The following is a 72,089-nucleotide window of genomic DNA, read 5'->3' on the forward strand; positions in this document are numbered from 1 at the left end:
AGGTTTGATGTCCTTGACACCAAAAACTGGGCTTCTATTTGGAATTATCCAGGGCATATTATTAAGCCTCTGGCAGTTTCCTGCCATTAAAGCTATGACAATATTTGCGCCGTTCTTGATTATATGGCCCCTATTTTGCTGCATAAACCTATGGGGGATACTAACAATTAAATGGCCCAGCAACTAGCTGCAAGCAATTTAACTGTGCTGAGCTGTGGCATTTTAACAATGCAGGGATGTGCTGCATTAACAAGAATATGGTGCCCCCTGTGCACTCCCTTGTGCTGGTGCTAAAAAAGCTGCCTAGCGCCAGCACAGGCACCCTTTCACTATGATGCAAGGGTGCATGCATTGCAGAGATGATTGTGTTTGTGCAGGAAGGAACACCTTACTGCACCTAAAAACATCATTAATGGTGTTTTGCTCCTTCTATGTGTGCTACAGAATGCAGCACATTTAGAAAGAGCAAACCATGATGAGAAATAGAAGTATTCCTCATGGTGGTGCCACATTAATGCCTTCTTTTGAAAGGTGTTAGTTTTTGCCGCTGCCTCGGATTTACAGATCCATGTAAATCTGGGGCAGTGTCAAAGAGCAATGGGTGTTGCCTGGGAATGCCCAGAGCAACATCCATTTCTGTCCCCTGTGCTGCAGGAAACTTCCCCGAGGAGGGCCATATTTACAAGTCAAAAAGAACAATTAATGGACAGTATACAGAACAATGTCATACATTCACCCCAGTACAGAGATCTGGGCCTAAGTCCATCATTTGTTTGCTCACCATGCCAATCCAGTTTGGAACCAGCCATATGCACATCAGTCTTGACCCTGCACCCAATGGGAACAGTCCAGCCCAAACTGACAGGCCAGGTCCTTCCTGGACTGGAAACAAGCATCCTATGACCAGTTTTGGGCTTCCAGCCCCCATCAGCCAGGATAGCATGACTCCAGTGGGATGGAGAGCATGGAACCCACGTCTGGGCATAGTCGTCCCACTAGAGGTGACAAATGCAAAAGAGAACAATTGATGGACAGAATGCACAACAATGTCATCCATTCACCCCAGTCCAGAGATATCTGGGCCTAAATCCATTGGGGCAGATTTATGATAACTGGCGCATCCCCAGGGATGCGCCAGTTATTTTGCGCCGCTGCTCCGCCACCATGGGGCAAAAACGGCACAGATGCATGACACATCTGTGCCGTAAAGGTGGCGCATTGCTGGAGTTGCTTCGCAAGCGCGACGCAGCTCCAGCAAGGCTCGGGGGTGCCCCATCTATACAATGCTGCGTAAAGACCTACGCCTGCTTCAAGCAGGCACAGGGTTTTGACGCAGCATTGGCCTGAAAGTGACTGAGTGAAATCTTATAGATTTCACTCAGCTACTTTTGCGAGGCGCACCTGCCCCGGAACGCCCACCCTGCGCCGGAATTCCCACAAGTGGTGCAGGGCTTTACAACGTGACGCATCTGCCTAGATGCGTCACGTTGTAAATGGGTCGTAGGGATGCGCCACGTTTACGCCGCAGTTGCGTGACGCAAACGTGGCGCATTCCCATCATAAATCTTCCCCATTGTTTTTTGCTCACCATGCCATTCCAGTTTGGACCTAGCCATATGCAAATCAGTATTGACCCTGCGCCGAATGGGACCTGTCCAGCCCGAACTGCCAGGCCAGGTCCTCCCTGGACTGGAAACAAGCATCCTAGGGCCAGTTTCGAGGTTTCAGCCATCATCAGCCAGGATAGCTTGACTCCAGTGGCGTGGAGAGCACAGGACCCACGTCTGGGCATACCAGTCCCACTTAGGGTGACAAATGCAATAAGAACTATTAATGGACAGAATGCTGAACAATGACATACATTCACCCCAATACAGAGATCTGGGCCTAAATCCATCATTTTTTTGCTCATCATGCCATTCCAGTTTGGAACCAGCCATATGCAAATCAGTCTTGACCCTGCGCCCAATGGGAACATCCAGTCCGAACTGCCAGGTCAGGTCTTCCCTGGACTGGAAACAAGTATCCCAGGACTGGTTTCGGACTGCCAGCCCTCATCAGCAAGGATAGCTTGACTACAGTGGCATGGAAAGCCGAGAATAGCTTGACTCCAGTGGTATGGACATCACAGGACCCTTGTCTGGGCATACCCATCCCACTCAGGGTGACAAATGCAAAAAGAACATTTGAGGGACAGAATGCAGAACAATGTTATACATTCACCCCAGTACAGAGAGGTGGACCTAAATCCAACTTTTTTTGCTCACCATGCCATTTCAGGTTGGACCCTGCCATATACAAATCAGTCTTGACCCTACACCCAATGGGAACAGTCTAGCCTAAACTGTCAGGCCAGGTCCTCCCTGAACTGGAAACAAGCAACCTAGGACTGGTTTCAGGCTTTCAGCCCTCATCAGCCAGGATAGCTTGACTGCAGTGGCATGGAGAGCACAGGACCCACGTCTGGACATACCCGTCCCACTCGGGATAACAAATGCACAAAAAACAATTGATGGACAGAATGCAGAACAATGTCATCCATTCACCCGAGTACAGAGATCTGGGCCTAAGTCCATAATTTTTTTGCTCATCACGCCATTCCAGTTTGGAACCAGACATAAGCACATCAGTCTTGACCCTGTGCCCAATTGGAACAGCCAAGCCCCTTGCTCACTGTGCCACTGGAATCAAGGTAGCCTAGCTGATGAAGGGTAATACCCAGAAACCGGTCCCAGGATGCTTGTTTCTGGTCCAGGGAGTACCTGGCTTAGCAGTTCGGTATGGACTGTTCCCATAAGGCACAGAGTCAAGACTGATTTGCATATGGCTCGGTCTAAACTGGAGTGGCATGGTGAGCAAAAGAACAATGGATTTAACCCAGATCTCTTGACTGGGGATGAATGTATTATTTATTCAGCATTGCGTCCATCATTTGTTTGCATAGCACTTTTCACCCTAAGTGGTATGGATATGCCCAGGCGTGGGTCCCTTGCTCACTGTGCCACTGGAATCAAGGTAGCCTGGCTGAGGAAGAGTAATACCCAGAAACTGGTCCCAGGATGCTTGTTTTCGGTCCAGGGAGGACTTGGCTTGGCAGTTCAGTCGGGATGGTTCCCATGAGACACAGGGTCAAGACTGATTTGCATATGGCTGGGTCTAAACTGGGGTGGCATGGTGAGCAAAGAACGATGGATTTAACCCTGAACTCTTGACTGGGGGTGAATGTATGATTTATTCAGCTGTTATATATTATTTTAGGACCCTATTGTAAGTTTCCTGATTCATGTATTTATACAGGTATAAATCACTATATCCTTATATAGGCATAGAAATCATAACCCTATTTAGGCATGGCTCATGCAGTCCAAATACGACAGGGCTACTTCCACTAGTTCCAAAAATCCACACCGATTTCTTAGAAAAACCGCATTCGGCAGTCAGGGACTTCCCCTTGCTTGAGCACTGATTTATTCAAGAACCCATGGAGTTTTCAAAGAACTGAGACTCTTTGATGACATTATTATGTCCAACCATACATCAAACCATGCACCTTCAAGGTATAAATATGCCCACACTTGCCCAAGCAAACACATGGTGGTTTGGAGCAGTTCGACTATCTACTTGCCCGACTCGCCCTGCTACAGCAAGTGCCGAAGGAAGCTGACCCTCAAGCAGACGCACTGAGAGAGACAATGTCTTTTCTCCTGCTGAGAAATCCAGCTCCAGTGTTTCCTAGCTACCCTTGCGGGTTGTTGGGAAATCGAGTCCCGAGACCAGCCTTCTCCATTCTAAACTAAGGTACGGAGCTGATTAGACCCTTGGAGAAATCTTGGGCAGATTCTTGGCAAAAGAATACTACATTTATGCTACACCTCACTTACTTCTTCCCTCGTATCAAGCTTAGGTTAGGTACATCAGGGTAGGCGTATTTTAGAAGCACCATTTGAGTACTTTTTAGCCTCTGTTATTTATGAATGTATTTATATATGGTTTAGGAACTATACAATGCTCTTACAGTATTATTTTTTTCTACTATTTATACTGTACGCATTATATTTTACAAACTGTGTTACGATTGTAGCAGTTCATATCTTATACTTGAGAAAGGTGACTGTTCAATAAATCTTTTTATTGAAAACGCCCGTCTATCTATTTCTCTGCACCTCTATTGATTCGAAGCATGCACGATTGACTGAGTGAAATATCTATCTATTGTTTCCACGACTCTGAAGATACGTTTTATCTTGGGGAAACAAAGTTGTCATGTTTATGCGGTTGTCAGAGACTAATCCCTTCTTGTGAATTCGAGAAAGTTTCTAGTGACCTCTGAGCTAGCTGGCACACACAATTAAGTTTAGTATATTCGGTAGAGACCTAGTCGACCTCAGTCCTACGTCTAATCTACAGGGTATATTATTCCAATGCGCAGAACATATTGGGAATATAGGAACTACACTACATGGCGCCCAACATTTGGTAAGGCACTAATTTAACGCTAGATACTAGAGTAACTCAGTCGTGCTTTTCACAGAGACCCCTTTTTCCCGTAAAATACTCCAATAGACGTCTGGAGTGGGTTAAAGGATAAAATATCCACCTCAAACTGAGTAGGACGAAAAATCCTATGTATTCGTTTTTGCTTTTGTTCAACTTTGAAGGATACAGTGTTCCAAAATATTGTGCACTTTATCTTTATTTCATTGAAACTTGCTTTGCAAACCTTCATAAAAAATGACGGAGAGTGACGAAGAGTTGGCTAGAGCTGCAGCAGCAGCACTTACACAAAACCGAGATACTACAGGTTTTAATGAAAATGACCCGGATGTTATACACATCCCGGCAAATGTAAGAAAAAATATAACTTACAAACTAATAAATAATGGAGTATCATCGAGAGGTGGTAAAGTAATATTTGTGATAGAGGCACATGAATATCAGCAGACAGAGGTCTTCTATTAATGGATTGTCTTTCCACAAGCAAATCCAGTAACACATGAGTTCCACTACTATAAAATGGAGGAACTTCCAGCGGAATATGTTCCTTTCGAGGACGTTGAAATTCCACTAATTTACCAAGAGTATCAGCTCTGGTTTAATGGCGCCCTACAACATCAAAATCACATTACCTGGCTCGGTCCACTAGGTAGACCAGGAGCTAAATGGCCGGTACTAGCCAACTCTACACCACATCCTAACATCGAAAGAATGACAGATGTAGAACTGTTAGCTCAGCTAAAACAATTAATTAAAATACATAGACAATTGGTACAATATGTCATGCGGACTTTAACAGTCCAACCAGCTGTAAGAATTCCACAGCACAACCCTCATCAGGGGAACACAAACAAATTCACACCACAGACTATACAGTCAGTAATCGGTAAGTTGCCTGCAAAAAGGGAACAAATTCCATTCTGGTTAGCCCAGAAAATTACTCAAATAGAGGCAGTATTTCCCGATAGTACACCTCATGAGAAACACAGGATTCTAACAATCTGTTTACCAATGGGGATTGTACCACACGTAGAGGACTGCGACACTTGGGGTACAGTCTTTTCTTCAATCTACACGAAAACACATGGCGTCCCGTCTATGGCGGTAATACCAGACGTTCTGAGACAGATTCAAAATGAATACGGTCCAGAACCGGCCTTAAATCTTGGTATGAAATTACTGAAAGATTTCAAACAAGTCTCGGTTATACTATTAGCCAACATTAAAGGTAAATCAGCATCTGTGGCAATCCGCCAAAAGCTAAAAGAAACAGATATTACTGAGCAACCATATGAACTTGTCAGAATTATTGAAAAATCTTATGAAGAACTAGGTAGAGATAGTTTGAGAGGGAAACCTGTAAAGCCCGAACTAACAGAAAATAATGAAAAAGTTTTTATCAAAAATAATCTCACTACTCCGAAAAAGAAGTGGGAGAACACTAAACAGACACTTCCTAAAAAGAAGCGTTCTCAGTCCAGAGGAAGGTCTCCTCAGAAGGAGCCCTCTGAGAAGAGATATAACCATAAAAATAGGGATAATATAAGAAAACCTGATAGATATCATGATACTGACACACAATCCTCTCGTACCTTTCAAACTTCCTCGCAGAAATCCGAAAGAAGAGGACGATCAGAACAAAAAGAAGAACGCCAAAGATGATCAACACGTTCCGAAAAATAAGAAAACCCAATTTACCAAAAGGAAGGTAGCAAGTCTAAAAATCAGACATGCCGAGGATCTTGAGGACACAACTCAAGAATGGGGAGTGGGCCCAGAAAATGCTGGACAGAGCAGCAAAGGTCCTGAAGGATCACCTGGAGACAGTGGATCTGAATGAATACATTCAGGTTGAAACTGTCGACACCAGGGTTAGTGTACCCCATAAGTTATATGAAGTAACGCTCTGAATAGAGGGGGATATAAGTACACAAATACACTCTTTTGGGAAAAACTATCTAAGGGTTATGACATCCTTCTAGCTGAAAAAGACTGGCCACCTGAATTTGTCAGGGTGTGCCCACATGGCGAAGAAATCATTATGCCAGCCTTCTCTAATCATATTCCTATTCATAAAAAATACACCTATGCCAGAATCTGGGCTGTGGCCCAGGCTCCAGCATTATATATAAATCATGTGGGATGGGATGAGGATTCTCCTCACCATAAAATCGAGTTAAAAAATCAACCTACTGCTCAGAGGAAGTATGTTGTAAAGCAGGAAGCTAAAACGCAAGTCAGGGAGATCTTAGATCAACTTGAATACCAAGGGGTGATTGAAACATGCACCTTGTCAATGAACAATCCTTTGTTTCCTGTCTCCAAACCAGACAATACATATCGTCTAGTTTTGGATTACAGACATTTAAACTCTTGTTGCAAAACTTTTGCAGTAAAAAATTCACACAGTGCAGCACTGATGTATAACATCGCTCGAAAGAAATATAAAACTACTTTAGATATTTCAAATGGTTTCTTCTGTCAAAACATTGCACCTGAAAGCAGACATTTGACCGCTTTCTCAATAATGGGGACACAACGGCACTTCTGTTGTCTCCCCCAGAGGTTCAAGAACAGTCCAGGGTTATTTTCAGCCAGAGTAACAGAGTTACTACAAACGTATGATGATGAGGCATTATTGTATGTCGATGACATCTATCATTCAGATGATGATTTGGACAGGCACTTGAACAGGGTGAACACCATAATACTTGGGTTCGCCTCAGGAAGGTATAAATAAAATTTTAAGAAATCACAAATTGCCCACCTCAATGTCCTATTCTTAGGATACGAAATTTCGAGTGAAGGCAAAAGCCTGGCAGCAAACTTTTTAGAAAAATGTGCGCTGCTCCAAACTCCAAAAACGCTGAAAAACCTACAGTCAATTCTAGGATTCCTAAACTTTGGAAGAACTTACATTCTGAATTACGCAGAAAGGGTTAAACCTCTCTACAAATTAATCAAACCTGATTTCAAACCTACTAATTGGACTAAAAAACACACAGATATTTTGCGTTCAGTGCAAACAGACATGTTGGCAACAACACACTTTCAAACACGCGACACTGTACGCAACCTTGTAATCCGAATCTTCCCAGGGAGGTGCAGATTCACATACCTAACCTTTAACGAAGGTGAAAAGGTACCAATAGATTACAAGTCACACTTGTACACACAAGCTGAAATGAAATTCACTTCAACAGAAAAAATTCTGACAGCGGTTCAGACTGCTGTAGCAAAGGAGAGAGTCCTCTCACAGGTTAAACGCATTAAAATCGTACCTGCCTTAGAGGCAGTAACAAAGGCTAGCATTCCGAATGCAAAAGCTCTACATCCTAGATGGATACAATGGGTTAATTCTCTTGCGGCATCAGACGTTGAATACGTGTTTGACCCTAACTTGAAGACACAATAATTTCTCCAATACGAACAAGAATGTCCTCTGCCGACTGAAAGTCTACCTCTAGAACATTATGGTTGTATAATATATACAGACAGATCAGCACAACCCGCGATTGGGGGTAAACAAGCTTATATTGCTGCGTGCGCGATTGTTAAAGGTCGCTGGCACAATGGTAAATTCAGACCTATGGTCACAAAGACGTAATCTCTCGGGGACTGTACAGCTTAACGCGCTGAACTACAGGTTTTCAAGATGGCGCTGGAAAATACCGATCGCGAATTCCCCACACTCATAGTGTGCGATTTGTATCACTGCGTCAGGAATTACAATGAATATCTACAGACCTGGGTTCAAAATGTTTTTAAAAATACAAACGGCACAATCAAGCATAAAAAGCTATGGAAACAAGTAGATCTTTTGCAGAAAGAACTACGAAAGACTTGCGTGATTCATACACTGAGTCATCAACGTGATGGTGTTCGCGTTGAAGGGAATTCATTGGCTGATGCAGCCGTGAAGGCAGCTGTGCAAACGGCTTCCGTAGCTACAATCAATAGTTCGAAAACAACGATAAACGGTGAAACCATGCTGGCTGTCAATGCGATGAGCAAAGGCAGTGGAGCCGCGTTACCTCTAAACTATACACTCGAATATAAATACATAATTGATGCAAACTCTGTTCCTTTTGCTTGAATCCCTGGAGTGGGGGATAGGGTAATTCCAAACAGGAACAGGAGAGGTGATCTCATTTTCGAAGCACATATGGGAGAGGGTCTGATACATCAAGGGATCTCTAAATCTCTACTAGAATTAGAAGAGATGTACTGGTGGCCAGGGATGAAAGCTCATGTATACGAATTCAGAATTAATTGCGATGACTGTTACAAATACCACAGTTTTGAACACCACCATATTCCTGACTACAGAGTAGCGAGCCCAGTACAGACACCACTGTTAGACAGCATAAGGCTATCTACATGCGGACGTCCGAATAGACTGATGCAGTACCACAAATATTAAGACAAGATTCATTTGGATGTGGCCCCAGCGCTCAGCTGACGCTGGAACTGTTATAAAAGATTTGCGAGTTTTTATCGGCACATACGCAATCCGCACGCTACATTCTGACCATGGTCCTGCTTTTTGCTCTAGGGCTTACAAGGAGACCATGGCCAGTTTGGGCATTGCATTGCGATTTTCGAGTCCATTTCATCCTGAAGGAAATTCAGTTGTGGAGAGAGAAAAACGTGACATAAAGCAATCTATAACAGCTAGGGTAATAGGTTTGGGTGAAGGGTGGGTCAAACATCTAATAAATGTCCAACCTAGTCTTAATAACCTGCCAAGAAATTCTCTGGGTGGAATCACTCCATATGAAATCCTTTTCGGTACTAGAATGTTGGTCGAAGATCTCGATCGTCACACTTCAGTGGTGGAACAAAAACCCTTTGATATCAAAGATCGTTTGGCTGTTTTACAGGACTTAAATGAACCTAGAAGAAGTCTAAGCAATACTAGCGAAAAGCCAATGACCACTGAAGAAAAACCACCTGTCCCAGCAAGACCTGTCTGGATTCCAAAGATAGGGGATCTGGACAGGGACAAAATAGCGGACAAGAAGAAATTTGGGCCTTCTTACAGAAAACCAGTACCTGTACTAGCAATCCACTGATCAAGAACAGTACTACTGCCACCCCTTGCTGGACAAAAGGAGAACCGGTCTGTGTCAATTGACCTGATAAAACCACACCACGTGGCCGATAATAAGTAGTAGGCCCAGTGGACTCCCAAGATGTAGCAGATGACCAAATCTTGCTACAATCCAAGAGGTTCAAACTGAAAGACTTATCACCTTTGATAAACCTGCAGTGAGAAAAGAAGGACTATGCAACAAAGCCATGGAACTTTTGCCTCTTGATACCCAAATAACAGTTCGTCAAAAAACTCCCATCTACAATGATGTTGCATCTGACTATACAAACATGTCAAAGGAACAAGCAACTCCAGCAATTTTGAAAAATCCGGATGCTATACCAACAATTGACAGAACTGCCTCTGGCTATTTTATCAACTTCGATAACTTTTCTGAGGATCCCAGTGAACCTGAAACTACGCCAGGAAACAAATCTTTCAAGGAAAAAGTAAAGGAACTTGGTCAAGAGCTTACAAATACATATCTGGTTTCACCATGGGTTGAACTTTGGATTGTGTTAGGTGTACTTTATCTCCTGCTATGGCTCATTCTTGTGTTAAGTTTGGGAAAGGTGATAGATGGAAAGCACATTAAAATGGACACAGCAAGTAATTCAATTCATTTCAAAATTCCTTTATTCGACTGTATAAAATGCAGTCATAAAAGTAAAATAAAAGCAACATGTACGTTCAAAACAATGTTACAAAGACGATTTATCAGGAGCGAGAAGTTACAGGAAAAGGAAGGGACAGTTTCTCGAATAAAATATGAATATGCTATTTAACTAAAAAACATCTTGCTGGGGGAGGCATATTTCCTGGAGGAATTAACCTTCCATACTTTTTCTGAATTTCAGGGCTGTTTTTAAAAAATTACATAAAACAGTGTACTTTCACACTGTAGCATTTGAAGATAAAATAATGCAGGCCTTATTTGTACAAAGTTCACTTGTTTAAAAAATGGTTTTAAAAACAGTTTTTGCGGTATCGTGTAGTAGGAGCATATAAATAAAAAGTGAGCCAGATCTTGCGGAGACTTATTGTGGCAGCCACAAGCTGGCAACACTTGTCCCCTATGGGCCCCGCTAGGCACAACTAGCAACAAGTGATACAAATCAAAGCGAAATCTGGTCATCAAAAAACGATCATATCTAGAAATAGGCCAGGATAGATAGGGTTCAATTTGCACACAGGTTTTTGTTAAAACATGCTTCCTCACACTGCTTTTTTTAAGCTCAGACTCTTCCCTAGCTAGCTGCCGGTTCAACATAAAAGAGTCTTTCACATGAATTACATCTTGTTTTGAAACTTGCTGTAGTGTTAGGAAAAGTTCCAGCCGACCCAATTCATGAAGACAATTTCTGATATATTTTAACAAGGGTATCTTGTATTTCCCTTCCCAGGTGAGTGCGTCAAGAAGGATATTCTGGGTAAACGGTATATCTTCATTTGTCCAACAGTTTAACCAGCACAACAGAGGGTTTACAGCTATTTTATCTCCTAGGTAGGGCATACCAAGTTCTTCGTGAATGGAGAAATTAGCTGTACTTTTAGGAAGACTTAGTACTTGTTTTAGGAAATTGTTTTCAGTTGTTATGAGGTCGGCCACAGGGACAAAACCCCAGATTTCACTCCCATAACAGGCCACAGCGGTGCTTTTAGCTTGATACAGTTTCAACAAAGCAGCTACTGGTGTGTTTCCCATTTTACATGCAAAGTCTATTATTGCGGCATTTGTCCTTGCTGTTTCTCCCTTTTTTTTCACTACCGCAGGACCCCACGCAAGTTTATGATCAAACAATACGCCAAGGTATGAAAAAGTCTTTGTTATTGGTATGTATTTTTCCCCAGTAACAAAAAAGGGATAGGACTTTTTTGAGCCAGAGCCTATCTTCATAGCAAATGACTTTGTATTATTGATGCTTAGGCCCCGTGATTTCATAAATGAATAAAAAGAATCAAGTAATGTTTGAAGGCCCAATGCAGTTCTGGAGATAAGGACGGCATCGTCTGCATAGAGCAGAACAGGCACGCCCTTTCTCCCTATATAAGGGTAATCAGTTTTTGTGTTTAAAAGATGCTCCTCAAGTCCATTAATATACAGATTAAAAAGAAATGGCGCTAAAATACAGCCCTGTCTAACCCCCTGATTTATCCTAAAGTCTCTGGTAACTTTCAAGTCTTTTGTATAGCGGACATTTGCTCGAGTATCGCTATGAAGGTCAGCTAAAAAATTAATCAAGTTCTTCTCAACCCCCATTTGGAGCAAAACGTCCCAGAGCCTACCTCTATCGACACAATCAAAGGCCGATGATAAATCCATAAAGGCCATATACACAGTTCCTTTTCGGGCCATAGTATACTTTCCGCTAATTAGATATAGGTTCAGGCATTGAGTTATTGTTGAATGCCCTGGTCTGAACCCATATTGAACGGGGGACATTACGTTGTTGGTTTTGGCCCACGTGGTCAGCCTGTTTATAATTATTCCTCCCACTACCTTTGCAACTGAATTTATCAGGGAGATGGGCCTATAACATGCCGCATTGTTTCTGTCACCCTTCTTGTAGACGGGTACTATAGTTGAGGTCCCCCAGGACTTTGGGCTCCCGGTTGCGACTCCAGCATTAACAACCGCAGTGAGAATTGGGGCCCACAGAGAGATGTTTGATTTATATAGGTCTGGAGGGAGGCTGTCTGGACTCGGGGCCTTGTTACTAGTTAGGCCACGAATCCCCTTCTCTATTTCTTCAATTGTAAAGTGCAAAGGAGCTTCTTCTGTAATTTTAGGTTCATATACTGCCTGTGGTTCGTCGCTCTTGAAGATTAAACTGAAATGGGATATCCACTCATCCTCGGGTATGTTGGTTCCAAGACTGGAAGCATTAGGGTCATCAAACATAGGCTTATTGATTATGCTCCAGAACTTGGAGCTATTACCCAGGGTTGATGGGTCAAGCAGAGACTCCCAGATGTGTGCTTTTTTTTCCTGTTTTTCCGGGATGCCATAGTAGATTTGTATGCAGATCGCAGGATTTTAATGTGTGCGGAATCCCTTGGTTTTTTCTTGAGGGACATTTTCAGGTTCCGACTAGCTACTGAACAAGCGTGGTCAAACCATCTTGGCTGGTAAAAGGTTGTGCCCTTTATTGGTGCAGATAACAGTTGTCCAATTTTTTGAACCACGACAGCAAAGGCAGATAAGATAGTTTCAGGTGGTGTAAATTCAGAGACACAGAGGTTAAATTCCTGGTTGCAACTTTTATTCACCGACTCATACAAAGTATCACTATTTATCATGGACCATTTCAATCGACGATTTCCGTTGATCAACTTTAGAGCACCCATGTCTTTATGATTTTTCTGTGAATCAAAAAGTCCCACTCCTAGTACAATTGAGATTGGGTTGTGGTCACTAAAGATGATTTCATGTATTTTAAAGTTTGAGGCTAAGTTTGCCAAGTCAACAGAAAGAAATATATGGTCAATGAAAGAGCCATGCTCAGAGCCTTTATAGGTTGGTACTTCAAAGATAAAGGAGTCATCTTTCAGTGACATAGCGATGCTCAAATTCAGATCGTCAATGAGATTATTGACATGGGTACCTCGCAAGCAATGAGCAAAATGAAGGCCTGCCCTGTTTTCGCACCCCAGGGAACCCATGGTTGTCATCGCAGGGTTTCCACAGATATGCACGTTCAAGTCACCAGTGATTATTATGTTCCGTGGCAATTTTGTCTTTTCGCCTTGGAGGTAATTGTGGAGCTTGACGATATTACACTCTCCTAGTGATGTCAGTGAGTTATAAAAATTGACCAGGGTTAGTGCATTTCTGCCCTTCCTTAGCTTCATAACCTGGATGTTCATATTTTCCAGATGTTTAGTTTTGGCCTGACAGATAAGGGAGAGGCTGATGAATATTGCCAAACCCCCCTTTGATCTGCCACTGGGCGATGGAGTAGCTGGCACAAAGAAGCTCTGGAAGCCCTCGATAAAAACATTATTATCTACGAGCCATGTTTCCTGAAAGCACAGTATAGCAAAATTCCTTACGAATTCCATCCACGTGTGATCCTTTATTTTTGCAGTCAGTCCTGCTATGTTCCACGACAAGATTTTTATAGTCTTGAGTACATCGTGGTCGGCTACTGACTCTTGGGTCATACCAGTGGGCAGATGCAAGTCTTGGTTATGTCGGTTTGTTATAACTGCTGATTGGTTTCTGGTACTAGGTGGCAAGTTAGGAGCTGTAATAGGAGGAGAGCTGCAAAAATCATGGGTGGAGAGAAAAGGTACCGCTTGTAGGGAAAAATTCTCAGGATGAATTATTAGAGGCTCTATGGTATTGATAATGGGTATCACTCTTGGGGGGGCTAAGGTGCTTGCTAAGTTGTCAGTGCTTATTATATTGGATTGTTCCGCCCAATTCAGAAGGCCTAGTGAGGCGTTGAGAGGCAGGGCAGGTGTCAGTCAATCCACCTCATCCAATTGACCATGATCATAAAAAACATCATATCTGTTTGAAGTCGGAACTCCGTATTGATTATGAAACAGATAGGGGTGTACCTGATCTTGTTTATATACATATGGTACAGATTCCCTTCTCTCAAACGTTGATGGGGGATAATTATATGGTCTGCCTTCACAGGGTAATGCATATCCTCTTTGTTCAAAGTCTGAGGTCGTCACCTGACTAGGGGCAAAAGGTGGCGCCCATGGTTGGTCTTGAACTAGGGGCACCAACAAGCCTTCCTGACTGTGCAAAGTCTGGGCATTTTTGTTTTGCCCATTTATGTTGGAAGGGTAAAAGTAACTTAAACCCTTCGTGCGGATCAGGCTATTTGTCAAGGGACTCCTCCAGCTGGTGATAAAGTTTGCCACTCGTCTGTCTCTGAAATTAACTACAATGCAGTCTCCCTCTGTTGATTTGAATCTAGGGCCCACCCAATATACTCTCGTCACATGACAGATCTGCCCACTTATGTGAGAGGGGAGTGGTCTGTGTAAAGTTAGCCACTGCATTACCTTATTTTTTAGTTCCGTATAGGTCTCCCCCCTGTTGTCGGCCAGTTTGGGAACCCCAATCATGACGATGGTGTATGCATTAGATTCAGGTGGAAGAATTAAATAGATAGGTCTTTTTGCTGTTGTGGATTTAAACTGATTTGCCCCTGCTGTTTTAGTGGGAATATTTGACGTGAGTGGGGTCGGGTTTTGCATCAGCTCTGTATTTGTTATAGCTAGATCTGGGGAGCAACCCTCAGCGGCCCATTCACTATCGTCAGACTCATCAGCTACCTGTATAACTTGTGTGTTACTTATAGGCGTGGCTACTGAGTGTGGTAGATTGAAGGCTACTTGTGTGGTGGTTACTAAATTTGGGGTGACTGGAGATCCCTGTCGCTGATGCGAAGGGTGTTTGATGGCACTAGTTGTAGAGTCTTTGATAGCTTTCGCGGTTTTGATGTTGTTTTCATTAAGTGTTTTACTTGCTGGAACAAAGATGGAAGTGGGCGTTTTTAGTATTTTAAGCATGTTGGAGGAGACTTCATTTTGTGCTCTCTGAAATTTTCCTAAGGCCTTCTCTATATTAATAATTCGTTTACTGATGGGCTGTAAGAGAGATTTGACCATTGATTCTATTTCGCTCAGAAGAGGTATTTTCAATGTAGATGAATGATCCGTTTGATTTATCTGGTCTTTAGCCGGATTACTCTCTATAGACTTCTCGCTTAAGATTATATCCGGGTCCTGGATAGATGTTGAGGGAATCCCGGTCGTGATTTTCGTGGTGAGTTTAGACTGTCTAAGTTTTAACCAAATGTCTTTAATTGAATTTTGCGGTTTATTTATTGAACGGTAGGTTTTCCTCAACGGGCGCTTAATCTTGCGTTTTTTCCTGTGTTGCTGGGTTACACTGGATGGATCATGAGTTATACCTTTTGTGAGTTGAGTGGGAGGTATTGAATCCTCCACTAGTTGAATCTCTGAATGAAGAGACGATGTGTGCAGCCAGCTTGTGTTGTTATCGAGGCTGATCGTCACCAGGGGACTACTCTCCATGGAATTCCCAGTATGACATGTAAACAAGGCTCTCGGGGTATTGTCTTTGATATGTGAGCCTGGCAGGTCTGTGAATGACTGCATTAACAGAGATTCCTGGGAGTTAATTGTGGCATCCATGATGTGTATATTGCCGCTAGTGTGTAAAGATAAGTCTGGGAAACACAAATCCGGGGTCAGGGAGAGTCGTCTCTCTGTATCCTGTATGGCATCCGCCACTATGCCAATAGTTTTTTGCAACATAAGGTCTATGGCAGTTATAGCGGGTAGTGGTGTGCTAACAGGTTTTAATCTTGTTGTAGATCTTGTAGCCACCGGGGTTTTCCTTATTTGGTTCATTCTTGTAGTATGGATGTATTATTATGTACTACAAACCTAGTTCACGAAATAACTTGTGCCCAGGATGACAGGTGGGTAGATGTTAAGGGGGTGGCCCGTCCCGGCCTCTTCGGTCCCCTGAGGGCCACAGAGGGCCCGCCCTTTGCCCGGGCGCTCCCGCGCGCTCCCGCGATGCGGGGGTGGCGCGGTCTTTATGCGCCGCCTGGCGCGATGTTGAAGGCGTCTCCCGCCGCAAGGCCTGACGGGAAACGTGGTCCTGTGCCCCCCTCCACTCGGCGGCCTCTTTTTGTTGGTAATTGCGGCAGCGGGAGGGTGACGGGAACAGCCAGGCACCGGAGTCCTCGGGGTGCGGTGTTAGCAAGATGCAGACTTCAGCTGCAGTTTACGGGGCCAGAGTCACAGGATTCCTCAGCAGGTATCTTTACGGCGTCACCCGCTCCGCCGGGGTGGTGCGGTCTTTATGCGCCGCCTGGCGTGATGTTGAAGGCGTCTCCCGCGCGAAGGCCCGACGGGAAACGTGGTCCTGTGCCCCCCTCCACTCGGCGGCCGCTTTTTGTTGGTAATTGCGGCAGCGGGAGGGGGACGGAAACAGCCAGGCACCGGAGTCCTCGGGGTGCGGTATTAGCAAGATTACGGGGCCAGAGTCACAGGATTCCTCAGCAGGTATCTTTACGGCAAGTAAGAACATCAACTTGCTCCGGAAGCCACACAAATCATCTCATCGTGAACAACGAGACCTGTCATCAGTAAACATCACAGCGGACCCACTATCTGGTGGAATAGCATGAGATACAACTGATTATGACATTTATGGCCCTGTTGAGCTGCTAAAGATTCCTCATCAATGTAAGGTTTCCTTGAGTGATTTCGTCTCACCTAGCACATTTTCTGATGATTGGGACTTTGAGACTGTTAATAACATGATGGCAGACTTAGAAATGTCAGCAAAGTTTACAAAACATGAATACTTAGAAGGTTCATCCAATTATGAAGAAATGTACTGTTTTAATCATTTTGGCCATCATTACTTGCATAAATATTTAAACCCTGGAAATGTTTTAACTTATAATCAATGGGAACATTGTCCAACACCTCCAAAATGTAGTTCTAAAACGTTTCTTGGAACATTTCCATATTTTAAAGGTTTTAATGATACAAACCCAGAAAGTTTTTTATTTAAACATGTGAATAAGACAGGCATGAAAAGTATGTTGATAAATACTAAACAAATTTATTCTGCTGCCGTTTATGCTCAATTGTCCACCTTAGGCTTTGACTTTTGGAAAGACAACATTGAAACAAAAACTGTTTGGGGCACAAAAGACTGGCAGGTACAAGGATTAGAAGCATTGTTTAGAGGCTGCATCATCCCAGAACAAATAATTTTCCTAAATGACACTGTTCAACAGACATCTTGTCTTGGCATTGCTAAGATAAAAGATTTAAACACACCGTCCATACCTAAGCCCACACTTGATAGTAATTTAACTTCAGATGAGGAGGTAGACGTAAATTATATTTTACAACAGAACAGAACAAATCCTGAATGGAAAAAATGGTTAATCTGGCCCACAGACACGAATAACTGTCAAGATAGATTCCTGAACAAGACACAAGGGTTTACAGTAACTTGGCCAGATCCAAGATATATCCAAATACAACATCCAGGGATGATAACAACTTATAGTGTAGGAAAACTATGCCTTGAGTGGCTACAGAAATCCACACTTCCCGAAATAAAACAACACTTGTCTTTGCTTAAAGATGGCGTTGATTTCGAGAATTCTTACTTGGACCTCGTAATCCACGTCATAAACGTTTCATATTCGCCGGTATATACGCTTCTTACAATGAAGCTTGGAAAGTCACGCAAATGGAAACAGCTGAAAGAATACGAGAAATTGATCGTATTATTCTAGAGAAATCACTCTCTGTAGTTGACAATGGATTAACAACTCTGTCATCCAGAATTTATTCTTTGGACACCATTGTATCCTCTGCCATAGACATAATGGAACAGGACTTGCTAATGTTACAACATGGCCAGTCTCAATTACGTTCTATAATGCTGTTGGGCTGGACGTTGCAAAACCTTTGTTCTGGCTATGTGCCTTGACGTCTAATCAACACTACGTCACTGTTTACTGTATTTAACCTTACAGATAAACACATCTAATTGGCACAGAGGGGGGCAGACTATACGGTGCTGAGCATAGAAAAACTGGAGAGATTACCATTGACTGTTTCTGAGAAACCATCAGTTGAATGGATAATACATGGCTTCATCACGATACCAGTGATGACTTTCCAGTTTCAGTATTGCTTGAAAACATATACCAGCAGGCCTGTATGAAAGGTTGGGTAAAGACTACATTAAGTTGACCTGGGATTTATCATACACACAAAAATGTTGGAGTGGGGGAAAGGAAGTGTTTCTTATTGGTAAAAATTGTGAAAACGCACTAAGCGGTACACTATTGTGTGAGGGTATTAATTTACACGGAGCCTGGGAAGGTTCTTCCAATAACCTTTCTTGCCACCTGCAAGGTTCGCCCATAGCGGTGATAGATCCAATTTTCAGGCAGCTTTCGACTGGCAGCTACGTTATGCTCAATGATCACAGCTGTTGTGGAATGGTGCCAGGAATAAGTTATCTCGTTACTGTGTCAGCCAGGGTCACTTGCTGTATGCAAGTATTGTTTCTTAAAACCAAGACAGATGGGGAGTCGCCACTATGGCCTTCACTGAACATCTCTTCTATACAAATTGATACTTTAAGCAGAATGATAGCCATTCTTTTGCAAAAAACGGTGCCACTGACCTCATCCAGAGAAACGTATGATCTGCAAGTTGCAAGGTCCTCTGCAGAGATACATGCATTATTATCAACAAACTGCCCAATGCATTTCACAGAAATGTTAGGTCGTATCTTTAACATGTCTGATACCAGCGGTATTACACATGTATTTAAGACGATTTTTTGGGGACTGTTAACACCCTTTTGAAGCAGTCCTGGGCATTTTCCATAACTTCATCCACTCTGTGTTCGGTGTAGGAGAGTAGGGTCTTGTATCCTATGGTCACCCCATTTTTTTGCTTTTTGCTTCACTGGTTTTCGACTTAATGTGGCTGTGGGCCTGCCAATCAGACCCCCAGCCCTGCTGTTCTCCCTCTAAATTTCCCACCATGTACTTTAGGTACATCACCAATTGGGATTTGGGTCACTCTTATGAGTCCCTGTACAGTGTACTATAGGTACCCAGGGCATAGGTGCACCCAAGGCCTACCAGGGGCTGCAGCATATCTTTTGCCACCCCTGGCTGGCCATCCAAACTGACACAATTGGCTGATCACTCAGCTGGGGCAAGGTCGTGTAATGACCCCTTGCTTAGATATAGTATTCCTATGTCTAACCTTATATCTGGACATATGCACCTATAAGTCACTCCTATGGCAGGCCTTAACAATCCTGGAGACAGAGTGCTTGGTTTTATGTGAGATGGTGCTCTAGCATGAGCTGAGCCCGTCTGCAGCTTTCGGAACCATGTCCTTATAGCTGTTCTAGGATATTGCCATACCATATACTCTTAAGTGCATTATAATCCTCGCGGTTATTGCTAACTTTGGTTTGGCTTTATCAAAACATATCGTGTAAGGTGTCAGGGAGGCGAGCGGTTAGCGCTCTAGCTCTCCCCTACTCGAGGGATATAAAGGTAGCAAGAAGGCACCGGAATTTGCGGTAAGGGGGACGGTGGCAGCTTCCTCCCGACTCCGTTTGGCGCCATATTCGAGCTTAGCTGCTCTTCATTGTTTTACTCGTTAAAAACGGCTCTCTGAGCATTGTTCGTACTTTTCATGCTAATAGTTGCATTTTAAAAATCATTTTTAAACTACCTGAATAATACTGGTTTGAATTTATTAGAAGCACGCTGTCAAAAATATCCACTTACTTACACGCATTGAGGGACCTGCATTTTCCATCAGCTTGACCTGTGACTGCCCATCCGACCCTCCAACCAATCACGGGTGCGGAAGGCGGGGCAGAGCAAGGCACAGTCAGGGAGGCGAGCGGTTAGCGCTCTAGCTCTCCCCTACTCGAGGGATATAAAGCAACTCGTCGGCCTCAACGCGCAGTGTTGACGCGCAGTGTGGCGCCTATTCCCGCGCCTAAGACGAGCCAAAGACTAGCCCGTCTGCGCCCGTCCGCGACAGGATGGGACTAGGGGCAGGGGGCCATGGAGGGTTGCATCTCTCGCCAGGAGAAGCCTACCAGTAGCAGTCTAATATACACCAGGCAGGCGTTACTGGACATCGATAGGTATGCACCTATATTATGTGTTCACAAGGCGGGAACCGATCTAGAGGGTCCCTTCTCCTGTTTGGGGTGTCAAGAGCAATTTTCCTCCTGTATTGAAACTATAACTTGCTTGTCAGGACCACGGCTTCCGGTCCCTATTTGTCATCATGTAGGGCCGCTCGACACTCCTCGTAAGGATCTATCCTTAAATTACAGGAATGTATTGTGTAACATACGCTCCCTGGCTAAACACGCAATCCAGGTATGGGACCTAATAACATCGAAGAGCCCACATCTATGCTTCCTTACTGAGACATGGTTGAAACCACATACTACCCCGGCTATTACATTGGGGGTACCATTAGGATATAAAATGGCGAGGTTGGACCGCCCAATTAAAACAGGTGGAGGGATAGCCATCGTGTTTAAACAGGAACTAGATGTTAGTATTATCGAGACAGTGTGTACTCCTCAGATGGAGCTCCTAATTTTCAGAGTCAATTCCAGCTCAAAAGAAACTAGGAAGGGAGCTTTGGTCTATCGACCCCCAGGCCCATGTGGAAATTTCTCCATACAGCTGGTTGAAGCCTTGGCACCCCGTGTGCAGGAGAATTCGGATTTTCTCCTGGTAGGGGATCTTAACATCCACAGTGAATTAACTAACTGTGTTGAGGTGAGAACCCTGCTGACAGATCTGGACACATTAGGGCTTAATAAGATGAATCAGGGATCCACACACCGGGCAGGTCACACACTGGACCTAGTGTTGTCTAATTCAAATGCTATAGAATGCATGCCCCCTATCCAGGTGGAATGGACAGACCACTGTATTATTGAATTTTACACCCGCATAAACCACAAACCTCAAGCCACACAGAGGCTGATGGCAGACACCAGGAGACCTTGGCATAAATTAACATCAGACGCTTTTAGAGGGAAATATATTGAACCCAGTCGTGATGAATGTATGGGCAATGTCACCACTGCACTATGTAAGCTTGAGGAAGCAGTGACAGTAGCCATAAAGGAGGTTATACCTTTGAGAACTTTCAAACTTCGAGCTGCTTCTAAACAAGAAGTATGGTTCACAGAGAACTTGAGATTGCTAAAACTAACCACACGAAAGTTAGAAAAACTCTGGAGGGCAACTCACAAGGCAGAGGATGGGGAGAAGTATAAGATCTCTCAAAACACCTATCACAAAGCCATCCGGGCTGCACGTAAACAACATATAGCAGCCCAACTATCAGCAGCAGGAAATAATGCAAGGGTCTTATATCAAGTTCTTCAAACCTTCACCAAACCTGCTGCCTGTGAGACCGTGGAGATAGCATCCCAGGAACTCTGTGATAACATCTCTCAATTTTTCACCAGAAAGATTGAGGGTATATATGATAAAATACTAGCCTCCAAGGATAACAGCAACAATATGACTACAATGGACAATATGGCTCACTTATCCACTGGAGCACAAACGAACTGCCCGAAAAAGTTGGTAGAATTCCCTCCCATAACAACGGAGGAGGTAATCACTTTAATTAGTCAGACAAAGAGTGGGTGTCCCTCAGACATCATCCCGGCACGCATTATGCCATTATTGGCTAATGATCTGGGTCCAGGAATTCAACATGTAATCAATATGTCCCTGAGCACAGGGGAAGTTCCCTCAGACTGGAAGCGTGCACTGGTGAGACCACTGAGGAAAAATAACACCATCCCATGGACTGAATTGACAAACCTGAGACCAATCTCACTACTCCCATTCTTGGGGAAGTTGACGGAGAAGTTTGTCAATCGGCACTTGTCAGGTTTTATCGAAAGTGCAGGAGGGCTGGATCCCTCCCAGTCTGGGTTTAGGCCAAGGCACAGCACCGAGACCGCCTTGTTGTCCGTCGCTGACGATCTGCATATGCTACAGGATAAGGATTTTTCCGTTATCCTGGTGCTTTTAGATTTGTCAGCGGCGTTCGACACGGTGTCACATGACATCATGACCTCCAGATTATTAGACATCGGGCTGGAGGGTAAGGTGCTGGCCTGGCTAAGGAGTTTTCTCACAAAACGTACCCAAAGTGTCATCTTGGGTACGTTTCGGTCGGAGGAGGTGGTAATCTCTAAGGGGGTGCCACAGGGCTCTTGTCTGAGCCCTACGTTATTTAACATCTATGTGGCCCCCCTGGCTAACATCATGAGATCCCACGGTTTCGTCCCAGTATCGTACGCGGACAATACCCAACTCCTCTTTCCGTTCAAAATTTTGACATCTGAAGTGCGAAACTCCTTTGCCCGTGGCATGAAAGAAGTGGCCCAGTGGATGGCCTCAAACTTCTTACAGTGCAACGTCTCCAAAACGGAGGTGATGCTCTTCGGGGAAGCTAAACGCCTGTGGACTCCCGACTGGTGGCCGCAAGATCTGGGCCCAGTCCCTGAGCCCAAACAGTGCGTGAAAAATCTCAGAGTAAAACTGGACCAGGAGCTTTCCTTGAAACAACATGGAAACCAAGTGGTTGGCTCCTGTTTCATGTTATTGGGCTTCTCCGAAGAGTGTTCCCCCTGCTCCCTGATACCACCAGAAGAACTTTGGTACAGGCGCTCGTATTGAGCAGACTAGACTACTGCAACGGATTGTTGCTAGCTGCCAACGAGGGGGTCATTTCCAGGTTGCAGGTTGTGCAAAACACCGCGGCACGCCTTGTCCTTAATGCCCCTGCACGCACTCCATCTAAACCCCTGTTGGCCAAACTTCACTGGCTTCCAGTGAAACAGAGGGTAATGTTCAAGACGTGCTGTATTATCCATAAGTGCCTTATAGGGAAAGGCCCTGACTACCTGACTAAAAAATTTGGTGTATATGTTCCCTCTCGATCACTTAGATCAGGAGATCAAGAACTCCTATGTGTCCCAAGGATTAAGAAGACAACGCAAGGGGCAGGGCCCTATCTGTTGCCGGCCCTAAGCTATGGAATAATCTCCCCAGAGAAATCAGACAATGCAGGGAACACCTTCCGTTTAGGAAGAAACTAAAAACTTTTCTCTTCCAATATTAGGTTATCTATATTAGGAAATAGGACACATGAAAGACCTGCTTTGCTTAAAATGATGCCAAGGACGCGGAGATACTCCTTCGGGAGTTGATTCCCAGCGCGGTATAAGATTGCAAATAACTAAATAAAAATAAATATACACTTTGGAATACTACCCCCACGACAGTTCTGGCGACGGGGGTAGCATTCCACCCTTCTAGAGGGAAAAGACATGTTACTTCTATTAATCCCGGTTAAAGTTAACCAGAGCCTCAGCATCACAAAATGGATGCTGCTGCCACAGACACAAGTCTTACTTCCTGCTGCTGGGAGTCCTTCCAGCGAGGGAGGCTTGCACAATAGATTTCCTGTCACAGGGAGGTGCTAGCACCACCCCAGACAGGAGATAGTGGATTGGGGCAGGGAGGGCTGAATGAAACGAGACACTGCCTGGAGCACACAATGTGTCCCATGCATAGGCCAGTTCAAACCGGTGCTGGGGCACTCCAGCCCCAGCTCTGGCACGAAACTGAACAAAGGGAAAGGGGTGTAACCACCCCCTTCCTGGGTCCCACCCATAGGAGGGACCTAGCAGGTAATCCAGCCCCTTGATTTGGAATAAAAGTAGGAGCTGTGTCCTTAGACTTTAGATAATCCTGACTGAAACTCTGATATGAAACGCTGGACCCTTCGACATCCTACTCGACGTAGAAGACTGAAGAATCTCCCTTGTGGTCAAGGAGTGACCACCCTGTGCAAGCAGGCACCATCAAGCGCTCAATAGTTTGCTTTGTCGTTGCTCCCACTGGAGCTTGAACGCAGAGCCTGAAAAGACCCAACTTCCAGACATCCAACAGCCGGATCCACAGCCACAGCAAAGCTGAGACCCGTGGAGGCGACGAGAGACGTGGGACCGGCCATCTTGGATAGCAAGCGAATTACTTTCCGTGCAACTTCTGAGGCACCCTCGAAGTTGTGCATTGGGGATTGAGAAGCCCCAGTCCCGAGCATCAACTGCACCGAAGATCACCTCTCCACACTGACCGAGTGCTGTGTGGGGCTCTTTTGCATTTTCCTGCTTGAGGCGTCTGTCCGGTCAATTGCCTGCTAGTGGCGTCTGTGACGACAAAATCCTAAATCTACACCACTGAGCCGGTTGCATCAGACTGGCCCTTGCTTCCCTGTGAAGGAGAAGCCCCTCAGTTCCTGCTGGCTTGAGTAAGAAGCCATCTTTGATTTCTGCATGGGTTGCATTTGCCAAGGCCTGTTGACTCCGAATCGAGATCCGACATTGCCAACAGCGAGAACCTTTGTGGGACAATTGGTATCCAGCTCTTGGTTGTCGTCGACACCTCCTGGTCAACGTGGCAGCGGAGACAAGCTTCACAACATCACCTGATCGCATCCCGACATCGCCTGGTTCCTTCCTGGTTCCTTCCTGGTCACTGGCTAGTGACCCAGACTCTGTCCCCTCTGCTTTCAGGTACTCTTCACCCTTTATCCACCCTTGGATCCAACCGGACTCTTCTCTCCTGGTCGCCTGCAGCATCTTTTCTCCAAGGCTCCATAGAACTCCACGACGAAACCCGACACACTTTGACACCTATGCACCCGCTTCCTGTGGGTGAGGTAACGCGAATACTGCGGTGCGCCTGTAAAGAGTACCTCTCCTAGTATCCTAGTTTCAAATGGTTTAGTTCTAGTCCAGTCGGTAAACTCCTAACTCTTTAACTTTCTAACTTTACGCACCCGTTGACTTCTATAGGTGCACGCGTGTGCATTTAGACACTGCACCCGCATCCTGTGGGCCTCCTGCTCCCTAACTACTGTTAGTCCAGTGTAGCCCCAGCGATTCCCAAGGCCCTAGGCCTTACCATTGTTCGTGACGTGGTACTTATACCACTATTTTAGTATATGGTTTAACAGGCCACCAGGGCCTATCCATATTGTGCAACTTATTGTATGTTATATTAAGTCCTTGTTATACGCTTGTGCTTCTGTGCTCATAAAGAGTGCAGGGGGTTGTTTAGAAATAAATACATATATACTTTGAATATATAACCTGTGTGGTGTCCTTTAATTTGGTATTAAAAGGTTTGCATATGGTAAAACAGCTGGCTTTACATGCCCTCTTGAGTTTAGCCTAAGACTGCTTTTTTCCATGCTACCACTAGGATAGCTGGTCTATAAGGTTGACTTTCCAACCATCACCATAAGCGTTGTTTGGACTGGTGCAAGGTGCTCACTAGAATAGTGAACATCATATACCAGGCCAACTTCTCACATTGGTGTGCAGCGGTTGGCATTTAAGCTTGCTGTTGTTTTACCAATTGTAATCTTTGATATCATTTGAATGATCACATTAGGTACCATAGGTACATATAACAAAGCTTAAAATACATATGTTCTACTGAACTTAGTTGTTGTAGAGGAAAAGGCCTAGCACACCCTGACTACAAATCCTAGAGAGGTTCTAGTAGGTAAACACTCAGTGTAGGTTGGTGCACACACCACACCTCACTAGACATGTCTGGCACAGGTGAACCCTCCAGTTCTCTACCTGTGGTAAGTGACCTTCCCAAGGCACCCTCCAGATATGATATGCTCAACTTCAGAGAGATGAGGTCATTGTGTACCTCAAGGAGGTTGAAACCGGGTTCCAACCCTACCATCCAACAAATGATAGAAGTCCTAGATGCAGCTGATCTTGAGAAGGCCTCTAAACCAGCCCCCCTATATAATACAGGTGAAGGAGTACCCGCTACAGAAGATGACTCCCTGACCCCAGAAGTAGATGAGGAAGAAGTAGGGCGAAGATTCAGATGATGGAGATGATAGCCAGGTCCAGGTCAGAAGGCTTAGCCAGGCTAACCTAAGCTTACATGGGTATGGAGAAGGGTTGCACCTTCCCAGGCCTAACAGTAGACTTAATCCAGGCAATAGAAGGAAAAGAGCTCCTTGCAGGGAGTCTCTCCTTTCTAATGCCTCAAGGGGTTCTCAAAGGGAATGACTATCCCTCAGATAAGAGAACATGAGGCTAGGATGAGAGTTGTCCAACTTCAGATAGAAAAGGAGGAAACAGCCCTGGCCCAAACTAAACTTGCTTTAGCAAGGGAGCAAAAGTTAAGTGGATTAGATTCCACTGGTGGCAGCAATATCCCTAAGGATAAAGACAGGTCTTATGATCATAGAAACCTGCGTATGATTGTGCCCCCCTACAAAGATGGGGATGACATCCACAAGTGGATAACTGCTTTGGAGAGGGCCTGCATGGTACAGCAGGTTCCCCAAGGTCAGTGGGCAGAAATCTTGTGGCTCTCCTTTTCAGAAAAAGGAAGAGACAAACTCCTCACAGTTAGCCATGAGGATGCTAAAAACTACTCTCTCCTGAAGAGTGCTCTAATTGATGGGTTTGGCTTAACCACTGAACAGTACAGGTTAATGTTCAGAGATACCCAGAAGACAGACTCAGGACTGGACTGATTTTGTTCATTGTGCCACTAAGGCTCCGGAGGGTTGGTTACTGGGAAGTAAAGTTAAGGACTATACAGGATTGTATAATTTGATCAGGAGAGAACAAATCCTCAATAATTGTCATAACCAGTTGTTGCACCAACACCTGATTGACTCAGATCTGACCTCTCCCCAAGAATTGGGAAAGAAGGCAGACAAATGGGTCAGAACCAGGGTTAAGCAGAGACCCCAGAACCACAGTGGTGACCAGAAAAAGGCAGACCAAAAGTGTGGAGATCAGAAACAAAAAGACCAGAAGTCTTCTTCGGGCCCCCAATATACTTCTAATGAGGGGAGGTCCCAAAATTCCAAGAAAAAGAAGAAAGAAGGTCCAAAGAAACCTTGGTGTAATTATTGTTAAACTGCCTCTCACTGGTTTAGTGAGTGCGCCAAGAAAGGTACAGCCCCTACCACTGCAGCCCCTAAGGCACCTGCACCCCCTAGTACAGTCAGCAGTGGTAGTTCCCAACCCAAGGCTATAGTGGGGTTAACCAGGGGTACTGAGGTGGATCCTGGCCTAGTCAGGCTTCCAACTCAGGCTGTCCTGATCTGTGATGTGGACATGGCTATGTCCACTACTGTGAGTCCCAATACTTTGAGCAAGTACAGACAGACACCTTTGATCAATGATAAAGTGGCTCAGGCTTACAGGGACACTTGTGCCAGTGTCACTATGGTGACACCTAACTTTGTGGACCCTGGACAGATTGTACTGGGTGATAATTACCTGGTGACCAATGCTAGCAATGTCACTACTACACATAGTGTGGCAGTTGTTAATTTCTCCTGCGGAGGGGTAACTGGCCTCAAAAGAGTTGTGGTAAGTGCAGACCTCCCAGTTGAATGTCTTTTGGGCAATGATCTAGACAACTCAGTATGTTCAGAAGTGGAGTATAGGACTCATGCAGAGATGCTAGGTATTTCAGCACATGTCCTTGCTGAGACCAGGTCACAGGCCAAAAAGTGCTTACCTGAACCAGTGCTAGATCTTGAAACTATAGACCAGACACAACCCAAGAGAACGAACAGTAGGGTTAAGGCAGTGCCTTCCCCCCTGACCTCAAGTGAGGATCAGCCTTCTCAGGAAGCTGATTCTGAGACCCCTGAAGGAACTGTCCTGGAGGAGCTTGAACCTGAACAGGTTGAGTTTCTGGGAACAGGGGGACCTTCAAGGGAAGACTTGAGGCAGGCTCAGTTAGACTGCCCCTATCTTGAACCCCTCAGACAGCAAGCTGCTGCTGGGGCTGCTGGGAATGCTCAAGGTACCCATAAAGTGTATTGGGATGTTGGGCTCCTTTATTCAGAGGCTATAGACCCCAAGCCTGGTGCTTCCAGGAGGTTAGCCATACCTCTGCAATTTAGGGGCTTCCTTCTTACCTTGGCCCATGATATTCCCTTAGCAGGACATCTAGGCCAGAACAAGACTTGGGACAGGCTTGTCCCTCACTTTCACTGGCCCCATATGTCAGAAGATACCAAGGAGTTTTGTCGCTCCTGTGTTACCTGCCAAGCCAGTGGCAAATCAGGTGGCACAACAAAGGCCCCCCTCATACCACTACCTGTGGTAGGGGTACCCTTTGAGAGAGTAGGGATATACATTGTTGGACCAATGGACCCCCAAACAGCATCTGGGCACAGATTTATACTGGTGGTAGTGGATCATGCCACCAGGTATCCAGAAGCTATTCACCTGAGGACCACAACAGCACCTGTTGTGGCAAGGGCCCTACTTGGAGTTTTCTCCAGAGTGGGGTTTCCAAAGGAGGTTGTCTCTGACAGAGGTGCAAACTTCATGTCAGGACATTTGACTGCTATGTGGAAGGAGTGTGGTGTTAATTACAAATTCACTACACCCTACCATCCACAGTGCAATGGGCATGTTGAAAGGTTCAACAAGACCCTCAAAGGGATGATAAAAGGGTTACCTGAAAAGCTTAGGCAAGGATGGGACATCCTTTTACCCTGCCTTCTGTTTGCTTACAGAGAGGTCCCACAAAAGGGGGTTGGCTACAGCCCTTTTGAGCTTTTGTTTGGGCATCCTGTAAGGTGGCCCCTGTGTCTTGTGAAGGAAGGATGGGATTTACCTCTCAAAAAGCCTATGCAAGACATAGTGGACTATGTACTTGGTCTCCGCTCCAGGATGGCTGAGTATATGGAGAAGGCTTCTAAAAACCTTGAGGCTAGCCAAGAACTTCAAAAAGCTTGGCATGACCAAAAGGCTGTGCAGACTGAGTACCAGCCAGGTCACTCCAGGACAAATGGTCTGGACCCCACACCATTGTTGAGAAAAAGGGAGAGGTCACCTACTTGGTGGACCTTGGCACCCTTAGGAGCCCCCACAGGGTGCTCCATGTCAGCAGACTCAAAGCATATGTTGTCAGGGCAGATATGGGCTTGCTCATGGCTACAGATGAGGAACAGGAGGAAGAGAGTGACCCTCTCCCAGACCTGTTGACTCAGAACCCTGATGATGGTTCAGTTGATGGAGTGGCCTTGGCAGGCAGCCTCACTGACCAGCAGCAATGGGACTGCAGACAAGTTCTACAGGTCTATAGACATATGTTTTCCTTAACACCTAGTCAGACTAACTGATGCACCCATGAGGTTGACACTGGTGACAGTCTGCCTGTGAAGAGTAAAATCTACAGGCAACCTGACCATGTCAGGGACTGTATAAAGACTGAGGTGCAGAAAATGCTTGAGTTGGGAGTAATTGAGCCATCAGAGCCCCGGGCCAGCCCAGTAGTCCTTGTACCAAAACCTCACACCCAAGATGGTAAGAGAGAGATGAGGTTCTGTGTGGACTATAGAGGTCTCAATGCTGTCACTAGGACAGATGCTCACCCAATTCCAAGAGCAGATGAGCTCATTCATAGATTGGCTTCTGCCAGGTTTCTGAGCACATTTGATTTGACAGCTGGCTATTGGCAAATCAGGTTAGCTGAGGATGCCAAGGCCAAAACTGCTTTCTCAACCTCAGGAGGTCATTATCAATTTGTAGCAATGCCCTTTGGTTTGAAGAATGCACCTGCCACTTTCCAAAGGTTGGTGAACCAAGTCCTTACTGGGTTGGATGACTTTTGTGCAGCTTATCTTGATGATATTGCTGTCTTCAGCTCCACATGGGAGGATCACCTGATCCACCTGAAGAAGGTTTTAGAGGCCCTGCAAAAGGCAGGCCTAACTATCAAGGCCACAAAGTGCCAGATAGGGCAGAGTAAGGTTGTGTACCTGGGCTACCATACAGGACTGGGCTCCTCCAACCACCCAGACACAGGGCAGAGTTTTCTTGGGCCTGTCTGGGTACTACAGAACATTTGTCAAGAAGTATGGGTCCATTGTGACACCACTCAATGACTTGACTTCAAAAAAGATGCCAAAAAAGGTTCAGTGGACAGTTAGCTGTCAAAAGGCATTTGATGACCTGAAGAAGGCAATGTGCTCTGTACCTATCTTAAAGAGTCCTGACTCCTCCAATGAGTTTATTGTCCAAACAGATGCTTCTGAGTTGGGGGTGGGAGCTGTGCTTTCACAACTTAATGTAGATGGTCAATACCAGCCCATTGCTTTTATTAGCAGAAGGCTGACCCCTAGAGAGAAACGTTGGTCAGCTATTGAGAGGGAGGCCTTTGCTGTGGTTTGGGCCCTGAAGAAGTTGAGACCATACTTGTTTGGCACTCACTTTAAGTTTCAGACCGACCATAAGACCCTCTTGTGGCTAAATCAGATGAAGGGTGAAATGCAGATGGTCTCTCCAGGTATTTCCACTTAGAACATGAAGACTTATCTGGTCAAGGTTAAGTTTAATGTCCCTGCGTTTGGGGGAGGGGGGTTATGTAGGAGAGTAGGGTCTGCTATCCTATGGTCACCCCATTTTTTTGCTTTTTGCTTCACTGGTTTTTGACTTAATGTGGCTGTGGGCCTGCCAGTCAGACCCCCAGCCCTGCTGTTCTCCCTCTAAATTTCACACCATGTACTTTAGGTACATCACCAATTGGGATTTGGTCACTCTTATGAGTCCCTGTACAGTGTACTATAGGTACCCAGGGCTTTGGTGCACCCAAGGCCTACCAGGGGCTGCAGAATATCTTTTGCCACCCCTGGCTGGCCATCCAAACTGACACAATTGGCTGATCACTCAGCTGGGGCAAGGTCGTGTAATCACCCCTTGCTTAGATATAGTATTCCTATGTCTAACCTTATATCTGGACACATATGCACCTATAAGTCACTCCTATGGCAGGCCTTAACAATCCTGGAGGCAGAGTGCTTGGTTTTATGTGAGATGGTGCTCTAGCATGAGCTGAGGCCGTCTGCAGATTTCGGAACCATGTCCTTATAGCTGGTCTAGGATATTGCCATACCATATACTCTTAAATACATTATAATCCTCACGGTTATTGCTAACTTTGGTTTGGCTTTATCAAAACATGTTGTGTAAGGTGTCATACGCTTTGGAATACTACCCCCTCACCAGTTCTGGCGACGGGGGTAGCATTCCACCCTTCTAGAGGGAAAAGACATGTTACTTCCATAAATCCTGGTTAAAGTTAACCAGAGCCTCAGCATCACAAAATGGATGCTGCTGCCACAGACACAAGTCTGACCTCCTGCTGCTGGGAGTCCTTCCAGTGAGGGAGGGTTGGACAATAGGTTTCATGTCACAGGGATGTGCTAGCACCACCACAGACAGGGGATAGTGGATTGGGGCAGGGAGGGCTGAATGAAACGAGACACTGTCTGGGGCACACAAGGTGTCCCATGCATAGGCCAGTTCAAACCGGTGCTGAGGCACTCCAGCCCCAGCTCTGGCACGAAACTAGACAAAGGGAAAGAGGTGTAACCACCCCCTTCCTGGGTCCCACCCATAGGAGGGACCTAGCAGGTAATCCAGCCCCTTGATTTGGAATAAAAGTAGGAGCTGTGTCCTTAGACTTTATATAATCCTGACTGAAACTCTGATTTGAAACTCTGGACCCTTCGACATCCTACTCGACGTAGAAGACTGAAGAATCTCCCTTGTGGTCAAGGAGTGACCACCCTGTGCAAGCAGGCACCATCAAGCGCTCAATGGTTTGCTTTGTCGTTGCTCCCGCCTGAGCTTGAATGCAGAGCCTGACAAGACCTGGACTTCCAGACATCCAACAACCCGAACCACAGCCACAGCAAAACTGAGACCCGTGGAGGCGATGAGAGACGTGGGACTGACCATCTTGGAAAGACAGCAAATTGCTTTCCGTGCAATTTCTGAGGCACACTCGAAGTTGTGCATTGGGGATTAAGAAGCCCTAGCCCCGAGCACCAACTGCACTGAAGATCACCTCTCCACACTCATCGAGTGCTGCGTGGGGCCCTTTTGCATTTTCCTGCTTGACGCGTCTGTCCGGTCATTTGCCCGTTGGCTAGTGGCCTCTGTGACTACAAAATCCTAAATCTATAATGCTGGTCTGGTAGCTCCAGAGTGGCCCTTGCTTCCCTGTGAAGGAGAAGCCCCTCAGTCCTTGCTGGCTTGGTTAAGAAGCCATCTTTGATTCCTGCGTGGGTTGCATTTGTCAAGGACTGTTGACTCCGAATCGAGATCCGACACCGCCAACAGCGAGAACCTTTGTGGGACAGTGCGTATCCAGCTTCTGGTTGTCGTCGACACCTCCTTGTCCACGTGGCAGCAGAGACAAGCTTCACAACATCACCTGATCGCATCCCAACATCGCCCGGTTCCTTCCTGGTTCCTTCCTGGTCACTGGCTAGTGACCCAGACTCTGTCCACTCTGCTTTCAGGTACTCTTCATTCTCGATCCACCCTTGGATCCAACCGGACTCTTCTCTCCTGGTCGCCTGCAGCATCTTTTCTCCAAGGCTCAATAGAACTCCACGACGAAACCCGACACACTTTGACACCTATGCACCCGCTTCCTGTGGGTGAGGTAATGCGAGTACTGCGGTGCTCCTGTAAAGATTAACTCTCCTAGTATCCTAGTTTCAAGTGGTTTAGTTCTAGTCCAGTCGGAAGACTCCTAACTCTTTAACTTTCTACCTTTATGCACCCATTGACTTCTATAGGTGCACGCGTGTGCATTTAGACACTGCACCCGCATCCTGTGGGCCTCCTGCTCCCTAACTACTGTTAGTCCAGTGTAGCCCCAGCGATTTCCAAGTCCCTAGGCCTTACCATTGTTCGTGATGTGGTACTTATACCACTATTTTAGTATATGGTTTAACGGGCCACCAGGGCCTATCCATATTTTGCAACTTATTGTATGTTATATTAAGTTCCTTGTTATACGCTTGTGCTTCTGTGCTCATAAAGAGTATAGGGGGTTGTTTAGAAATAAATACATATATATTTTGAATATATAACCTGTGTGGTGTCCTTTCATTTGGTATTAAAAGGTTTGCATATGGTAAAACAGCTGGCTTCACATGCCCTCTAGAGTTTAGCCTAAGACTGCTTTTGTCCATGCTACCACTATGATAGCTGGTCTATAAGGTTGACTTTACAACCATCACCATAAGGGTTGTTTGGACTGGTGCAAGGTGCTCACTAGAAGAGTGAACATCATATACCAGGCCAACTTCTCACATTCGGCGGCCTGCCTCTCATTTTGGGACTCATAGCAGGGATTTTATTTTTATTCCTACTGCTCCGTTATGGCAAATCCGGCCACCAACAATACCCAAGCCGGCATGGAAAATGCGCTAAGGCAAAGAGGTACCGTGACAGAATAACACAGATCCTTGGCTTGGCTCTTTTGAGAGATCTGAATACCACATGGTTGCTGTCATTCAGACCAATCTGGCAAGATTGCATCTTACCTGTTCTACGCTGCCTGCTTTGTGTAGAGGAATGCGTATTAGATGTTTGTCTAACACTACCATCGGTTGCGCCAACGAATGCTGACGCATTACTGGGTCCGGTAACGGCTCACGTGTTGTGTTGCCCCCAACGGCTAACAATCCTGATGACGGCATTCATTGAGATCTCACCGGCAAATCCAACTGGAGGTGAAATACGTGGATCAACAGGCACACAAGTACCATCTGATATGAACATTGCTAACGCGGCTGACGCTGACGGCGATGCTTCGCATCTGTGCACAATTTACCTTTTTAATTAAGTAGTCGAACTTTCATCTACTGTGGTAGACTATTTCTTTGCTAGCCTTGATAACTCAATGTTTTCTTCTGACACTGAGAATTACTTTTGAAATTAAGCACACAGCGTTCTTTCGAACTCTGAAATTCGACCTTCACTTTTTCAAGATGAAAGCGTCCATGTTTGGAACTCTACTTCACTACAATTTGATTTGATTTTTTCCAAAACAGACTGAACTTTGGCTCAAAGTAATCTGCTTAAAGTAGAACTATTCTTAGAGAACAAGTATTCCTTGAACACTTCCTAGGAAACAATATTAGCCTAAAACAAAGAACAGTTTGTATTTTCTGCTATGGGATGGTCTCGATTTTTTTTCTGAAACTAAGAGCCATTTCATACATGTAATTTTCATGATTCATTCAGTTAGCATTACTAATATCTTATCATTTGCTTACAATGAAGTTATTTGCTTTAATTGTGTACCATACAAAATGCTCATTTTTTCGTGTGCAACCGTTTCAAATGCATTTTATATGATATTTTGGGAGTTGTAAACACATGCTCTAGATTGTATGTTTTAGTATTTACTCTTAGATTACCATAATAGCGTGGAGTGGGTGTTATGTATTAATTTAGGACCCTATTGTAAGTTTTCTGATTCATGCCCTTATATAGGTATAAATCACTATATCCTTATATAGGCATAGAAATCATAACCATATTTAAGCATAGCTCATGCAGTCCAAATACGGCAGGGCTACTTCCAGTAGTTGCCGAAAATCCACAACAATTTCTTGGAAAAACCCGCCTTCAGCAGTCAGGGACTTCCCCTTGGCTGAGCACTGATTTATCCAAGAACTCATATAGTTTTCAAAGAACTGAGACTCTTTGATGACATTATTATGTCCAACCATACGTCAAACCAGGCACCTCCAAGGTATAAATATTCCCACACTTGCCCAAGCAAACACACAGTGGTTTGGAGCAGTTCGACTATCTACTTGCCCGACGCGCCCTGCTACAGCAAGTGCCGAAGGAAGCCGACCCTCCAGCAGACGCACTGAGAGAGATGCTGTCTGTTCTCCTGCCGAGAAATCCAGCTCCATTGTTTCCAAGCTACCCTTGCGGGTTGTTAGGAAATCGAGTCCCGAGACCAGCCTTCTCCATTCTAAACTAAGGTACGGGGTTGATTAGACCCTTAGAGAAATCTTGGGCAGATTCTTGGCAAAAGAATACTACATTTATGCTACACCTCACTTACTTCTTCCCTCGTACCAAGCTTAGGTTAGGTACATCGGGATAGGCGTATTTTAGAAGCACCAGTTGAGTACTTTTTAGCCTCTGTTTATTATGTATATATTTAGATATGGTTTAGGAACTATACAATGCTCTTACAGTATTGTTTTATTATACTATTTATACTATACGCATTATATTTTACAAACTGTGTTACGATTGTAGCAGTTCATTCCTTATGCTTGAGAAAGATGACTGTTCAATAAATCTTTTTATTGAAAACGCCTGTCTATCTATTTCTCTGCACCTCTAGTGAAACGAAGCATGCACGATTGACTGAGTGAAATATCTATCTATTGTTTCCATGACTCTGAAGACACATTTTATCTTGGGAAACAAAGTTGTCATGTTTATGCAGTTGTCAGAGACTAATCCCGTCTTGTGAATTCGAGAAAGTTTCTAGTGACCTCTGAGCTAGCTGGCACACACAATTAAGCTTAGTATATTCGGTAGGGACCTCAGTCCCACGTCTAATCTACAGGATATATTATTCCAATGCGCAGAGCCTATTGGGAATATAGGAACTACACTACACAGCATTGCGTCTATCATTTGGTTGCGTATTCTACAAGATAGAATATTTACAAGGCGGCGTTAAGCCATGTGAAGTGGCTTGGCCCCACCATGTAAATATGTAGCAGGGCACAGCGGCACTTACGTGACTTGGCCCCACCGTGCAAATATGTAGCAGGGCACAGCGGCAACGAAGCATCGGAAAAAGTGACGGTCGGGTGGTGCTATGCCCTTGCAAATATGCCCCTAGGTTTTACATTCATATCAACATTAGAAACTCTGAATTACTGTCTCCAAAAATGTATACATACAGTAATGTCTTACCCTATGGCCAGCAAGGAAGAATGAACAATGCAAACGCCTCATGCAGGAACTTTTCTAGGAGTCCCAGAGCAACCAGGGTTACTTGGCTCAGAGTCTAACAGTAAGAGCCTTTTATCCGTGATGTCATGGGGCTTTAGCTTGTAATGAACACAAACCTGAGCATCCATCAAGTGCACCTCTTTACCACTTGACCTTCAGGGTAGTAGAGTTGAGCAGCCCAATGCTTACTGAGAGAGATGGCGAGAGGTAGAAACTCAGAACTCAATAAGACACGTAATAATAGCCAGTAAGTCATTGTCAAGTAATGGCTTCTATTTAAAGGCAGAAGTAATTTACTTGCAACACACAACACAATACTGTCTCTAAATATCAGAAGATGATAATATTGTACTCATCAAGGATGTAATTGCTGTGCAATGGGATCAGGTGATATTGGCTTTGGTTTGTCCCATTGGTTAAGTACATTGTAGACTCAGTGCAAGCTAGGACTCCTTTCCCTCTTGGACAAATGCGATGTGTCAGAATCTTAACACACCCATCTAGGTTCCCAGTCAACCCCTCAAAGTGATTGTGGGTTTGTTTCTGGCAGAGCCTGAATTGCCCCAAATGCAAAGTTCTCTCTTCAGTTTCTCAAAGTTGCATTGTACCATTTGTGTCCTTGGCTGGCAGGGCCCGCTTCTGCTGGCTGGGATGCAGTTGTAGAGGTGAGTCACAATTAAGTAATTTGCTTTTGCATAAATATGCAAAATGTTTGGAAAATTACTCCAAATTATATAAAATGTAAATCCATCATTAAGTGTAATATTTTTGTGAAAAATTCATCCTCACTTTCAAATTTTTGATGGAAGGACACGCTTTGCAGTAAAAAAAAAAAGGGCAAAAAAAAGGTGCAAGCAACAGCCTCTTGCATACTGGACATTTGTGCTATTATTGCATGAGATAAAATGTTCCTGCTAATGATGCATAACTACAGTATTTAAGATCAAAAAGATCAGATGATGGACAGAGTGCTGAACAATGCAAACATTCATCCCCAGTCACAGATCTGGGTTTAGCACGTTGTTTTTATGCTCACCAGGCCACCCCAGTTACGCAGCCATGTGCAAATCAGTCTTAACCCAGCTCCGCATGAATGACTGCCAAGACAGGTCCTCCCTGGACCCAAAACAAGCATCCTGGGATCAGGTTCATGATATCACCCCTCATCAGCTATGCTAGCTTGCAGCCAGTGGCACAGCATGCACAGGACCCACGTCTGGGCATACCCTTCCCACTTAAAAAGAACAGATGATGGACAGAATGCTGAACAATGCAGACATTCACCCCCAGTCACAGATCTGGGTTTAATATTTAATTGTGGCCTCTCTTTGCAGAGGACTAAAGGGATGTTGGTGCAGCAGGGGCGGCCTGTGAGCCAGTCCTGTCTTCGCAGTTGGTCTTGTCAGTTGCAACCTCCAGGTCATAAGGGTACACACCTCAGCAGTGAAGGAGCACTCAAGTTCCAACAACAGCAGTGGTGGTACCAGGCCTTCAGACATCCTGTTGATTTTGCAGTGTTTGTTTATGGTAGAAGGCTTGATGCGGTTTATGAAGAGAACTATTTAGAGATACGGGTAAGGCCCCTTTCACACTCATATCACTCCAGGCTCACTCCCCAGCAGTTGCTTATTCTCTCTGGATATTCTCACCCTGGGAGCTCACTGTCCTTCTCCCCCTGGACTGTCTCTTCTCCAGAAGGGTCAGGCATACTCCTTTCTTCTCACAGCAGGCACATAGACCTTTAGGCTTGTAGGCAGACCCACAGTCCCTCCAGCAGAAAGTGCATACTTGACAGCCTCTGTCCTGAGGAAGACTGACTGTCAAGTAGGGGTGTGCAAAATTTGCATAGTACACTTTTGCATAATTAAGCATAAGATTGGCAAGCTTACTGTAAATTACCCATAATTACACAAAATTTAAATGCATCATTCAGCACTATACTTTAGAGTGGAATACATCCTTACATCAATTTTTGATGTGAGAAGGCCTTTTGTCCTAAAAAAACAAAATCACTTGTGCTTTGTTGTTACCATCTGTTTGCAGTCAATTTTTTCCGCAAATGGTATGTATTTATGCAAAGTGGCGAAATGGCATGAATTGGGGATTTTCACATGACAAGAGTAATGCGAAATTCCTAAAAATATGCAAATTACACCAGTGTAATTCAACATGACTCAGAAAAAGATTATTGGTCATATAAATCCCAAAACACAGAATGTTGCCTCTGTTGCTTAATTTGATACACCAAACACATGGATAGTATTCCATTTCCTTGTATGAAGGCATGGTTGGTTCAACTCTCCAGGTCAGTGGTCAAGTCCTGGATCTCACATTGTAAGAGTCAGTTCTAGGCCTGGGTGCAATCGCTAGATTAGCATGACATCAGGCCTTAGTACAGGTCAGAATACCAGTCGGGCACACAGCCCAGAGGTACCGCCCTATTTACCATGCATTGGACATTCTGGTCTCAACAGCCACAAACGCAGTTGTGAGCTGCCCGTAGTGCCATACTCTCACATATGCTTTATCTTCTTTTGCATGAAACACCAAATGTTGTCATGATTCTTTATGAGTACAAACTCATGAAAGGAGTTTTAGCTTCTCAGCACACCACAGGGTCACCGGGGACTTAAGTCTTCACCAAATGGCCTGACAGTGCAGATCAGTCTCTGGGCTGCAATAAGCAACATCCAGTTTTCCTAACAGGTCTTTGAAGGCCTCCTTTTCTGAACAGCTTTTCCTTCCTGCAAGTGTACCTCCAGCATTTATCCTCAGCAATCAGTTGTCTCTTTTCCTTAAGGTAAGCTGTTGGAAATGGGTTCTCTGGTTGGCTAAGGCTTGCGCCAAAACAAGGCAGAGACCACCACTCTAGTCAGGGCAAGGGAGTTACAAGCCAAGATAACCCCTGCTCACCCTCTTGGTAGCTTGGCACGAGCAGTCAGGCTTATCCCGGAGGCAATGTGTAAAACGTTTGCGCAACACACACACAACAGCAGCAACACACTAGGCACACCACAAAAGGAACTCCACATAAGGTTATATCAAAAATAGCCTTTGTATTATCATAAAACAAATTAGATCATAATCACACAATGCACACTGTGCCAACAGGCACTAAGCAGTATTTACAGGGGATTATATACACCTGACAGGGCCAATTGGGCCACTGTCAGAACCATCACAAAGTGAAGTTAGCAAATGTAGAACATATAATAACTGTAGCACCAATTATAGATGTAGAGCACAACCAGTAATTACTGGCACAATAATTACCTCAGCATTATCACATTAGGCATAAACACATTAGGAGGCATAAATACATTATGCACAAGCACCATATGAGGCACTAGGCCTCGCAAGCATAAAACACTTTAAAAAACAATGTTCATAAAGCCAGGGTGCCCCAATCAGGGGCGCAATGCACTGACACTGGCCTTTCACAGGGTCTCACAATGCCCAATGTCCAGAATGTCAGGGTGTAGGTAGGGCTACTAAATTAGCCCTAGGGCCACAAAAAGCAGTAAAGCCAAGGGGACTTCTAAAGACAATATGGCCCCAAAAGCAATCAGCATGGGCACCACTGTGGGAGCCCCACTCGGGGGACTCCTGAAAACAATTGCCCCCCACTAAGGAGCGGTCCGCTACCCTGCGTGACCGCTCAGGGAATAAAAAAAAAAGGAAACCTGCAATGTGCCTTGACAGGCACCCAAGATATCTCTGCAGTTCAGCCCCCAACGTTGGAGCGGTCCGCTGCCCTGCGGGACCGTTCAGAAAGAACAGGGACCGGACATGGGGGGTAGCATCCCACTTATCTGGGACTCCCTCGCGGCCTCCTCTCTTCGTGGTGTCGGCTTGCGCGGGGCTTGACATGCGGCGGGGCAGGCACTGACAATGTGCCTCGTGCCCCCTCCGCCTTACTCCCTGATGGCTGCGACTTCTCTGTGGAGCCTCCAAGGCTCCAACTGATTAGGCGGTACGCAGAGCTATTGACAGCCTGAGGAGCCAGCGAGGCTCCCCCAGCACTCGAGCTTCACCCGGTCCCTCTCCGGGGACACAGGACTTTGCTGGGGAGCCCACGGGGCTCCAGATGGCTTCCACAGCAGCGGGCGCACGTCCTCTCCCTGCTTCCTGGTAATTCCGTGGGCGCGGGGCTTCCTTCGGTGTAGTGGAAGTCTCGCCCCACGTCAGGCAATACGCAGCCTGACTTCCGGTTTCCACGTTCTTGGTGACTCTGGCCGGTGGCGGTGAATGGGGCAAATGAGGGGTAGGCTCCCTCTCGAGTCGTAATATAAAGTGGGGTGGGCACCCGTGCAGGGTAAATAAAAAAGCAATGCGGGGTGGGTATCCGCCTCTGTCCACAAATGTACAATGCGGGGTAGGCTCCCGCACAGCACAGGCCAAATGCGGGGTGGGCACCCGCTGACAATCAAAAACAATCACCAAAGGCTGCTGAACGCGGCACAACAACGGGGCTGCATGGAAAAAATCCCACATGTTGCAGCTTCATGCTGCGGCCACCAGAGCTTCCTGAAACAAAAGTGAAAAGCCCTCAGGGACAGGAAGACACAGCGCTCTTCAAAATGACAAACCAAGTGCTATCCAAAATAAAAGCAAAGCTCTCCCAAGGCACCAGAAGTGAAGTCCCAAGTCTAGGGGGATCTCCTCAGGAGGAAGGGGGGGGTGACACAAGGCTGGGCTCAGGCAGGCCAGCACACAGGGCCCTCCAGCAGGGAGGCAGACCCTTGTGGCGGTTCCTCCTGGAGCCCAGAAGAAGCAGCCCCCAGCATCAGGCTCAGCACAACAACTCTGTAGTCACAGCCCCTACATTTATACACCCCTTTCCTTTGTGACACAGCACAGGGCTGGGGGAATAACCAGATGCAACTGGTTTGGGGGAGCTTTGGAGCACTTTGTTGTGCTCAGCTCCTCTCTCCTTGTCTGGTGGGGGCTAGATGCTCAGACACACATCAGGGGTGGAGCCAGCATTGTGGAGGAAAGCCACAGCCCTATTCAGGTCCCAGGTGCAACTCCTCCCTCCCATCTACATGCAGGTCTCCCTATTCACCACTGGGCAGAGTCATCCTGGCTCCTGGAGCCACCCACACCATCCACCACCTATCAATCACAAGCCAGACATGCAATTCACATCAGGCAGGCAGACACACAGTACACAGAAATGCCAACTTCTAAAAGTGGCATTTCTCCAACAGTCACCATACATCTGCGCACACCATTGTGCAGCATTTATTCTCACGCGTTTGCACATACTAAACTTATCCCCCATGTATTCCTATGGGAGGGCAGGCCAATCTAACCACATGCACTCAGAGTGCGCACGCACCTTACACTGGGCCACAGTGCTAAAGTGCGCAGAAGCCAAAAACTACTAACATCAGGTAACATAAAAGGCAAAAAGTTTAGGGGTGAACCTGCCAAAAGGGCCAAGTCCAACATGAGCTGAGGAATTTCCTCTTCTGGCAGGTTGCAAACTTCCAGGTACCTAGTAAAAAACCAGCAAGCTAGAATTAACAGTCAGCAAACCAAACCAGGAAGCACAGATTAGTCTGTCTTTCTGCACTGTTGTGGGACCCCAGATCCTGGTTGAGGAAAAATCTTGGCACAGCAAATCGTACATTCTGTCCCATAAATATTCCAACTATGCATACTAACATTATGTGATTCACAAGGTCTCCTCAGGTCCCATTTTGGGCAGTTTCTGAGTTTTATGTAGTTCTATGTTCTCTAGTGTCAGCAGGAAGATGTGGTGAGGTTGGGAGTTGCCTGACAGAGGAGATCCAAAACAAAGGCATATAAGAGGAAAGGGCTTTCCTCTAAACTTGTTGTGGGTAACTCTTCTGTGGAAAAAAGGGGGCGGGATCTTCCCTACACTTTAATGGGGCCCTCTATCTCCTACCTTCCAAACCCTAGATTCTGTTCCACTACAAGGATCTTGAGGATGCTTTGGAGGGGCACTGTAATATACTTTGCTGTCCAGCTGCATCTTTATGAACCCCCTGTTATGTAGCAGTCAGGCATAAGGGATCTAAATAAACTTCTGGTCTACCACAGTCATACAAAAAATATGCACTTAATGGTCATTCTGCCATAAATAAATAGGGCAAACATACAATTGTCAATCGTGTCTTACATGCGTAAAGTCAGGGTCCCAGTTATTGGGATTTGGCAGTCCAAATTAAAAACAGGTGAGGAAGTTAGGCAACTCTCCGTAGCAGGTGACCAGTACAAAATCCATGGTGTGTCCCTCCAAACCACGGAGCCGTGCTCTGGGTTCCATTGCATGTCACACTGGACCTTCAGCGCCCACTGTTGTCTTTTGAGATGAGGTCAAACATCCAAGGACATCTGAGAGTTTATATGCGATCAGCAACTGAGTAATGCAGGGACCTTTTCCAATCCCAGCATCTCTTATTCATTTAGAAAATCTAGTCGAACATTTAATTTGCTAAACATACCGTTGTGCATGCTATACTTTCTAATAACGCATCAGAAATGGTACACAAATGTAGCAGCATTCTTTTTCTCTACGCTCTTGGGTTCTTACAAACTACACATCGTCTGCAATCTTACAGGGTTATTAGGCTCGCTAAAATGGCACTTGAAAATATAAAGAAATGCATGAAAAATGCAGAAAGTGGAGAATTTAGCACAGAGAGAAGCCTCATAAAAAACGATGTGGTACAACTGAGCTAAGCTGAGGGAAGAGAAAACCAGGCAGGTAGTGTGCTTGACATTGCCTTCCTGGTAGCCCCCCCCCCCCTTACTCTATCTGCCTTCCTCGACCTATCTTCCGAAAGCATTGCGTGAATTATTTACAAATAACCAATTTACCCATGTGCGGAATGCTTATTCTTCTATGGAGACATGTTTCTAGTTGACAGTTGCACTTTCTTTGAAGCAAGTGTCTGCTATTACAAAAATATAACAGGTTTTACCCGTTGCTTGAGAGTAGTAAAATTTGATTAAAAATGCCACTTAAACTTTTTATGCTCATCATTTCGATAAGCATTCGTTACTTTTGGAAAGTCTCCTTGCACATCAATAGCATAACCTATAAGTCAGCTGAGCCGTTTAAGATTACAGCTCAATACACTCTAGGAAATTGCTTACAAGAAAACGACATGTGTGCTAATATGCAATATGGCATAATGCACTGCAAAAGAAACAGTATTGTACAGAGAAAGAACATGATGTGTTCTGTAAATGTCTGCCCATGACCAACTCCTATAATACCAGTGCTACATTTCACTCCTTGACACACAATGCTAAAACTAAAAAGTGGACGATGGGATAAAAAAGAAAGGATATAAGGAAAGTACCGAGGAAAGGAATGAAAGAGATTGTATTGTAGAATTAAAAAGGTTATGGTGGCTGCTGTAGTGTGCCTCAATGCTCTTACCTGCTCGCCATGCCACTGGAATCAAGCTATCCAGGCTGATGAGGGCTGAAAGCCCGAAACCGGTCCTTGGATGCTTGTTTCCAGTCCAGGGAGGACCTGGCTTTGCAGTTCGGGCTGGACTGTTCCCATGGGGCACAGGGTCAATACTGTTTTGCATATGGCTGGGCTGAAACTGGAATGACATGGTGAGAAAAAAAAAGATGGATTTAGGCCCAGATCTCTGTACTGGGGTGAATGTATGACATTGTTCTGCATTTTGTCCATCAACTGTTGTTTTTATTGTTTTTGAACTTACCTGATCTATGTCATGGGATTATGTTTGGGTGCATTTGGGACACATGGAAGGATGGAAATCCATTCCATTTTGCTCTCAGATTTCAGGGTTCTACAATACTAAGAAAATAGTGAGTATAATTTGTTAGGGAGTAGAGTATGGATTATCAACGAAATAGAGCTGGGCCACTAATCCTAACTTGTGTTATCAAATACTATGTGAGTGGCCACATGGCCGCTTGCATGATGACTTACTTGTCCATGTCTCTCATGCGCAATTTTCCTTTCTCATTTTCAATTCAGGTTTATGCATAGGTGCAGGGATAAAAAAGGTAAGATGAAAGTAAAACGTTGTTCCTTATAAATGGCATGTGTACTACCCAATAGGGCCAAATGACACACGTTTGCATCTATGGCTCTACAATAAAATAAAGTGCTGCCTGTCTGCAAATCCCTTCAGCATCTCATCAGGGATAAAGAACTTAAAAAAATGCAGTTTTAATACATATCATTTCACGCTCACATCAATATTACACAGACGTGTACCTGAGCAGTTTCCAATACCTATATCTGCTCTCTTTTATAGGGTGGGTTTGCAGGAGCCTCCCTGGATCTATGGAAACACGAGAAACTTCCTCATCAATTTTCTGCTCATCTCATTATTATTATTATTATTATTATTATTCTATAATAACCTCAGCAGCTCTATCAGAGTTTGCGCAGTATAATTCGCGTCTGACAATTCCTCGAGCAGTTCAAGGCTGCTCAGAGTGGTGGGAGATGCAAGGTGTACACGGACTGACAGCGCAAAACACATTCAGCAGCCCCAATAAAAGAATGGTCAGCCAGACACTTACTTCAATGAACAAAAAAGTAGTTTTTGTATATGGCCACAAAGTGAAATACAGCACACAACAAATAATTACACAAACTTTGTAAGGAAGGCACTCTAGTGTTGTCCTGGTACATTCCTCAATCCCTCTCCCTTGTAAAGGGAGGGGGTTATTCCCCTTACATATGTGGCAATCATTCAGATTAGGCCCCACTAGAAAGTACAAGTTTTAGAAGTTCCATAATAGCTTAATAAAAAGTCAGTGTCCGAGCGCATTAACACTTGTAGACAGGGTCAGGGTGATGGCCCTTATCCCCCTGCAAGCAAATTGAGTCATGACAGCATTCATACGGTGACAATGGCTCGCTTCTTCACCACAGTGCTGTACCAGGGCAATGGTTCAACTGCCAATGGGGATTGTGAGCAGCTCACAAAAGGTGGTGGCTTCTTGGGTCACAAAACTGCACATGCGACAGCCTGCTTCTTAATCACAGCGATGTACCACAGCAATGGCCCTTGTCTTCACCATGGCAAACCTCCTGGCAACAGGGGTCACAACAAGCAGCACTCTGGTGGACGGTCCGATTGGTGCAATGGTCCGCAACACAAATCCAAAATCTCATACTCTGTTCAGGGATCAACTCAAAAGGGACCGTGCTCCCTTCAGGTGCTCTCCTCCTCACAGGGCCCTCTGATCTTTGCAGGCAGGCTGATGCTCCTGGCTCCAAGGCGAATAGTCGTTGTTTCTCCTGGGTGATGTCCCTTCACCCAGCTAGGAGGGTTGCAGACCTCGGTTCCCAATCCTGGTTACAACAGACAGAACTCACGTTGAGCTTCTCCACTCTGATATACAGCTCCGGTTTGACAATTTCTCAAGGCTCATGCTCTCTGTTTTATAAACCTTTTCCATTCACAGATGCGATTTAATGACTGACACTTTGCAGTTTGTGATGAAGGGGTTGCCCCCTTTGATGAGCCCACTCTTCTGTCCAGTCCTTTGTCCAGAAAGCACTCTTTCGGTGGAGGAGTAAATCCCAAATTGATAGTCCAACACACTGGCCATAGGAATGATTAGAGGATCACAACTGGGTTTCAGTCTCACTAATATATATAATCAGAAGATTACCAAGGCCCACAGCCCTATTCTTTATGATTTACTTATCAGCAGATTCTCCTTCCTGAGATGTAGCCAGGTCTCACTGAACAGTGACCTTTACAGAATCAAAAGCGGTACAAAAGGGGGTGGTGATGGACGGAGCATCTGAATCAATCAAACACTCACACCCAGTCAAAAGATCTGGGTTTAATCCATCACCATTCTTTAGCCCACTCTGCCACCCCAGTTCAGACATGGCTATATGCAAATCAGTCTGACCCTGTGCCTCATGGGAACAGTCCAGCCCGAACTGCCAAGCCATGTCTTCCCTGGACCGGAAACAAGCTTCCGAGGACCGGTTTCTGGCATTCCAACCGTCTTCAGCCCGGCTTGCTTGAATCCAGTGGCAAAGTGAGCAAGGGACTCACGTCTGAGCATACCCTGCCACATTTATGGCGGCCAAAAGCGGTACAAAAGGGGGTGGTAATGGACGGAGCATCTGAATCAATCAAACACTCACACCCAGTCAAAAGATCTGGGTTTAATCCATCACCGTTCTTTAGCCCACTCTGCCACCCCAGTTCAGACATGGCTATATGCAAATCAGTCCGACCCTGTGCCTCATGGGAAAAGTCCAGCCCGAACTGCCAAGCCATGTCTTCCCTGGACCGGAAACAAGCTTCCGAGGACCGGTTTCTGGCATTCCAGCCGTCTTCAGCCCGGCTTGCTTGAATCCAGTGGCAAAGTGAGCAAGGGACGCACGTCTGAGCATACCCTGCCACATTTATGGCGGCCAAAAGCGGTACAAAAGGGGGTGGTGATGGACGGAGCATCTGAATCAATCAAACACTCACACCCAGTCATAAGATCTGGGTTTAATCCATCACCGTTCTTTAGCCCACTCTGCCACCCCAGTTCTGACATGGCTATATGCAAATCATTCTGACCCTGTGCCTCATGGGAACAGTCCATCCCGAACTGCCAAGCCATGTCTTCCCTGGACCGGAAACAAGCTTCCGAGGACCGGTTTCTGGCATTCCAGCCGTCTTCAGCCCGGCTTGCTTGAATCCAGTGGCAAAGTGAGCAAGGGACTCACGTCTGAGCATACACTGCCACATTTATGGCAGCCAAAAGCAGTACAAAAGGGGGTGGTGATGGACGGAGCATCTGAATCAATCAAACACTCACACCCAGTCAAAAGATCTGGGTTTAATCCATCACCGTTCTTTAGCCCACTCTGCCACCCCAGTTCAGACATGGCTATTTGCAAATCAGTCTGACCCTGTGCCTCTTAACCACAGCGATGTACCACAGCAATGGCCCTTCTCTTCACCATGGCAAACCTCCTGGCAACAGGGGTCACAACAAGCAGTACTCTGATGGATGGTCCGATTGGTGCAATGGTCCGCAACACAAATCCAAAATCTCATACTCTGTTCAGGGATCAACTCAAAAGGGACCGTGCTCCCTTCAGGTGCTCTCCTCCTGACAGGGCCCTCTGATCTTTGCAGGAAGGCTGATGCTCCTGGCTCCAGGGCGCATAGTCGTTGTTTCTCCTGGGTGATGTCCCTTCACCCAGCTAGGAGGGTTGCAGACCTCGGTTCCCAATCCTGGTTACAACAGACAGAACTCACGTTGAGCTTCTCCACTCTGATATACAGCTCCGGTTTGACAATTTCTCAAGGCTCATGCTCTCTGTTTTTATAAACATTTTCCATTCACAGATGCGATTTAATGACTGACACTTTGCAGTTTGTGATGAAGGGGTTGCCCCCTTTGATGAGCCCACTCTTCTGTCCAGTCCTTTGTCCAGAAAGCACTCTTTCGGTGGAGGAGCAAATCCCAAATTGATAGTCCAACACACTGGCCATAGGAATGATTAGAGGATGACAACTGGGTTTCAGTCTCACTAATATATATAATCAAAAGATTACCAAGGCCCACAGCCCTATTCTTTATGATTTACTTATCAGCAGCTTCTCCTTCCTGAGATGTAGCCAGGTCTCACTGAACAGTGACCTTTACAGAATCAAAGCACCTTTTTAAAGTGCTCAAGAGAGCATGGCTCCCCCCTCTCCAGTCAGTCTCAACCAGTTCTCAGGAATGCAGGCAATCCACAAATCTCTTTGGGGTGGCACCTCCACCTCCACATGCCTCTTTAAGGCCTTGGCTTCCCAATATTGAGCCTGTTGACCTCCATGTACTGCACCATACACAGGCACACATACATTACAACACCACATACATTAATTAATGTGCTGTACCGTGCTACATAATAAGCTGATGTAGGCCATGGGTGCACACCCATCGCCAATCAGGGAACTATCCCCGCCAACAATATCAAGCTATTGCTAGTTTCTTGAGTTGTGTAATCTCTCTATATCCAGTGCCTCTGCTTCCTCTAAGTGGAAGAACGCTTCTGTATCTCCAGTGCTAAAAAACCTCACTGCTACTCCCTCATCCTCAGTAATTACTGTCCCATGTCTTGACTTCCTCTAGCCATCAAAGTTCTAGAAAAAGAAATTAAGAGAAAAGTTTCCCATGTTTTTAGGTTCATATTCTGGATTCTCTTCATTTGTACTTTTGTGCATTACATAGCATGGGAACTATTTTGGTTGTGATCTCAGATTACCTTAGAGCCTTGGTGGTCCATGGTAGCACTGCTGTCCTGGTCATCCATGATCTCTTATATATTCAAGCAATATTTCAGAGCACACTAATGCAGTTTGTAAAGAGTTTGAGTAATTCAATAGGTGAGTGCTTAGTAGCTTGGGTCCTTAAGAGATTTGATTGTTCCAGATATAGGATAACAGCCAGCATGAGTTTCATCCGTTGGACTATTGCAAGGCTGTAATAAAATTACAATAATACTCAATAAGTATACATTTTTTTACTGTCCATAATAGCATTCTGTGATGGTAAGTAAGTATCATAACATATATTTGTGGGTGCATACAATTGCAGCTATTGAGCTCTCGACTACCTTTGATACTTTGGCACATGATTTAATACTTTCTAAACTTTAAGATACCGGCATCACTGGGACAGCATTGGCAGGATTGCATCATACTGCAATAACTGCAGACAAGCCAGGAATCTTCCCTTTTCCGATCTTCCTTCAAACCTGTATTCTATGGAGCCCCACAGTGCTCCTCCTTTACTCCTATTCAATGATAATATCTTCACCATGGCCAAACTGATCATTTTATAATAATTGCCCATTATGGGCCATATGTATCAAGCTAATTAGCATTCGCATTTGCGAATGCTAATCAGACAAATGGTATGTATCAAACATGTTTGATGCAAAATAAGGAATAGCAAAATTTGCTATTCCTTATTTTGCGATTGCACTTAAGGAATCGCAAATTTTGCGATTCCTTAAATGCAATGTATCAAACAAAAAATATGCAAAAAATGCCATTAAGGATTCGCAAATTACCACCAACTTCTAGTTGGTGATAATTTGCAAATTCCTTTCAAAAAGCTTTTTTCCAAAAAACAAAAGGTGCCATATGACGCCCATATATGCCCTTAGGGCATGTATGTGCGCCATATGCCCCCAAATGTCTTTTTCAGGGGTGCAGCAGGGTGTTCTTGAGACACCCCTGCACCCTTGGAAAAATTCCTACTTTGCGATTAGCAAATTGCTAATCGCAAATTGCCCCTTCATTCCTATGGGCCTCCTGGCCCATAGAAATGAATGGGTAAATTGCGATTAGCAATTAGCTAATCGCAAATTAGGAATGGTAAGGAATCGCTATTATATAGCGATTTTGTACATACATACCGTTTTGAGAATTCCAAATAGCGATTCCTTAAAATTCGCTATTTGGAATTTGCTAAACGGAAGTATGATACATATGGCCCTATGTCCTATACCAATAGCACCCAAATTCTTGTATGCTTAGTTTCCACATCAAATAATTCCTTCACTGATTTCACCTCTTATTAATCAGCCTTGTTCATTGGAATAAGTATAACTTGCTGAAAATTAATGCTGAGATAATGGAAGTTCTTATCATTGGCAAATACACTTTCAACTGGTGTGCAGACTGGTGGCACAGTGATCTGTCACTTGCAATACAGGATTTAATTTTGATCATTCTCTATCTTTTACCCCAAGAGAGATAATGACTTGATAAAGTCTCTTCTATCTGTTTTTACCATCTTAGACTGCATCTCAAAATCACTTCTTTTTTTATGCTCTGAGGTGTTGAAGTGCTTTATGCTGGGCAGCACGATGCTCCGAAACCCATCTTTAGTGGATAATCCAGTGGTTATTGAGATTAGTCTTGTGCTCTCAAGAACAAACATTCTATTTCAAGATATTTGTGGTTGATTAAGTCAATTGCAGTTAGGTGTTATCATTAGTTTTGAGTTAAAGCAGTATTACTTTCTCACTTGGATTACTGTATCTCCTTCTAAGGAAATGCCTCTTTTTGTGTGGTCATCCCCTAGTTTTTCGAATGATGCTGCTGTTTTCTTTTATTTTTTTACTTTGAGAGTTCAGTGAGGTCTGCTAACCAGACCTCAGTGCCAAAGCCCTGATCCTAAAGTGTATTTCGAATTGGCTGTATCCCAATGGTAATGGCTAATTTATCTGTAAGTCTCTAGTATATGGTACCTTGGTACCCTAGGGCTTGCAGCTCTGATTATTCCACCCTGGAGGTTCCCAAAGTAAAGCGAGTACCCCAGTCTGCCATTGCAGCTGGCAGAGCAGTCATACACTCTAGCCCAACTTTTTCATTAAAACAATGGCAAAGCCACTACTTCCCCTGTACATATGCATCAGTTACCCCTTTGGAAGGCCTACCGAGGCCTAAGGTAGGGTGCAACATATGACAAAGACAGGACATGTAGTTTACATGTTCTGACAGTAAACATAGAAAACACAGTTTTTACTGTGGAAAGAATTAGTTGCACAATAGGCGAGGGCAGGATTACATACTGACCCTTCAGCTGTGCTAACTCCTTTGTAGTGCGACCAAAGTGGGCATGCCAAGGTATCAAAAAACTTTTTACATTAAGTTTGACTTGTGTGTCAAGTCAAAATTAGTGTAACTTTTTGCAGTTTGCAGCTTTTACAAAGCTGCCATTTTCTGATCTTTAAAACTCCTGTGACTTCCCAGGCACACATGAAGCCTGTTTCACAAGACACCTTTATGCCTTCCTGGAGAGACATGTCGATGACTCTCAGGGAGAGCACTGAGGCATTGAATGCTTTTTCTTTCTGGATTCTAAATTTTTATAAAAATACAGTCTGATTTTATAAGTTGGTGTCGGATTTCATTAGAATTGTGTCAATTTCTTCTTCAATAGTTTTGATGGTGTTTAATTGCTTTACACATCTTTCACTGTGTAAGCCTTTGGGCTCAGTGCCACAGCTGCCGAGGATTGAGCTGAGAGTTTTACAGATAAAACCTACTGGACCTAAAGGGGTTAGTAAGTGTATTACATGGTGAGGTTACACAACCATACCATATAATATACTCCATTTCCTCACACTCACTCAATCTTGGACTCCCGGCGTTCTGGGTTACCCGGCTCTGTAGAATTCAGATAGTAGCAGCGAAAGTTATTTTTCAGTTTCCAAATTACACGCATATTTTTCTGTACCTAGCTGCCAGTTCCAAGTCACATTAAATGTAAAGCCTTCTGCTCAATCCATCGTTCCTTGCATTTTAACGTCCTACGCTATTTGCAAAAGAAATGTATTCGCTATTCTTGCTCCCACTCCCTCAAGCCTTCCACTGTGTATTCTCTCTCGAGAATACAATGTTTTTGGCTGGTGACTGCTCCTTCTGTCTGGTTGCCAAGGCATTGAATGTTCTCCCCCTACATCCAGCTTGTCTCTAGTAATATAGATTCTGTAGGATGCTAAACACCCCTCTCTTCTCTATGACTTATTAAGATCTGTCTTTCCTTCTGTCAGTCGTTACTAGTTCCCTCTTCCCTTAAAGGTGAAAGTGCACTCTAGAAATTGCATACCATATCAAATCATATCATGTATCATATAGTATAGTATAGTATATATAGTATAGTATAGTATAGTATAGTATATATAGTATAGTATAGTATAGTATAGTATAGTATGGTATATTATAGGGGAGTTGAATAGAGTATAGTAGTATCCTACTATACCACATTGTGTATGGTGCTGCTAACATGGAAAGGCATTAGGAAAGAAAAGCAGGAGGGTGGCCAGGGTAGCGTGTCTCCATGCTGCAATCATGAAGATCACCATGGAGCCAGATGTGTGGCATGTGACAAACGAATCCAAACAAATATGAAACTGAACAATCTATGACTATATGTAGAAGAAGAGAAATTATTTAGCTTAAAAACCGAGAAAAAAAATGTGTTTTGCACATTCAGCCATGATAGGCAAATCATTGATGAGCGAGTTAATTCAGTTTGTTTAAGTTTTTGAGGTAACAGGACACCAGAGATTTTGAAAGTGTTTGTAAGCTAGGAAGGTTGTCACAATTGTGTGGTATGAGGGCACAGGTCCTGCACTTTAGAAGATTAAGCTTTGTTTTCGTGGTATCAGTAACAGCGTGGGAGCGGCATTGAGAGAATTAGAAGAGTGTTACACCTGTGCGAAAGTGAACTGCTTAACTACTAACTGATCCCTTCGGCTTCTGAATCACAACAGAGACGGATGGCGGTCCTTCACAGAGACTTACCACAACAGACAAAATTGGCGTCGCATGACCTCGGATCCATTAAAAGAGAATAGGCTGAAACGTGTTGTGACCCATCCAAAAGACGTTCAGCATGTCACCCACGTGCAATCCTCCCCAGGGCATTTCATGGCGTAGACAGAAACACACGTCACCACCAGAAAATCTGCCAAAAACAGAGATATATAGGTAAGTGCTAAAGGTCGTAGAAAGGTCAGCTTTGCATGTTTCCACACAAGAGTTGTGTGATGAAATCTGTCAAACCAAGATAAGTACTTGAACATTTGAACCCAGCGCCTTCCACCTTACAGGAAATCCGTTTCTGTCTAAGAGGACTGGATTTTCTTGTTCCAGTGTTTATTGCGTTGCTCTTCTATGAGGCACCTTTAACTTGTTTTTGAGACAAATATGTTGATGTTGATTTTCGAGCAAGTCATTGAAGGAAATGACTCGGGTATTTCTGGATACTTTTTAAGGGCTCAATGCAGATCACCTTGAAACCTGATATCTAATAGAGTGGATGTCTGTTGCAGACTTATCTAAAGTGACCTATTCTTTTTGTTCATCATTTACTATTTTGTAACCCACTAGCAAGTCATTATGACTGTATCATGCTCGGATACTGAATATTTTTCTCGAATAATCATCATTTCTGATACAAGGTTTAATATATATCACTTCTTACACACCTGCAAACCTCACCAGATGAGTCTCTCGTTATACAAAAACACACCTTCATGGAAATATAATGACTGGTGTGTGCATCCGCACTGAAAGGGGAAACCAATGTTTCACTGAAAAGTCCAAAACCAAGCTTTTTCAGTGATCAACCTTCAAACCAATTATTTCATTAAATGATTCATCGGAGTCCATGTCAATAACTATAGTATCTAGTTTCACAATAACAGTCTTTCGATTTATGCTGCTGCCTAAATGTTGCTTACCAACATGGCGATATGCGTGGACTGTACTGCACAAAATTCTACTTAATGACAGAGCAGTCCTTCTATGCTCCCACCTGCTAGTCATCATTGGCCTTTCCAAGAGAAGTGGAAGTTGGGCTTTCAGTAGTGTGTTGAAGGAAAGTTATAACTTTAATAACAACACAGACACACAATTACTTGTAATACCCTTTTTCTGACACTAAAAGTAGCAAACAAACTTTAAAATCCTCTTATCTAGCATTGTGATTCAGTGGAAACGAACAGAAGGTCAAAGATGTGATAATAGGTGTATAGCTATGACTATACTAATGCCTATAACCCGTACAACCCCGAAGCTTGAAACTGACCTTCAGACTTGGAGGGAGATGTCTAGGTCCTATTGTGTGCAGAGTAACTGTGATGCTTTTGACTAATAATATACAGATGTGCCATCAAGTGAAAACTTACTGCATGACTTTTGATGAATTACGCAGGTCACATCTCAGCCTCACGGCCTTGAATAATGATTTAAAAACCTTGTGATATGCTATTATGTTCCCTCTGCAGTCCCTACTTCAATTGAGTTGTATTGTGGTATATGTGAATATAAATCACAATACATAAAAAGCCCTTTTGAACAACTTAAAAGAATGGCGAAATTTGATGGATTTCCCAATTGTGTCCAGCATTGAGGAAGGTGAAAACCAAAACGTGTCAGCTACTCGACACATTAAAAACAATCAATGAGAGCCCCCATGAGTGCCTGCTTCTTCCTTTGGGAATGTGCTTAACACTCCTTCTCCAGAAATTACGAGTGTGGACCCATCTATTGTGCAAGTTTCTTTATTTTCAAAATTCGCCCATTCTGTCCGCCATGACACGTTTCGGCAGACACTCAGCCTTGATCACATGACATCACCAAGACATGGCTACCAAAATTGAAAGTGCCAGTGCTTACAGTTCCTGTCATAGACATAAACAACACACATTTCAACATTTCATATTTCTACTAAAGTTTCAATAACAATTGTAGTAAAATACTTGGAATATTACCCTTCTATGAATATTATATTATCAAAATTTCATTCCCTGGGTATATTTTCCACTTTCATCGAGGCATAAATGCCACCAGGCCCACCAAGTACTTCCTGACTTGTGATAGTGTGATGTTGTCTATGACTAGGATTGATTACCCCTATATATAATTTCCCTAAATGTGCAAAATGTTACATCACTAATAGCTATATTTTTTCCCCAATTGGAGATATCAATTGACGTTTCTGACACCGATTTGTGCAAAATGCGCATAGAGTATATTGTCTAAATACAGTACCTTGAAAGGTCTGTCCAAATGGACTATGTGCAAAATTAGCAACATCAAGGTCATGCAGTGTGCAAAACATCGTAATGTACTCACTAAAATGCCTGAATGCTATAGGAGATATTGACTGATATTTTTGACCCTCGTTTTTGCCAAATGCGCATATGAGTATTTTGTCTAAATACAATATAGAGGTCATGCAGTGTGCAAATATCGCAATTTGCTCGCTAAAGTGAATTAGTGCTAAACTGTGAACCCCTAGTGCAAAAATTAAAAATAAAATTACCAAAAGTGCTAGTGCACTTTTATCACTGTTATTGGCCACCTGTATCTGAAACCTAATAGTTATCTTTTTGAGAATTGTTGTTGTGGTCAATGAGCTGGATAATATTTCTATTTTGTGCAACAAATTGATGAGTGTTGTCTCATCCTAGCATAATGCTGATGACAACTCAATGTATACAAAAGGTGCTGTAGGGGCGTGGGCAGAGTTAAAGAAGGTATTCATAGCTTTTTGTTAAATGGTGTAAATCCGTTCAGTAGTTCTTGAGAAAATCAAAAGTAAAATCATAGATATATTTATAGACGAAGTACGGGACGTGTACAGTACGCGTACTCTCCCGAGCACAAGCTTTATGCTAATTGGCTGTCAACACTCCAAACCAGGAAGTGTTGGCAGCCATCTTGTGCCTCGTTAGAACCGAGGCACAAGAAAACAGAAAAAGAAACGTGAAAAACGCGTAAAGGGGGCAGGGTAGAAACACCTCGCGGCATACACGTAGGGTACCCGTACCCTGCCAATACCAAAAAAAAACCAGCGCTTTTATGTAAATTAGCCCCCGGGGGGCCAAATCCCAGGGGCTTTATGCAAATAAAGTTTGGCCCCACGCCCCACACTGCCCCGGGGACCGCCACCCCCGGGGCAAAGTACATATTATATCGGGGTTACACGGCCTGCCCCAGGGGCTTAATTGTATAATGATGGGGGGACTCTAAGGCCCCCTGGGGCTTTAACATGAAGTATGCTGGGGGCTCAAGGCCCCCCCGCACCCCTGGGGACCACCACCCCGGGGCTTCTTTTTAAAATATATTTTTATTAAACCTGTGTGGGGGGCTCAAGCCCCCCCCCACATGCCCCGGGGTCCGCCACCTCCCTGGGGCTCTAATATTCAAAATAGAGGGGACCGTGATGTACCCCCCAGCCCCGGGGACCACCACGCCCCGGGGCATTTTAACTGTTGGTAGGGGTGCCGTGCGGCCCCCCTCTTGGAGCCTTGTTGTGGCCCTGGGGACAGCCACCCTCCAGGGCCAGCTCCTGCAGTGTCCCGGGGTGCCTACCCCCAGGACTCTGCTGTTTGCTATAGTAGGCTCCCGCTCTACCTGCTCTCTCTTTCAAAAAGCAGAGCGGATAGCTTTTCTGCATGGGGAGCAGCATGTTAGCTGCTCCCCAAGCAGAAAAGTAATGCCGGCTCCCGCAGGATGCGGGGAGCCGGCAGGGACCGTGGGGGGCTTGGGGACCCCCCACGGTCCCCAACGGAGAGGGCCAGGCCCCGGGGGATGGGGTTCCCGGGGCCAGAAGTGGCCCAGGAGGGGGGACACGCAGCCCCCCTCCCCAAATAATAAACATAAAAAAAAAAAGGATGCAGGCCGGCCCTGGGAGAAGGGGTCCCTGGGGCATTAAGTGGCCTAAGGAGGGGGGCTAGGCAGCCCCCCTCCTTAAAACCTTTTAAAAAAATGTGGCCATGCCCCGGGGGATGGGTTCCCCGGGACCTGGATTAGCCACGGGAGGGGGGCCATGCGGCCCTCTTCCCGTTAAAAAATGAATAAATCATTTTTGGTCAAGCCCTTGGGAATGGGATCCCCAGGGCCCAAAAAAAAGGAAAAGAAGTGGGGCTACACAGACCCCCTTCTTAAAAAACAAACAAACATAAAAACGGGATCGGGGAGGAGGCCACGCCCCCTCCCTCCACCACTCTGCAAACGCGCCCCCTGGTGCGTTTGCAGAAGGGGAAGTAATTTCCCTTGAATACTGGGGGTCCCTGGGGGCCAGATAGCCCACCAGGAACCTCCTGTATGTGCCAGTGGGCTGCGTTGCAGAGAGGTGTAAAAAGGGGCGTGGCCTCATTACACCTCTCTGCAACGCAGCCCCCTGGCGCATGCTGGAGGTTCCTGGTGGGCTAGTTGGCCCCCAGGGACCCCCAGTATTCAAGAGGATTTAGTTCCCACTCTGGAAACGTGCCAGGGGGCTGCATTGCAGAGATGTGTAATGAGGTCAAGCCCCTTTTTACACCTCCCTGCAACGCAGCCCCCTGGCGACTACTGGAGGTTCCTGGTGGGCTAGTTGGCCCCCAGGGACCCCCAGTATTCAAGGGTATTTAGTTCCCCCTCTTGAAATGCGCCAGGGGGCTGCATTGCAGAGAGGTGTAAAAAGAGGTGTGGCCTCATAACACCTCTCTGCAACGCAGCCCCCTGGCACATACTGGAGGTTCCTGGTGGGCTAGTTGTCCCCCAGGGACCCCCAGTATTCAAGGGAATTTAGTTCCCTCTCTGGAAACGCACCAGGGGGCTGCGTTGCAGAGAGGCGTAATGAGGCCATGCCCCTTTTACACCTCTCTGCAAGGCAGCCCCCTGGTGCATACTGGAAGTTCCTGGTGGGCTAGTTGGCCCCCAGGGACCCCCGGTATGCAAGGGGACTTAATCCCCCAACTTAGAACGCGCTACAGGGCGCGTTTGCACAGTGGTGAAGGTAGGGGGCGGGGCTTGAGGTGATATGTGTGCAAACATGCCTTATGGGAGCGTTTGAAGTTGGGGAATTAATTCCTCTTCATTCCAGAGGTTCCCTAGGGGACAATTAGCCCAACAGGCACCTCTAGTAAGTGCCACGGAGCTGCGTTGCAGAGTATTGTAAAAAGGGGGCGTGGCCTCTGAACGCCTCTCTGCAACGCAGCTCCCTGGCGCATACTGGAGGTACCTGGTGGGCTAGTTGGCCCACAGGGGACCTCAGGATTGAAGAGGAATTAATTTCCCAACTTAAAAAGCCCCACAGGGCGTGTTTGCACACATGTCACCTCAGGCCCACCCACTTCCTTCACTATTGAGCAAAATTTTCCTCTAAAATCAGCAGAACTACGAATTCCGATGTACTCACCTGTTGTCACGAGAGACGTCAGTCCTGCATCTTTGAGCCCAGTAGGGACCCTGAAAAGTAAATCTAAGTGTACTTACCAGTAACTTGTATTTCCTTCCATAGGAATCTATTGTGTGGTTTTTACCAGAAAAGTTTCTAAGTGTCTATTTTTGAAACATACAAATATTCCTCTAAAATCAGACGAACTACGAATTCCGTATTACTCACCTGTTATCAGGAGAGACCTCAGTGCGTTCTTTCAGCCCACTACTGATCCTGAAAAGTAATTCTACCCATACTTACAGTAACTTGAATTTTCTTCCGTAGGCTAACATTGACTGGTTTCACTTGGAAATTCTTCTAAGTGTGGAGTTTTGGAACTTTAAAAAATTCCTCTAAAATCAGCCGAACTACAAATTCCGATTTACTCAACTGTTATCAGGAGAGACCTCAGTGCTGCATCTTTCAGCCCAGTACTGATCCTGAAAAGTAATTTTAACCGTACTTACCAGTAATTTGAATTTCCTTCCATAGGATATCATTGCCACTATATAAAATATATAGAAATGAAATATATATATATATATATATTTTTTTTTTTTTTTCCCAAATGCTCTGCAGCGAAAGGATCACTCGAAAGCAGGTAGGTGATAACCATCATTTATTGCATATGCAGGAGGAGTCAGGTCCCGTCCCTTTAACTTGCGATCCCGACGCGTTTCAGTGCTGTCTGCACTTTCTTCTGGGGAAACAATGTCAATGCGGACATGCAGGTTCCACTTCCTTTTGTAATTAGGCTTCATAATTGGCTTAGTAGCACGTGATCCCTCCTACTGGATTCTGGGATATGAAGTCTTACTGCCATGGTGATTTACCCTCAGTGGGTTCCGCATGTACATTTTATATAAACCAAGTTCGTCGTGGCTGCAGTGAGCCACCACGATGTTCAAGCACTAGTGTGCCCCGTCTCCGACTCTTTCCTCATTAACGCTGCAGCCTGCTCCCGCCTTACTCGGCAGTGGTAGTCACGGCGAGATGGCCCCTTGCTCCAACGGCTCCCTCCTTCACTGGCTGGGGGTCGCGTAACTCTCAAGGCGGTGCTCCTTTCCGCGACGAAGCTGTCGCGTGTAAAGTTTTTTTCCCAAATGCTCTGCAGCGAAAGGATCACTCGAAAGCAGGTAGGTGATAACCATCATCTATTGCATATGCAGGAGGAGTCAGGTCCCGTCCCTTTAACTTGCGATCCCGACGCGTTTCAGTGCTGTCTGCACTTTCTTCTGGGGAAACAATGTCAATGCGGACATGCAGGTTCCACTTCCTTTTGTAATTAGGCTTCATAATTGGCTTAGTAGCACGTGATCCCTCCTACTGGATTCTGGGATATGAAGTCTTACTGCCATGGTGATTTACCCTCAGTGGGTTCCGCATGTACATTTTATATAAACCAAGTTCGTCGTGGCTGCAGTGAGCCACCACGATGTTCAAGCACTAGTGTGCCCCATTCTCCGACTCTTTCCTCATTAACGCTGCAGCCTGCTCCCGCCTTACTCGGCAGTGGTAGTCACGGCGAGATGGCCCCTTGCTCCAACGGCTCCCTCCTTCACTGGCTGGGGGTCGCGTAACTCTCAAGGCGGTGCTCCTTTCCGCGACGAAGCTGTCGCGTGTAAAGTTTTTTTCCCAAATGCTCTGCAGCGAAAGGATCACTCGAAAGCAGGTAGGTGATAACCATCATTTATTGCATATGCAGGAGGAGTCAGGTCCCGTCCCTTTAACTTGCGATCCCGACACGTTTCAGTGCTGTCTGCACTTTCTTCTGGGGAAACAATGTCAATGCGGACATGCAGGTTCCACTTCCTTTTGTAATTAGGCTTCATAATTGGCTTAGTAGCACGTGATCCCTCCTACTGGATTCTGGGATATGAAGTCTTACTGCCATGGTGATTTACCCTCAGTGGGTTCCGCATGTACATTTTATATAAACCAAGTTCGTCGTGGCTGCAGTGAGCCACCACGATGTTCAAGCACTAGTGTGCCCCGTTCTCCGACTCTTTCCTCATTAACGCTGCAGCCTGCTCCCGCCTTACTCGGCAGTGGTAGTCACGGCGAGATGGCCCCTTGCTCCAACGGCTCCCTCCTTCACTGGCTGGGGGTCGCGTAACTCTCAAGGCGGTGCTCCTTTCCGCGACGAAGCTGTCGCGTGTAAAGTTTTTTTCCCAAATGCTCTGCAGCGAAAGGATCACTCGAAAGCAGGTAGGTGATAACCATCATTTATTGCATATGCAGGAGGAGTCAGGTCCCGTCCCTTTAACTTGCGATCCCGACGCGTTTCAGTGCTGTCTGCACTTTCTTCTGGGGAAACAATGTCAATGCGGACATGCAGGTTCCACTTCCTTTTGTAATTAGGCTTCATAATTGGCTTAGTAGCACGTGATCCCTCCTACTGGATTCTGGGATATGAAGTCTTACTGCCATGGTGATTTACCCTCAGTGGGTTCCGCATGTACATTTTATATAAACCAAGTTTGTCGTGGCTGCAGTGAGCCACCACGATGTTCAAGCACTAGTGTGCCCCGTTCTCCGACTCTTTCCTCATTAACGCTGCAGCCTGCTCCCACCTTACTCGGCAGTGGTAGTCACGGCGAGATGGCCCCTTGCTCCAACGGCTCCCTCCTTCACTGGCTGGGGGTCGCGTAACTCTCAAGGCGGTGCTCCTTTCCGCGACGAAGCTGTCGCGTGTAAAGTTTTTTTCCCAAATGCTCTGCAGCGAAAGGATCACTCGAAAGCAGGTAGGTGATAACCATCATTTATTGCATATGCAGGAGGAGTCAGGTCCCGTCCCTTTAACTTGCGATCCCGACGCGTTTCAGTGCTGTCTGCACTTTCTTCTGGGGAAACAATGTCAATGCGGACATGCAGGTTCCACTTCCTTTTGTAATTAGGCTTCATAATTGGCTTAGTAGCACGTGATCCCTCCTACTGGATTCTGGGATATGAAGTCTTACTGCCATGGTGATTTACCCTCAGTGGGTTCCGCATGTACATTTTATATAAACCAAGTTCGTCGTGGCTGCAGTGAGCCACCACGATGTTCAAGCACTAGTGTGCCCCGTTCTCCGACTCTTTCCTCATTAACGCTGCAGCCTGCTCCCGCCTTACTCGGCAGTGGTAGTCACGGCGAGATGGCCCCTTGCTCCAACGGCTCCCTCCTTCACTGGCTGGGGGTCGCGTAACTCTCAAGGCGGTGCTCCTTTCCGCGACGAAGCTGTCGCGTGTAAAGTTTTTTTCCCAAATGCTCTGCAGCGAAAGGATCACTCGAAAGCAGGTAGGTGATAACCATCATTTATTGCATATGCAGGAGGAGTCAGGTCCCGTCCCTTTAACTTGCGATCCCGACGCGTTTCAGTGCTGTCTGCACTTTCTTCTGGGGAAACAATGTCAATGCGGACATGCAGGTTCCACTTCCTTTTGTAATTAGGCTTCATAATTGGCTTAGTAGCACGTGATCCCTCCTACTGGATTCTGGGATATGAAGTCTTACTGCCATGGTGATTTACCCTCAGTGGGTTCCGCATGTACATTTTATATAAACCAAGTTCGTCGTGGCTGCAGTGAGCCACCACGATGTTCAAGCACTAGTGTGCCCCGTTCTCCGACTCTTTCCTCATTAACGCTGCAGCCTGCTCCCGCCTTACTCGGCAGTGGTAGTCACGGCGAGATGGCCCCTTGCTCCAACGGCTCCCTCCTTCACTGGCTGGGGGTCGCGTAACTCTCAAGGCGGTGCTCCTTTCCGCGACGAAGCTGTCGCGTGTAAAGTTTATATATATATGTTACAATTTTAATATTTAAAAAAAAAATTTTTTTTCAATTTATAATAAAATATGTAATGTAATTTAAAAAATAAAATATCAAGAAATAAATACTTTAAAACAATGTAGTAAATCAGTATAAAAAATATAACAATTAATACATTTAAAAATGATCATTTACAAAACCCTTGAAATTCACTGAAAAAACCATAGGTTTCAGCCACGTTATAGTTAGGAATTAGCATTTAAAAAACCTTAAAAATTCACTGAAAAAACCATAGGTTTCAGCCACGTTATAGTTAGGAAATAGGATTTAGAAAACCTTAGAAATTCACTGAAAAAAACATGTTATAGTTAGCTGGACATTTCACTCACACAAACCCATTGCAATTCCCCCGTTATAGTTAGTTCAGCTAACTATAACTCGCGCGCCCGCAATGCACTGCTGATGACGTCACATATTACATCACTCATGACATGGTCAGTGACATCACTCATGACATCACTAATGACATCTCAAATGACATCACTGATGACATCATCCAGTGAATGTGTGTCTTTCTGAAAAAGAAATGTTTTTTATATATGTATATCTAAAGGTCGATGGAAGAATAAATGGGTAAATAAGTGTCTAAATAGATGTTTTTTTGTATATATATTCACGCTCCAATTTGCCCAGTTGCTAGAGCAGCAAGTGGTGGCAAGCCTTTATTTCGGGTTTGTTCAGACTCCTGCCTGCTGCTTTCGATTACAGCCATTCCCGCGTCACGCCTGACATGTTTCAGAAGTAAACCTTCCTTCCTCAGAGGCCATAGATGGAATGGTTACATGCGGCACCGGTCTCAGTTATCCCTCGTAATGACGATTTCTACGCCCTCAGATGGGCTGGTCTTATGACCACGGCAACGCATCCTGGGTGTCAGAGTCCCGGCAAAATAACATCCACAAATGGTTGCATTAATAACTGTGGAAAGCAGTTCCAAGCCCTCAGATGGGCCCCCAACCAACAGTGTCTGCTCTAAATCCCCTGCTTGTATCCCACAAATGCGGCTCGGTCCATACCACTCCGCGTGGCCCCTTAGATTCACGGGGTGGGCCATGCTCGGTGGCTTGGGCAGCCGCCCAATATTCACGCTCCAATTTGCCCAGTTGCTAGAGCAGCACTCAGACTCAAGCAAGTGGTGGCAAGCCTTTATTCCGGGTATGAGCAGACTCCTGCCTGCTGCTTTCGATAACAGCCATTCCCGCATCACGCCTGACGTTTTTCAGAAGTAAACCTTCCTTCCTCAGAGGCCATAGCTGGAATGGTTACATGCGGCACCAGTCTCACTTCTCCCTCGTAATGCCGATTTCCACGCCCTCAGATGGGCTGGTCTTTTGACTACGGTAAAGCATCCTGGGTGTCAGAGTCCCGGCAAAATAATATCCACAAATGGTTGCATTAATTACTGTGGAAAGCAGTTCCAAGTCCTCAGATGGGCTCCCAACCAACAGTGTCTGCTCTAAATCCCCTGCTTCTATCCCACAAATGCGGCTCGGTGCATACCACGCTGCGTGGCCCCCTAGATTCACGGGGTGGTGCATGCTCGGCGGCTTGGGCAGCCACCCAATATTCACGCTCCAATTTGCTCAGTTGCTAGAGCAGCACTTATATATATATATATATATATATATATATATATATATATATATATATATATATATATATATATATATATATATATATATATATATATATTTATTTTTATTTTTATTTTTTTTCCTATTGATTCTGAAATGAACTGCCTAGGGGTATTGTATTCAATGAAATTTTGAATGTTCATAAATGTCCACCTGTTATTATATTTTAATTTGTAGAATAGATTTTAGGACGGTGATATTTATATATTTATTATATTTATATTTCAGAAATCATTAAGTAGAAAGTATATTTTTATACTTCTAGTTATTAACAGTGATTTTTGGATGGATCAGCCTATAGTATGGAATGTATATATTATGTCCTGGAGCTAATTTGCACTTTAAATTTCATAACAGTTTTGCATATAAGGAAGTCACCTTACTGAGAACCGTAAAACTTTGATAAAGTTTTTAAAGTTTATTCTTTCATTCACATTTATATATATTGCACTGATTTAGGTTTGCACTTGGATGGGTCTCACTATTTTTTAACATAGTAGGAAACTCATGTTTTTTAAAGCATTTATGCTGTTATTTTGATATAAAATTGTGCTTCATACAAAAACTCCTTTTTATACAATTTTGAGGAATTTTGGTGATACTGGAGTCGTGCATATTTCATTTTAACATGATGGTTTGAACCCAGTAGGAAATGTATTAACTTTCATTATTTCCTCTATGTTTATGTAATTTCTGCACTGCACTTGCACTTTAAAAAGCTATGCAAAATGCCAAAGAGTTGTCATGTGATCAAGGGAGGGATCTCCCGAAACGCGTAATGGCGGCAACGGCGAAATAAAATAATGCACTGAAAAACTGGGTCCACGCTTGTCTGTTCGAGCACAGAAAGAAGTGAAGGCGGGTTGGAGTGATATATATATATATATATATATATATATATATATATATATATATATGTGCGCTCAGAGTGTAGAAAACACCAACCACACTCGCGGGGCTTCTGTTCAGGGTTTATTTCTCACAAAATTGCTAGATAGCTGAGGAACACAGGAACAGGGTTCGTGATGCAAGCCTGATTCGACGTGTGTCCTGACGCATTTCGAAGGCGGCTGCCTTCTTCTTCAGAGGAGGACGAATAAAGTTTTCAGGTAATGGCAGGAAAAGCCCTCTTTTAAGTTCATGACACGCCCCTGGATGGGCGCCGTGCCTTATGGTCCTTGTATTCCTGCGAGTGATGCTTATCGCTTATGGCGGCCGAGTCCTGAATTCTCAATTGTCGGAAAACAGCCCTGGACTGGAAACTCCCTCGCTGGCCATGCAGCGACATGGTGTTAGAGCAGGGGAAAAGAAGGATTCATCTCCCCTTAAGCTGGATGCTCACCATTACGGGCTCATCCCATCTCGCTGTATGGCGGTGCTCTGACGTAATGCAGTTTCACTACAGCGCCCCTATCCCCATCAAGACGTTGTGCACTCTTCTCAGGCGGGTGCGGAGAAGAAAGGTGATGGGACCTTTCAGATATGTGCGCTCAGAGTGTAGAAAACACCAACCACACTCGCGGGGCTTCTGTTCAGGGTTTATTTCTCACAAAATTGCTAGATAGCTGAGGAACACAGGAACAGGGTTCGTGATGCAAGCCTGATTCGTCGTGAGTCCTGACGCGTTTCGAAGGCGGCTGCCTTCTTCTTCAGAGGAGGACGAATAAAGTTTTCAGGTAATGGCAGGAAAAGCCCTCTTTTAAGTTCATTACACGCCCCTGGATGGGCCGTGCCTTATGGTACTTGTATTCCTGCGAGTGATGCTTATCGCTTATGGCGGCCGAGTCCTGAATTCTCAATTGTCGGGAAACAGCCCTGGACTGGAAACTCCCTCGCCGGCCGTGCAGCGACATGGTGTTAGAGCAGGGGAAAAGAAGGATTCATCTCCCCTTAAGCTGGATGCTCACCATTACGGGCTCATCCCATCTCGCTGTATGGCGGTGCTCTGATGTAATGCAGTTTCACTACAGCGCTCCTATCCCCATCAAGACGTCGTGCACTCTTCTCAGGCGGGTGCGGAGAAGAAAGGTGATGGGACCTTTCAGATATGTGCGCTCAGATTGTAGAAAACACCAACCACACTCGCAGGGCTTCTGTTCAGGGTTTATTTCTCACAAAATTGCTAGATAGCTGAGGAACACAGGAACAGGGTTCGTGATGCAAGCCTGATTCGTCGTGTGTCCTGACGCGTTTCGAAGGCGGCTGCCTTCTTCTTCAGAGGAGGACGAATAAAGTTTTCAGGTAATGGCAGGAAAAGCCCTCTTTTAAGTTCATGACACGCCCCTGGATGGGCGCCGTGCCTTATGGTACTTGTATTCCTGCGAGTGATGCTTATCACTTATGGCGGCCGAGACCTGAATTCTCAATTGTCGGGAAACAGCCCTGGACTGGAAACTCCCTCGCCGGCCGTGCAGCGACATGGTGTTAGAGCAGGGGAAAAGAAGGATTCATCTCCCCTTAACCTGGATGCTCACCATTACGGGCTCATCCCATCTCGCTGTATGGCGGTGCTCTGACGTAATGCAGTTTCACTACAGCGCTCCTATCCCCATCAAGACGTTGTGCACTCTTCTCAGGCGGGTGCGGAGAAGAAAGGTGATGGGACCTTTCAGATATGTGCGCTCAGAGTGTAGAAAACACCAACCACACTCGCGGGGCTTCTGTTCAGGGTTTATTTCTCACAAAATTGCTAGATAGCTGAGGAACACAGGAACAGGGTTCGTGATGCAAGCCTGATTCGTCGTGTGTCCTGACGCGTTTCGAAGGCGGCTGCCTTCTTCTTCAGAGGAGGACGAATAAAGTTTTCAGGTAATGGCAGGAAAAGCCCTCTTTTAAGTTCATGACACGCCCCTGGATGGGAGCCATGCCTTATGGTACTTGTATTCCTGCGAGTGATGCTTATCGCTTATGGCGGCGAAGTCCTGAATTCTCAATTGTCGGGAAACAGCCCTGGACTGGAAACTCCCTCGCCGGCCGTGCAGGGACATGGTGTTAGAGCAGGGGAAAAGAAGGATTCATCTCCCCTTAAGCTGGATGCTCACCATTACGGGCTCATCCCATCTCGCTGTATGGCGGTGCTCTGACGTAATGCAGTTTCACTACAGCGCTCCTATCCCCATCAAGACGTCGTGCACTCTTCTCAGGCGGGTGCGGAGAAGAAAGGTGATGGGACCTTTCAGATATGTGCGCTCAGAGTGTAGAAAACACCAACCACACTCGCGGGGCTTCTGTTCAGGGTTTATTTCTCACAAAATTGCTAGATAGCTGAGGAACACAGGAACATGGGTTCGTGATGCAAGCCTGATTCGTCGTGTGTCCTGACGGGTTTCGAAGGCGGCTGCCTTCTTCTTCAGAGGAGGACGAATAAAGTTTTCAGGTAATGGCAGGAAAAGCCCTCTTTTAAGTTCATGACACGCCCCTGGATGGGCGCCGTGCCTTATGGTACTTGTATTCCTGCGAGTGATGCTTATCACTTATGGCGGCAGAGACCTGAATTCTCAATTGTCGGGAAACAGCCCTGGACTGGAAACTCCCTCGCCGGCCGTGCAGCGACATGGTGTTAGAGCAGGGGAAAAGAAGGATTCATCTCCCCTTAAGCTGGATGCTCACCATTACGGGCTCATCCCATCTCGCTGTATGGCGGTGCTCTGACATAATGCAGTTTCACTACAGCGCTCCTATCCCCATCAAGACGTTGTGCACTCTTCTCAGGCGGGTGCGGAGAAGAAAGGTGATGGGACCTTTCAGATATGTGCACTCAGAGTGTAGAAAACACCAACCACACTCGCGGGGCTTCTGTTCAGGGTTTATTTCTCACAAAATTGCTAGATAGCTGAGGAACACAGGAACAGGGTTCGTAATGCAAGCCTGATTCGTCGTGTGTCCTGACGCGTTTCGAAGGCGGCTGCCTTCTTCTTCAGAGGAGGACGAATAAAGTTTTCAGGTAATGGCAGGAAAAGCCCTCTTTTAAGTTCATGACACGCCCCTGGATGGGCGCCGTGCCTTATGGTACTTGTATTCCTGCGAGTGATGCTTATCGCTTATGGCGGCCGAGTCCTGAATTCTCAATTGTCGGGAAACAGCCCTGGACTGGAAACTCCCTCGCCGGCCGTGCAGGGACATGGTGTTAGAGCAGGGGAAAAGAAGGATTCATCTCCCCTTAAGCTGGATGCTCACCATTACGGGCTCATCCCATCTCGCTGTATGGCGGTGCTCTGACGTAATGCAGTTTCACTACAGCGCTCCTATCCCCATCAAGACGTCGTGCACTCTTCTCAGGCGGGTGCGGAGAAGAAAGGTGATGGGACCTTTCAGATATGTGCGCTCAGAGTGTAGAAAACACCAACCACACTCGCGGGGCTTCTGTTCAGGGTTTATTTCTCACAAAATTGCTAGATAGCTGAGGAACACAGGAACAGGGTTCGTGATGCAAGCCTGATTCGTCGTGTGTCCTGACGCGTTTCGAAGGCGGCTGCCTTCTTCTTCAGGGGAGGACGAATAAAGTTTTCATGTAATGGCAGGAAAAGCCCTCTTTTAAGTTCATGACACGCCCCTGGATGGGCGCCGTGCCTTATGGTACTTGTATTCCTGCGAGTGATGCTTATCACTTATGGCGGCCAAGACCTGAATTCTCAATTGTCGGGAAACAGCCCTGGACTGGAAACTCCCTCGCCGGCCGTGCAGCGACATGGTGTTAGAGCAGGGGAAAAGAAGGATTCATCTCCCCTTAAGCTGGATGCTCACCATTACGGGCTCATCCCATCTCGCTGTATGGCGGTGCTCTGACGTAATGCAGTTTCACTACAGCGCTCCTATCCCCATCAAGACGTCGTGCACTCTTCTCAGGCGGGTGCGGAGAAGAAAGGTGATGGGACCTTTCAGATATGTGCGCTCAGAGTGTAGAAAACACCAACCACACTCGCGGGGCTTCTGTTCAGGGTTTATTTCTCACAAAATTGCTAGATAGCTGAGGAACACAGGAACAGGGTTCGTGATGCAAGCCTGATTCGTCGTGTGTCCTGACGCGTTTCGAAGGCGGCTGCCTTCTTCTTCAGAGGAGGACGAATAAAGTTTTCAGGTAATGGCAGGAAAAGCCCTCTTTTAAGTTCATGACACGCCCCTGGATGGGCGCCGTGCCTTATGGTACTTGTATTCCTGCGAGTGATGCTTATCGCTTATGGCGGCCGAGTCCTGAATTCTCAATTGTCGGGAAACAGCCCTGGACTGGAAACTCCCTCGCCGGCCGTGCAGGGACATGGTGTTAGAGCAGGGGAAAAGAAGGATTCATCTCCCCTTAAGCTGGAGGCTCACCATTACGGGCTCATCCCATCTCACTGTATGGCGGTGCTCTGACGTAATGCAGTTTCACTACAGCGCTCCTATCCCCATCAAGACGTCGTGCACTCTTCTCAGGCGGGTGCGGAGAAGAAAGGTGATGGGACCTTTCAGATATGTGCGCTCAGAGTGTAGAAAACACCAACCACACTCGCGGGGCTTCTGTTCAGGGTTTATTTCTCACAAAATTGCTAGATAGCTGAGGAACACAGGAACAGGGTTCGTGATGCAAGCCTGATTCGTCGTGTGTCCTGACGCGTTTCGAAGGCGGCTGCCTTCTTCTTCAGAGGAGGACGAATAAAGTTTTCAGGTAATGGCAGGAAAAGCCCTCTTTTAAGTTCATGACACGCCCCTGGATGGGCGCCGTGCCTTATGGTACTTGTATTCCTGCGAGTGATGCTTATCACTTATGGCGGCCGAGACCTGAATTCTCAATTGCTGGGAAACAGCCCTGTACTGGAAACTCCCTCGCCGGCCGTGCAGCGACATGGTGTTAGAGCAGGGGAAAAGAAGGATTCATCTCCCCTTAAGCTGGATGCTCACCATTACGGGCTCATCCCATCTCGCTGTATGGCTGTGCTCTGACGTAATGCAGTTTCACTACAGCGCTCCTATCCCCATCAAGACGTCGTGCACTCTTCTCAGGCGGGTGCGGAGAAGAAAGGTGATGGGACCTTTCAGATATGGGCGCTCAGAGTGTAGAAAACACCAACCACACTCGCGGGGCTTCTGTTCAGGGTTTATTTCTCACAAAATTGCTAGATAGCTGAGGAACACAGGAACAGGGTTCGTGATGCAAGCCTGATTCGTCGTGTGTCCTGACGCGTTTCGAAGGCGGCTGCCTTCTTCTTCAGAGGAGGACGAATAAAGTTTTCAGGTAATGGCAGGAAAAGCCCTCTTTTAAGTTCATGACACGCCCCTGGATGGGCGCCGTGCCTTATGGTACTTGTATTCCTGCGAGTGATGCTTATCGCTTATGGCGGCCGAGTCCTGAATTCTCAATTGTCGGGAAACAGCCCTGGACTGGAAACTCCCTCGCCGGCCGTGCAGGGACATGGTGTTAGAGCAGGGGAAAAGAAGGATTCATCTCCCCTTAAGCTGGATGCTCACCATTACGGGCTCATCCCATCTCTCTGTATGGCGGTGCTCTGACGTAATGCAGTTTCACTACAGCGCTCCTATCCCCATCAAGATGTCGTACACTCTTCTCAGGCGGGTGCGGAGAAGAAAGGTGATGGGACCTTTCAGATATGTGCGCTCAGAGTGTAGAAAACACCAACCACACTCGCGGGGCTTCTGTTCAGGGTTTATTTCTCACAAAATTGCTAGATAGCTGAGGAACACAGGAACAGGGTTTGTGATGCAAGCCTGATTCGTCGTGTGTCCTGACGCGTTTCGATATATATATATGTATATGTATATATATCACCCACTCACAGATACCGGTAGTTCAGGGCTTTAGCTTTGCGGCGGTCCTTCTCGAAAACCAGCGTTTTAACATATACTCGCAAACAACCTTTTTATCTCAAAAAAGGTACTCCGGACACTCCAGGATGCTCAATAAAGTTATTTGCAACACAGGGTCACAAACCGACGCGTTTCGCCGTAAGGCTTGGTCACGGTAAACTTTGCACAGGTAAGCTTCCGTTTACATACACAAAATTCATTGCAATCAAAATAGGACTGACATGATTCTGGTAACACTTTCAGATGGTCACCATTTTGTAGTGGCTATCGCATTAGTCCCAACGCATTTGATACAAAATACAGGTCATGTTATTACAATTCCACAACAAGTATTCGTATTTATCCAATGAAGATCAATAAACTAATAAGTTTAAAGAAACACAAATCGTGCCCCAGTGGGCTTATTTGATTCGCCTTATACACAATTATGCCCAAGTGGGCAAATATACAATTCATGTATCACAAATATATAAATTAAGATACTGTTGCTTCATGGTTCGTTGGAAATGTAGCTTTGGAATTTTTTTTAGATGAATACATCTGTTCAGTTACCCCCGAATCGTAGTCCTAATGGTAAACAAATAAAGAAAAAGTGCTCTAAATACAAGTGCAAAAACAATAAAGGACTTAAAAAATGTATATTACAATTAAAAAACATTTTCATGATATTTACAGGAAGTTTTCAATACGGTCTCTAGTCATTGAGTACAAAATTATCCACATTTTATTAACTAAACTTTATCTATTTAGTACTCATGACTGAACATGAAATTCATTTCATTGACGAACACTGTCAACCTAGATGAACTGCCAATTCCTCACTGGAATTCAAGCCTATAGGAATAAGTGTCTCAAAATCTATTATATATTTAGATTCTAAAACCCTCAATTGATGTTCCCTGTCACCTCCCCTTTTCTGCGGCTTAACTGCATCTAGGATGACAAAGGCTAGCAGCTTATCATTCTGGCCATGAGAGGTTTTGAAATGACAGGCTACTGGATATTGTTCGTTATTATTTCTTATTGCCCTTTTATGTTCCAAAACTCTCATTTTTGCTAGTTTTTTTGTGCTCCCGATGTAGTACTTTTTGCATGGACAGATTAAACAGTAAACACAAAACTCTGTATTGCAGTCATAGTTACCCCTGATCTACAAATCCCTGTCACTATTGGGCACTTTGATTTTGGAGCAATTTTTGCTGTATGTGCACGATTTACATTTCATACAGCACGTAAAACCTGAATTCAGGGTTAAGTGTTCTTTTGGTTTGCACATTACCTGGTTAAGGCTGAGTTCATCTTTTAGAGACAATCCCTGTCTAAAGGTTATTTGTGGGGCTTCATGAAGGCACTTATCTAAAACAGGATCTGTTTTTAATATGTGCCAGTTGTGACTGAGGATCTTACAACCTGAAATGCCTGATTGGAGTATGTTATTATAAATCTGATCTGGGAGTCTGTCTCATTGGATTTAATCTTAGGATTTAAAAGTGATGTCCTGTCCAATGCATCAACTTTTTTTACAGCTCTTTTAATCATCTTTTGTGCATATCCCCTTTCTTTGAATCTGTCACACATTATGATCTTTTCCTTTTCAAATTCATCTACTGTGCTGCTGTTTCTCTTTGCACGAATGAGTTCCCCGTAGGGTATACTCTGGATAAGACTAAAGGGATGTGCACTTGATGCAAAAAGCAGACTATTCCCCGCAGTCTCTTTTCTGTGGAGTTTGGTCACAAGATGATTATTCTGTACCATAACCGTCACGTCTAGAAACACTATAGTGCTTTCACTTATTTGAGATGTTAATTCGATATTCAAATCATTTGTGTTTAGAGCTCGAATAAACTCCTCTGCACTTTTGCGGTCTCCTCTCCAAATCAGAAAAATATCGTCAATGAATCTTGAACACAAAACAACATGTTCGCTGTATTCTTCAAAGTAATTGGACACTTGCTCCTCCCACCAACGCATGAATAGGTTGGCATAACTGGGGGTGAAGCAAGTGCCCATTGCAGTCCATTGTAGCTGTTTGTAC

The sequence above is a fragment of the Lissotriton helveticus genome, chromosome 8 (genome assembly GCF_964261635.1).
Source record: "Lissotriton helveticus chromosome 8, aLisHel1.1, whole genome shotgun sequence".
Lineage (NCBI taxonomy): Eukaryota > Metazoa > Chordata > Amphibia > Caudata > Salamandridae > Lissotriton > Lissotriton helveticus.